Source organism: Pinus tabuliformis, chromosome 3_1, assembly GCF_031772625.1.
Source record: "Pinus tabuliformis cultivar Carrire ecotype Pingquan chromosome 3_1, CPIR1, whole genome shotgun sequence".
In the NCBI taxonomy this organism is placed as follows: domain Eukaryota; kingdom Viridiplantae; phylum Streptophyta; class Pinopsida; order Pinales; family Pinaceae; genus Pinus; species Pinus tabuliformis.
The window spans coordinates 618,747,761-618,819,849 of NC_142301.1; the positions used below are offsets into that span (position 1 = coordinate 618,747,761).

At 35.3% G+C, this 72,089-nt stretch overlaps 1 protein-coding gene and 1 pseudogene across 1 annotated transcript; both read left to right on the forward strand.

Moving 5' to 3' along the window:
- Positions 1-20,108: 20,108 nt before the first annotated feature.
- LOC149188546 (putative methyltransferase At1g29790 pseudogene) lies at positions 20,109-25,189 on the forward strand (annotated as a pseudogene).
- A 32,652-nt stretch (positions 25,190-57,841) lies between these two features.
- On the forward strand, positions 57,842-59,501 carry LOC149188547 (chitinase 1-like). The gene is made up of 3 exons (XM_089413041.1): positions 57,842-58,464; positions 58,569-58,725; positions 58,809-59,501. The coding sequence occupies exons 1-3, from the start codon at positions 57,942-57,944 to the stop codon at positions 59,179-59,181; spliced, it is 1,053 nt and encodes a 350-aa protein (XP_089269167.1). The 5' UTR covers positions 57,842-57,941; the 3' UTR covers positions 59,182-59,501.
- Positions 59,502-72,089: the final 12,588 nt, after the last annotated feature.

Here is a 72,089-nt window from a genome sequence, read left to right on the forward strand (position 1 = left end):
TGCATTTGTCTGTTTATCTTGATATAATGATTTCCATGGACATCGTTGTGATTGATGTGCCTAACGCTTAGGGTATGTTGCTATCGAGAAAGTGGGCTTCTGATCTAGGAGGAAGTATTCAAATGAATTGAACTTATGCTACTATTCCTTCTCCTAGAGGCAATGGTTTTTTAAGTCTTGATAGGGATATTATAATGATATTATAACAGAACAACCTAACCTTGGAAATTATGCTATTTTTTCTAACTCCATAGTTCCCTTGGATGAAAATATGGTTGATTTAAGGAATCAAGTATGGTATATGTATTTTGATGGTGCAACTTCTAGACATGGCACAGGTGCTGGCACTGTGTTAAAATCTCCCCTTGGTCATACTTTCAAGTTTTCCTATAGATTGGAATTTGAAGCCACCAAAAATATAGCTGAGTATGAAGCTCTATTGTTGGGTCTCGAATTAGCAAAGGATTTAAAGATTAAATTTCTTAGTATCAAGGGAGATTCAGATTTGGTCATTATGCAAATCAAAAACAAATTTTCTTGTAAGAATAATAGACTCAAGAGATATCGAAATGCAATTTGGGACACTATGGAACTTTTTGATGCTCTTGATCTTCAATCCGTCCCTAGAGAAAAGAACATCCATGCTGATCAACTTGCAATGGAAACATCTACTTTGCAATTATTTGATAAGTTACTAAATGATCAAGTCAATAAGGAAGTTATTTTTAGGCCTTCAATTTCCGATAATCTTGAACATTGGCAAATTTTTAAAGATGATAGTCAAGTAGTTCGCTTTTTGAATAACTTATAAAAATTTGAATATTTAAACATTTCTTATAAGGAGGAAGGATGCAATTGTGTTAATGACGATGTGATGAATCTTATCCCCAAGGGACGACAAGCATTAGATCGACTTTTTGGTAGGCATGATGCTACAAAGAAAAGAGAAGAGAAGAAGATTGATCCAGGGGAATACATTGAAGTAAATATTGGTACCTTTAGGGATCCAAAAATTGTGAAAATTGATAAGGGTACCATGTAGGAAGAAAGGATGAAGTTATTTGATTTTCTTCATGAATATAGAGATGTTATAGCATTTTCTTATGATGATCTGAAAGGTTATAGGGAAGATGTCATGGAACAGACTATCCCTTTAAAAGATGAAAATGCTAAACCATTTAGTAAAAAAACTTATACAAATCAATCTTAAGTTAGCTCCCTTGGTTGAGAAAGAGCTTCAAATAATGGTAGTAGCTGGAATTATTGTGCATACTAGGAATTCATCATGGTGTTCTAATTTGGTGATTGTTAGGAAGAAAAATGGAACAACCAGACTTTGTGTAGATTTTAGAAACCTTAATCTAGCATGTAAAAAGTATACTTACCTTATGCCTAACATGGAAACCATGTTGCAAAGAGTAACAAGTTCAGGAATGATGTCATTGCTAGATGGTTTGTTGGGTTATAATCAAGTATGGGTAAAGAAAGAGGATCGTCGTAAGACAACTTTCACCACACCACGGGGAACATTCAAATACACAAGAATGCCTTTTGGATTGAATAATGTTGGAGCAACCTTTTAGCAAGCTATGGACTATGCCTTCAAAGGACTAATTGGTAAAATCATTGAAATATATCAAGACAATCTTACAGTTTTTTCAAAGGATGGTGTTAGTCATATTGATCATCTCAGGCAAGTTTTTAATAGGTGTAGAGAATTTGGAATTTCTTCGAATCCCACTAAATCTGTGTTTGGAGTAACTGAAGGTACCTTACTAAGTCACATTATTTCTAAGTATGGGATCAAAATTGATCCTGAAAGAGTTGATGCCATCCAAAACATTCCTTTGCCTGCTAACATTAGGTCCCTTCAGTCCTTCCTTGGAAATATCAATTTTCTCAAGAGGTTCATTCCAAACTATGTAGATTTTCTAAGCTTATTCAAATTCTTTTAAAGAAATATTCAAAGTTTATATGGAAAGATGTTAAAATTGGCAACTAGGGCCAAACTCCATGTGGGTCATATTATTTATGGTAGTTGATATTTTTATTGGATCCCTCTCATTGAAAGGTGTAGGATTGATCTAAAGATCATCCAATTCCTATAAGTATTTATGAAGTTATGAATTTATTTATGTTATGGACAAATTGTTAAGTCGGCCAACAACTTATGTAGGCTCAGAAGCCCAACAGTCATGTCTATTCAACCTCTACGTTTTAGTATAAATAGAAGAGGACTTAAAACATTTCTACACACACTTGGATCTCTTCCTCTCTCTACTTGTCTTTGGGTTTTAGTAATAGGAGAGATCCTAAGGAAAAGCCGGAAAAGCCGGAAAGCCAGAAAACCCAGAAAATCCAGGAATTCCAGAACTGTCGGAACTGTTGGAAAAGTCGAAACTGCCGGAGTAGTCGGAAAAGCCAAAAAAGCTAGAACTACCAGAAAAGCCAGAAAAGCCGGAAAAGTCGGAACTGCCAGAAAAGCCGAAAAAGCTGGAAAAGGCGAAAAATCTAGAACTGTGATAAAAGCCCGAAATGCTGGAAAAGCTGGAAATACCAAAAAAGCTGGAAAATCTGGAAAAGAAAGAAATGTTGGAAATGCTGGGACTGTTAGAATTGCAAGAAAAGCCGGAACTACCGGGAACTGCCGAAAAATCTAGAGCATCTGTCTCCGAAGGAAGGCATCATGATGTATGAGATCATGGGCAGCATAATAAGTAGCATGATGATATGAGCATGGGCAACATAATGATGCATGATCATATAAGCATGGTCAACATAATGATGAATGAGATCATGAGCATGGGCAACTTGATGATGAATAAGACCATGGAAGATGCAGCATGATGAGCAGCATGAAGATGAGAGCAGCTCAGTTATCAAGGTTTAACACATGTGACAGTACAGCAAGGTGTCACACAGTAATGTGTAGCAAATAGATGAGATACATCACTATGATAGGTGAACGAGTCACCTTAGAGAATGAGTTGAAGCAATATGTCTTCAACTGATCTCATGATGATATCAAAAGTCAAAGTGATTAACTTCTATTGTAAATGTACTATCTCTCTCACTTTCTTTGCTGAACTTTGAAGAACATAAAAGAAGAATTGATCAATTGTTTCCCCACATTGTGGGGTTTGTCCCCGGCTAGCACCACATCTTGTGTCCTCTTGTCTTGGCTTGTCTTCTGCGATTTAAATTTATGTTCTATCTGCATTTTACTTTATGTTCATGTGATTGCTAATGTGGAAAAGAAATTGAAATAAATTTCTCTACCATAGAACATACCTAAAATTAACATGGTATCAGAGCTGAGGTGAAGGCAATGCCAAGCAAGAGTGAAAGAGAAATCACCAAAGACAATAGGGACAAGACAAAGGGATCAATGGGTTCCACATCTATCTTCTAAGTTCACTAAGGGTGAAGTGGAAGCAAAGAATATTATCAGAATGGCACAGTGGAAGATCACTTCATTGGGAAGTTCAGATCTAAGGGTGGAAGGAAAGGCAGATGCCTTGGTTGCAATAAGTTCAGCCATCATGCAAAGGAGTGTCTGAAAAGAAGAGACACATCTCTTGAGGAAGATAAAAATCATTCCAGGGACATCTTCAATGATTAGAGGAATGATAAGTAATGCAGGTCATCAAGGAAATGGTCGACTTTTCAAAGAAAGCAAGGAACCGCAGAATCTCTTTGATGTACCTGATCACAAGAAGAACCTGGTGTCCATCTTGGAAAGTTTAATGTTTCAGGGTGGCACTCATCAACGGAAAGGTACATGTTTGAAAATATATTTTTCAAAGATGTTTTAGAGTTCAGGGTTGTATCAAGTCCACTGGGGACCATTTCCATTGACTCAGCATCGGAGGTCTGTGAGTCAGATGGTGACTGGGATGCCTTAATTCAAAAAGAGCATGAAGGTACATGTCCGAGATGTACCAAAGGAAAATATTACAAGGGGACCATTCCCCTCATGTAGAAGTACCACAGGTTTGGAACAACCCATGGAGTTTGAGATTCATGAACGGGAATCTCATGTATACAGGTGGAAGAAATCTCTCTATGGCTTGAAGAAAAACACCCAAGGCGTAGTATGAGAGGATTGATAGTTGTTTGATGAAGCTAAGATTCACTAGGAGTGAAACCAATCCATACCATTATCCGAAGATTGTGGATGATAGACCTCTCATACGGGCACCTTATGCAGACGCACTATTTCTGATAGGTGCAGACCCTCTCATTTACAGAAGTAAGAGGGAGTTGGATTCTGGACATATGTTTTGCAGTTAGCATGGTGATCTTATATTTGGTTGAGCCTCACTAGATTGGTGCCAAGAATATTCTGAGATATCTTCGGGGCACAATCTCTCATGGATTGAGATACACTGCTGGAAATATGAAAATTGCATGATTATTCGAATGCTGACTGGGCAGGCAGTGTGGAGGATCATTAGAGCACTTTTTAGTGCTAGTTCTCTTTGGATTCCGATTCGATATCATGGATGAGCAGGAAGCAAAAGTCGATTGTTATAAGTACCACTGAGACCAGATACATAACTATGAGTATGATCTCGTATGAAGTTGCCTGGTTGTGGAAACTCTTCAGTGAGTGCACATGATGAATACCACTGTGATTCTCTATGACAACCAGAGGTGGGATTCAATTATTGAGGAATCCTGTATTCAATGATTGCTCTAGCAGATAGACATCAGATACTACCTTATCTGGGATATGGTAAGTCTATGAGCAAGGAGGCTCCATCGCACTGAGATGATGTACAGGTCACTACACTTTGTCAAAGCCTCGGGGAAATATCAAATTTGTGATTTTCCCGAACAACTTGGAGTCATCGAGAGACCCTTGTAAAAGGGTCTTGCATGTTGCATACATTGAGCTCTGGGGGCTTGGGGTTCTTACTGGAGCAAGAAACGACCACAAGGTGACTCACCCCCCCTGGTGTTGCACACTGGGACAAGATGATTCGCTCTCCTGTGGACAGGATGATTCACTCTCCTGTGAACAAGATGATTCGCTCTCTTGTAGGACAAGATGATTCGCTCTCTTGTGGGACAAGATGATTTGCTCTCCTATGTAGCAGGATGATTAGTTCTCCTGTGAGGTCTGGATGATGTGTTCTCCATGACGATTGTGTAGTAGGATGATTAGTTCTCCTGTGAGGTCTGGATGATGTGTTTTCCATGAAGATTGTGTAACAGGATGATTAGTTCTCCTGTGAGGTCTGGATGATGTGTTCTCCGTGACGATTGTGTAGCAGGATGATAAGTTCTCCTGTGAGGACGGGATTGATTAGTTCTCCTGTCGAGGCATCCTACCCATGCAGTCTGGGACTCATGGGAAGTACCTCTCATATGATGAATGAGCACGGAAATGAGGATAGGGACCATAGTAGTACCAATGGATGCATCGTTGTATCTACTGTACTCCCTATGCTAGGATGACCTTAATTGATCTGGGATCAATGATACTGGTCTGGGACAAGTTGTAGGAGTTGTATCTACTGTGACGCTGACTTCGGGTCGGTTGAGACTGGTTTGGGACCAGTGGTACATACTTTGAGACTGACTTCGGGTCAGTGGAGGACTGGTCTGGGACCAGTTGTAGGAGTTGTACCTACTATGACGCTGACTTTGGTTCAATTGAGACTAGTCTGAGACCAGTGGTACATACTTTAAGACTAACTTCGGGTTAGTGGAGGACTGGTCTGGGACCAATAAGAGTGGTACATACTATGATACTGACTTTGGGTCAGTTGAGACTAGTCTGGGACCAGTGGTACACACTCTGAGACTGATGATACTGGTTTGGGACCAGTGGTAGGAGTGGTACCCACTATGACGCTGACTTTGGATCGGTTGAGACTGGTCTAGGACCAGTGGTACACACTCTGATACTGACTTCGGGTTAGTGGAGAATGTTATGAGACATTCTCGATCAATTCTTATTCTTCATGGTTCAGGAGAGCTAAGTAGAGCAGAGCAGAGCCATCATAGCAAAGCAGAGCCAGCAGAGCAGAGCAGAGCCAGTAGAGCTGAGCAGAGAAGAGAAGAGCCAGCAAAGCTGAGCCGAGTTGAGCAGAGTAGTGCAAGGCACTGATGGTAGAGATAGTACAATTGGACATATGGATCAATGGATGGAGTTCTCCCTAGTTGAGAGGGAGTGTTAAAATTTGCAACTAGGGCCAAAATCCATGTGGGTCATATTATTTATCGCAGATGATATTTTTATCGGATCCCTCTCATTGAGAGGTGTAGGATTGATCTAAAGATCGTATGATTCCGATAAGTATTTATGAAGTTATTAATTTATTTATGTTATGGACAAATTGTTAAGTCAGCCAACAACTTATGTAGGCTCAGAAGCCCAACAGTCATGTCTATTCAACCTCTACGTTTTAGTATAAATAGAAGAGGACTTCAAGTCATTTCTACACACTTGGATCTCTTCCTCTCTCTACTTGTCTTTGGGTTTTAGTAGGAGGAGAGATCCTAAGGAAAAGTTGGAAAAGCCAAAAAAGCCGGAAATACAGAAAAACCCAGAAAACTCGGAAAAGCCAGAAATGTCAGAATTGTCGGAACTGTCAGAATAGCTAGAAAAACCGTAAAAGCTGGAACTTCTGGAAAAGTTGGAAGAGCTGGAAAAGCCAGAACTGTCGGAAAAGCTGGAACTGCCGGAAAATTTGGAACTTCTGGAAAAGCCGGAAATGCCGGAAAAGCCAGAAATACCAGAAAAGCCGGAAAAGCTGGAAATGCTGGAAATGCCAGAAATGTCGGAACTGTTAGAAAAGCCAGAATTTCCGGAAAAAACGGAACTACTGGGAACTGTCGAAAAAGTCAGAGCATCTGTCTCCAAAGGAAGGCAACATGATGTGTGAGATCATGGGCAACATAAAAAGAAGAATGATGATATCAACATGGGCAACATAATGATGCATGATGATATGAGCATGGGTAGCATAATGATGAATGAGATCATGAGCATGGGTAACTTGATGATGAATAAGACCATGGAAGATGCAGCATGATGAGTATCATGAAGATGAGAGCAACTCAGTCATCAAGGTTCAACACATGTGACATTACAGCAAGGTGTCACACGGTAATGTGTAACAAATAGACGAGAAGCAGCACTATGATAGGTGAACGAATCACCTTAGAGAATCAGTTGAAGCAATATGTCTTCAAATAATCTCATGACGATATCAAAAGTCAAAGTGACTGATTTCTATTGTAAATGCACTATCTCTCTCACTTTCTCTGCTGAACTTTGAAGAACATAAAAGAAGAATTGATCAAGGGTTTCCCCACATTGTGGGGTTTGTCCCTGGCTAGTGCCACATCTTGTGTCCTCTTGTCTTGGCTTGTCTTCTACGATTTATATTTATGTTCTATTTGCAGTTTACTTTATGCTTATGAGATTGCTAATGTGGAAAAGAAATTGAAATAAATTTCTCTAGCATAGAACATACCTAAAATTAACAAAAGATGACAGTAAGAAATATTTTAAGGAAATCAAAGGTTCTATTGCTAAAGCTCTTACTTTATCTAGCCCATATTATTCAAAGGAATTCATGATTTTCTCTTTCGCCTCAGAGGATACTATAACAATTGTTTTGTTTCAGAAGAATAAAGAAGTTCATGAGCAACTGATTTCATTTACGAGTAAAGCGCTTTAGAATTCTGAATAAAATTATAGTATCATGGAAAAGCAAGTATATGCCTTGGTCAAGCCTCTTAAGAATTTTAGTACATATGTAGGATATTCTAAAGTTATATATTCTGTCCCGCATTATACTATTAAACATATATTAACTCAAACTTATTGCATAGGGACTAGAGCTAGGTGGGTCATTAAGATTCAAGAGTATGATTTGGAAATTAGACCCACTAAGCTTGTTAAGGATCAAGTATTGGCCCAAATGTTGACTGAAGTTAATGAGAAGGCTTTAGGCTTGATTTGTCAAAACAATTATTCAACTTCACATGAGTTTCAAAGGCTAGGAAAAATTGAATGATACAAGGACATTATTTATTATTTGCAAAATATTACATGTTCTAACAATCTAGTTGCTCATAAGAGAAGAGATCTAAGATTGAAGGAAACTATGTATTGTATCATGAAGGATGGCCTTAGATGGAGGAATTTTGAAGGAATAATACTTAGTGTGTTGATGAAGTTGAATAAAAAAAGCTTATTGTTGAGTTTCATTCGGGATTTTGTGGTGATTATTACGCTACAAAGACTACTGCCCCCAAAATACATGGAGCTAGTTACTATTGGTCTTCAATATTTTCTGATGTGCACAAGTATGTTATATGTTGCCAAGCTTGTCAACTGTTCAATGGGAAGAAAAAGTTAGCAACCCTGCTCTTACAGCTCATTGTTGTTGAAGCTCCTTTTCAACATTGGGGTCTAGATTTCATTGGGAAATTCCATGAGAATTCTAGTAATCGCTACTCATGGATCTTAACTGCTACTGATTACTTTACTAAATGGGTTGAAGCGATTCCTACTAAGAATTCCAATGAAAATGTTGTTACGGACTTTATTCAAGATAAAATCATTACTCGATTTGGTGTCCTTGCTAAGATTACTACTGATAATGCCAAGGATTTTAGTTCTTCAGAGTTTTCATCATTTTTTTTAAGTATGGCATTATCTTGTCTCATTCATCTAACTACTATCCTCAAGGAAATGGCGTTGCAGAGTCTAGTAATAAAAATATTATAACCATTATCAAAAATATAATAGGAGAAAATAAACAGGCTTGGGATAGCAAAATCAAGTATGCACTGTGGGCATATAGGATTACAAAGAAGAAAGCTACTCGTAAAAGTCCCTTTGAATTGGTTTATGTCTTGGATCTAACTCTTCCTCTGCACCTTAAATTGCTAGCTTATCAACTCCTTCAACATTTCTCTATTAACAAAGATGTTTTTCAACATATAATTGATAAAATTGTGGAATTAGATGAAACTCGTAGAGAAGCTTTTGATAATATGTGTAAAAATCAATATATTGTTAAGAAAAGTTTTGATAAATCATCTCGAGCTAGATATTTATAGGTTGGAGACATGGTCCTACTCTGGAATCACAGGAATGAGAAACCAGGAAGTCATGGAAAGTTTGACAGCTTATGGCTAGGACCTTATATCGTCAGAGAACTTATTGGACCAAATTCATTTCATTTGAGCACATCGGATGGTGAACTACTAGACTTACCTACGAATGGCCAGATGCTCAAATTGTTCTACAAAGATGACATCTGATGCCATAAGGGCATCTTCTATATTGTATTTATAACCTCACTCCTTGTTATTTTAGATTTTGTTTCAGTGTTTTTGTTTCTGTCCTTTAAAAATGTTTATTTTTCATCTTAGAAGAATATTTTTGAGCTTCTATTTCATGTGCTTAATGTTATATGATGATTTTTGGATTATATTTGTATGGACGCTACTTATATGAACTTGTGTATTGCTTGGGTGTAGATTCTGGATTTTCACATTCCTTCAATGAAGCAACGTGTCAGCAAGTAGAGCCAGATGTTGAGCAATCCGTGTCAACTACCCTATAGCAGTGCACATTTTTGCAAAGGAATTCCTTCATGTTTAAGCAATCAAATATCCAGGATTCATCAGTCATCAGTCTATCAGAGTTATAAACAGATTCTAGAATGTTTGTAATGTAAATTATTCTAGTAAGACCATATATCTATGTAACAACCTAGGTAAGCCTATGATTTTGGCGATGATTCTCATCCTAGGAGGTTTTTCATCTCACTGATTCATTTGTGTTTGTAAAAACGGATGGTCGGTAGAGTTGTTCCATCTATCCTCACCCCAAAGCTATGGTGGAATTTATCGTTAAGGTCTTAGGTGAGTCCTAGTGTTCTAGTCAAGTCTTTTGTAAAAGTGATTTGGGAATAATTTATGCTAATTAGCTAAATTATTTTCTTATAAGTCACTTGGTCTACTAGATCATATTGGTCGCAGAATTGGGTAAATTATTAAGAGTTTATGTCTAAAGTTGTTTTCCCCTTTCAAGGGTTGATTAATTATAATATCTTGATGTGAAAATATTTTGGTGCATGGTCCCTCATATTTAGACACCATGGCCTAACTATTTAAGGGTGGAATAAATTATTAATACCTTTTCAAATCAATTAATTAATATTTCTGGCAAAAATAAATTAAAATTCTAAGAGAGGAAATTAATTGATTTTCATTTTTGGTTTTCTGACAAAAAAGTGGTTAAATAATTAGCTGGAATTTGGTGAGAAAATAAAAATGAGAGAAAAATAAATTCTCTCCAAGTGACAAAAAATAAAAAAAGTGAATGTGCACTTTTCAAGAAGGGAATCTCCACAAATCAAGCAAGAAAATATTTTTGGCCTAGAAAAAAGGAATTAATTCCTAGAAAAATTGTTTTTTTAATGAAAATAGAATTTATAGTCCAAGTTGGTTAAGAGAACGGGGGTTTCTCGAGGAGAAAATGTCATAAAAAAATTATTTTTTTGGGACCAATAAAAAGGAAACATCAAGGAATTCTAATTTTTTCTCAAGCAATCAACGATGGAGATCATTTTGACACGGTTCAAGCATTTAATGGTGCACCTTCATGGAACTAGTCCTTATTCACTTGGAAGCCGCTAGAGCTCTCATTTTTTCTATATAAGGAAGAATATGCTCCTCATTGTATCATCTCTGGATGTTGTGCTCTGGATTTTCGGTCTTGAAGCTCTCTTTGTTTTGAAATAATAGTACACAAGTCTTTGGAGTGAAACATTGTGGTTCTTCTCTTATGGATATGGTAATGAATTCTTGAGCTTAATTTTCTACTGGTGATTTTATTTGTTACTTCATTTTCTTACATAGAATTAACTAGTGTATAACTATCTTAGACTCGTAATTAGATATGGAAAATATTTTAGGATTAGAAGTGGCTAGTGTTCTTTTGTTTAAGTTGCTAGATTTTTCTTCCATCATATTTTTCATGTCTCATCTGAAGCTAACAAAATATTTTTAAGGTGTGTAGAAAATATTCAGTTGAAATAGATCTCAAGCATAACGGGATGATTTTTCTTAAGTTAACCAACCCTTGAGTGATTAAGTAGGAGAGTTCATTCTATTTTACCTGAAGGATTTATCTATCAAATTTATCGCAAGGTTTCTGGGCTTAGGCTTTGAGAAAATCATTCATTTATTTACTTATTTGAATCAAAGAGCTATTAATGAAAAATATATGCTTTTTTCTTTAGAGCTTATATATATATATATATATATATATATATATATATATATATATATATATATATCTATATAATTGTCTTTTGTAAATGAATTTAAATTTTAAATTTCTATTCTTTATTAAATAATTTTTTTTTAGGTTTAAGGTTTTTTCTTATCTAAAAAAACGAAAACGAAAAAAATCTAAAATTATTATATTTCATTTTATTGAGCGTTAATTCAAAAGAATATTATTTAAAAAGTTAGCACTAGGGAAAACTTTGTATGTATTTATTTATAACCTTAGCAATCCATTGTCTTTTTTTGTTTTTTTTGGTGTCTATTGCAATTCCGAGGAGAGAATGGTTCAAAAATATTTTTATTTTTTTGCAGGTCTGCATGAGGATCTCTAGGCTTTTCTCCTAGGTCCGCAAAGCCTGGGACGCCCAGGCCTAAGCCTCAGCATCATTATTTTCACTTCCACAGTCCTGAGCAACCTGTTTTCTTTGCCATCTATCTAATCCTTGCATTATTTTCGTTGAATAATTCTTGAGAATGGTTTTATTTATTGTTTTCTGGAGAAGGTGTATTTCATCATATTCTTTGAAGGGTTTGAAAGAAAATGAGTAGGAAGGGATTAGTCATCACCCTAGTCTAAATGGCTAGGATTTGAGGCCTTACGCTCTACCTTTTTTGTGGGTTGTTAGACTTCAAAACTTATATTTTTTGGAAGCTACAGGATTTGAAGCTTGGTCTAAGCATTTATTTGAAATTTTCTATGGATTTTAAAATTATTTTGTGAAGTTTCTAGCTTTTAAGGATCTCAAGTAAATTTTTCCTTCTAAAGCTAGGCCACAAAGGGGTTTTCTACAAAACTTCTAATATTAATTGTTGATAATTTCCTAAGGCTATAGGGACATTAAATCAAATCATTTTTTGGGAAATTTTTGCAGTAAATTTGTGGAGGTTGAATATTCAAACAATAAGAAATTACCCAAATTTTCCTTAGTAATATTTAATTGAATTTTTTTGTGTTGTTAAATTGGGCTAGGTTGCATGCATTAAAGGGCTTGAATCTCATTTGCTACCTAACTTAACAAGGAATCACAAAATTTTTAAAAGGGTTTCTCCACTAAAATTTTGTTGACTTAATTATATTCTAGGTTTTAGGTCTTTTCATTTAGGGGTCTTTTCATCTACTTGGAGCTTAAAGTTAAAGTGGCAAATTTTAAAGCCCTCCTTCATCAAATTTGAAAAAGTCCAAAGGGAGTTGTCTTCTTCCTAGTGTGAGGGGCTTCAGGGCCTTTGTATTTAGGCAATGATATAATTCTTAAAAAGTGTCATAACCCTTGAATCTAAACATATTTTTCCTCACTTGAAGTTTTAGTCTCATATCTGATCCAATGTCATAGCTAGTTATTTTTCACTGTAAATTTGGTTGGGCTAATTTTTTTCCTTTTACAAAACAGGGATCTAGGCATTTTTTCAGGCATAGATTTATATTGTTGACATTGTTAGTTTTATAGCCTGAGCCATTATTGAATTTTATTATTATTATTATTATAGCCACTAAGATTTGAAGCATTTTTTGGACAGCTGAAGTAATTGAATTCCATTGTCTAACCCTTTCTCTAACTGTAGATCTTCACAATTGATTTTAGGAGGTTTTTTTCATCTTAGTTTGACATAAATTTCACTGATCTAAGAGTGTTTTCTTCACAGGCCTGAGAGTGCTCCTAAAAAAACGGGGGGCTATTTCACTCTGGTTGTTGGTCAAAGTTAAATCGTTTACCTAATGCAGGCCTTGGTCATAATATTTCACACCTTTGAAACTTAATATATTTTCTCTTAAATATCTTAATATAACTCAGATTTCACACATTGGTGTAAAGAGTACCTTGGCATACAACTAGCAGTGAAGTATCAATGGTGCAAGAAAGCCTATCTATTGTAGGGAGGTTGAACTCTTTGAAGTATTTTGAAACCTGAAATATTAATCACCACTGGAACTGGAATAATAAATCTGAAACTTGCCATTTGTTCACTGTTTCTTCAAAGGCTAACATTTGTTTGGCAAGGGATATACATTACTATTGGTAAGTGTCTTTGTAGTAGAGACAATATTTGACTTGGGACTGGTTCATTGAAAAGATCACATACTCTTATCTAAGTCAAGAACCTTTCCTTTGCAGTCACCTTGTTGCAGATCCAAATGTTTAAGTAGTTATAGCTATCATATGTGGATTTTCCTCTCTTGAGGAGGTTGTTGGTTTTGTAAAGACATTATCTCTATTGTAAAACTCGATGTGAAGAGCCATTTAATCTATAAAGTGGCTCCTTTTCTTGTGAATTCCCATTAATAAAAGTTTATCTTTTTATTGGGGAGCTTGGGATGTTCATCCCTTGGCATCATGTTTCTCCTGGTTTAAAATAGAGATCTTCTGTTTTGTTTTGTAACTCACTAAGTTGTTCCTGCATCTCATTTGTTTAGCATGCTAGATCTAACTTAAATATTTGCATCTAAGTGCTTGGAATATTTCTTGTCTCTATTTTAGATGCAACTTTAGATCAAAGTGGTGATTTCCTTAATTTCCTGTTAGCAATCTCATCTACCATAATTTACTTTTGTTTACATCATATAAGATTTCACTTGTTCCATTATCTAAGCTAAGTGAATAACATCTTCAGCTAGTGCTTCTTAAAACCACTCTGAGTTTTTCTTTAAGTCAACATTGTCTTTGTTGTTTCATTAATCATGGTCATTAACAAGTAACCTTGTGCTTTGAAGAATTTAACCCCTTTGTGATTACAAATTTATTGACATTTCACTTTCCTTGAAGAAACATTGTTATCATTGTAGTCCACTGAAATCTTGCATCAATATTTGCATTTTGAGTTAGATTTTGCATTCCATCTAGCTTAGTTTACATTCACCTATCTGGCTTTGCCTAATTTGGCATATTGTTATTTTTTGAACACTCTATCTTTACTTGCAATTCTATATTACTGCTCTTGTATTGTCATTTAATTTCATTTCTCATTGTCCATTGATATTGTTACATTTATTGGAGTATCTCTTTAAAAAAACAAAGTACATGTTTCTTTTATTCTTGTAAGGTAGATTTTCTTCTCAACTTTTAATATTGTGCCATTTCCTATACTAATACTTGTCTTGCAGCATTATTTATCTTGTGACTTGAAATATCTTGCAAGTGTTGAATCTCTTCTAAGCATTGTTATAAGGCACTGGTTTATCATTGTTAATCTAGTCATTTTCTTATTTACCTTATTGGGATTGTCCTGTTAAATATTTACATTGCTCCTTTAGTAATCAAGCTTGCTAAATAGTTTTAATCAAGATGCTTAGATAAAGAATTGCCTTTCCCTTAGTCTCCTAGACTACTTGTTGCAACAACGTTTCCCTTTCTAACTATCCTTAGGGACTACCCCCCTTGGCTTATCTAGGAGAGAGGTTAAACAGAGTGAGTAGGGAATAGGTGACAGCCCCCACTCTGAGGGTTGAGCCTTAAAGATTATACCTTGTGGGATTAGAAACTTTTCCCACACTTAGGTGTACATATTAGGCGCCAACACCCATCAAAGTTGTGATTTCAATAAATTCCTGCCTAGGTGTACATCTTAGGTGCCAACACTCGTCAAAGTTGTTATTTCAATAAATTCCTGCCATATTTTAGAGAAATTAGACCGGAAAAACTTATAAAAAAAGCTTACAAAAAATCCCACTAAAAAGGATTTGGACTTATTTTAAAAATATTTATTTATGAACTAAATGTTTCATAAATCCCATAACCATCTCTTATATTTTTTTTATTACTCCAAGAGGCGCTCTACAACGCAATTTGGGGGTAGATCTCATGTGAACATGTAAATGTAAATGTAAACGTAAAGTAAATGTAAACATTTAACATGTAATGTTTAACATTTAACATTTTTAATCTAATGTCGGCCCTATTTAGAAATCAATCTAATTATTATTATTATGTATAAACACAATATAAAGAGGTTTATGAGCACTCAAAAAATAGGTATGGTAAATAAATAAAAATATAAATAAATTGGAGGTATGGTAAATAAATATACCTCTTTTTATACTTACTCCAAAAGTGATGCAGGAGCATCTGGCACTCTTCATTAAATAAGGAATCCAAAGTGGAGCAAGGAGGACGACGTGGACCATCGGAGCTGAACAGAGGACAAATCTGTTTAAAAACAGAGTAAATGATGGAATGGATAAAATCCCTCGAAGACTTTATTAAATGTAATCTGCCACATATGTATGCATGTAGAGAGAATTAGGGATAGTTGAGTGATTCATGGAGAGGATTTGATCGGATCCTTTTAGTGATCTGATCCAATGTGTTTTATAAATGATGAACCTATGTGTTCAATAGGGACAAAGTGATAACAGAGTAAATTTGTGAGAACAGAGTATCCGTAATCTAGTCAAGAGGAGAACTGTTACTAAGGCTGAAATCCCTTAGATCTGTAATCATATTGTGTATAATATAAAGTATGTTCAGTGTTGAATTGTGCGCCTATGTGTTACTGTATATATAGCTTGTGTGTGTATTTCATGTGAATCCAATGTTAGTAGGTTGTTGATCGACCATCGATCACTCAAAGGATCGATGGCGATCCAATAATAAAACCAAGATGTCGAGTTGATTGTGATATGGCCATCGTAACAGAGCATGGCAGAGCACTTTGATTTTAACATAAATCCATCAATCGCAGAAGAGATCAAAATACAGAGGAACCTGAAGGAACCATCAGAACTGTCTGATGGAAGAAATCGACGGTCACTGCGTGATGAAAGAGCGCGGAAGATAATCAGTGAAGAGCGGGTTTTAAACAGTGGAAGTTGTATTTCGGGCGGCCTCAAAAGCATAAGTGGTATTGAATGGTGAGCACCGGATTCCACTAATCAATCGAGACATAGTAGCGAGGAGGAGAGAGGAAACTGCTTTTCAGGCGGTTAATCCTGGTGCTTGTTGTCTACCTGAAATCCTTGTAAACCATTGCATCTAGCACAAGTAGATCAACGGTTGAGGTTTGTCGTGCAAGTTAGTTTGATCAGAAATTGGATATCGAAAGGTTAAATGATAGTGGACTATGGAACGCCGATAGCTGATGGGCCAATAAGCGATATCGCCGATATGCGATGACGCGCGATTGCAGATCCGAGAAAATGAAGATCAGGGGAATGCTGTGGAATGGCTGGAATGAGTGGACTCAGGGCGTAATGTTTTTGAGATCCGGCCTTAAGCGTCCGAGTTACGTTTTCCCGTGTATCCTGTGTATCCCGATAGAGTTAAAGTCCATGATTGTTTAAATCAAAGAGTGCAATAACGTTTCTGATAGGTTTGTGGGCCATAACCCACAGGCCTTAGGATCGAAAATTTATAAAGAAAGGGGAAATTGGTTATCCCAAAATCTCCTTTCATAAAATAGTATGGTAAATAAATAAAAATATAAATAAACTAGAGGTATGGTAAATAAATAAAACCTATATTTATATTTACTCCTTAAACCTCTTTATATTTACAAAGACTCAAAAAAGAGGTTTTATTTAGGGGAAGCCTATGGGCCAAATACCATTTTAATACCATGGGCTAAACACCATATTTATAAAATAAGTATGGTAAATCAATAAAAATATAAATAAATCAAAGGTGTGGTAAATAAATAAATAAATAAATAATTATATTTACTCCATAATTCACTTTATAATTATGAACACTCAAAAAAGAGGTTTTATTTAGGTGAAGTTTATGGGCAAAAATTATTATTAATACCATGCAAAAAAACATTATTAACCCTAATATTAATAAAATAAAGATGGCACATGGCATTGACCCATGGTATTCATGTGAAATGTAGCCTATCTAAAAAGGGAAATTAAACCAGCATAGATCCATCTTTACTCTGGATCTACTAAGGGCTGAAAGAGATCAAATATCTCGATATGCCAACTAGCATAGAGTGAAAAAAGATTTGATCATTCTCGATGCTTGGTAGATACAGAATAAAGATAGATCTTTAAATTCATTTATGGTGAAATTTATATATGTGAATTGAATTTATAACAAGTTGATCTTCTTTTGAGAATCCATCATAGAAATGACATTTCAATGAATCCAAAGAACTTATGCTTATCTTAGTTATCCAAGAGTATTTTGTTTCCTTTTGTAACCAAGAGTATTTTGTTTCCTTTTTCTTCTTTAGGTAATAGTGCATGACATTTTTGACTCAATTCAAATTAAATATATGGAAGATATTTGTGGATGATACCTGTATCATTTGGCCTCATGGTTGGGAAAAGTTGAATCTATTTTTCCAACATTTTAACAATCAGTCTATCTCCATAAAGTTTATTATGGAATGTGAAGTTAATGGTAGGTTGCCTTTCCTTGGCGTATTTATTTCAAAGAAATATGGTGGTTCTTTCTCCCACAATGTATTTCGGAAGAAAAAATAAAAAAGAGCAGTATCTTCATGCTAAGTCTCATCATTTCCCTGCTCAGAAGTTGGGCATTCTCAACACTTTAGCCACTTGTGTGTTAAGAGTTTCTGATGAAAACCATCTTACTAATGAAAAACTCGTCTCCTTAATTTTTTCAATAATAATGGATATAGTAGGCACCAGGGTCTTCAAGCTTTCCTTAAATCTAACAAAGGTCCTATGATTAAAAAAGATTCCAAAGATCAAATTTCAAGGGTGCATCTTCCATTTATCCAAGGGACCACAAACAAGATTGCTAGGATCCTAAGGAAATATAAGGTTCCCTCAACCTTTAGACCCCTAAACATTGTTCAAAGCACCTTAAAATATGTAAAATACCTAGTGGTCCCTAATAATATGAAAGGTGTTTATGTAATCTTGTGTTCTTGTGGGACACCATACATTGGTGAAACTAGCCACTCAACAAATCAAAGGATTCATGAGCACGCAACCAACATCAAACATGGGAGTATCCTCTCTTCAGCTTTGGCAGAACATTCAAAAATGAGAAAACATCACATTTGCATTGAAGAGGCCTGGGTCATTGCAAGGATTGATCATTTATGTTACTGAAAGTTTAGGGAGGCCATAGAGATTGAAAGGAGTCCAAGTAATCTAAAGAGAGACGATGGCTGGAAAATTAGTAATTATTGGATCCGTGTCCTTTCTTCTTAAGATTGATTATTATTATTACTATTATTTTTTTATATATATTCTAATTAATCTCAAGTATTTAATTTATCTAATTATTATTAATTCGTAATTTTATATTCCTAAGATTTTTTCTCCTTTATATCGTTTTATTGTTTTTCTTTTTTCTTTCTAATCAGATATTATTTTAGTTATTTTGTTAATCCTTATATATATATATATATATATATATATATATATATATATATATATATATATATATATATATATATATATTCATTAATATATGTGAGGGGGTGGGTTTTCATATTTATATGTATTCTTATTTAATACATTTATTGGCTGGAAAATTAGTAATTGTTGGATCAGTGCCCTTTCTTCTTCTTCTTCTTCTTCTTCTTCTTCTTATTATTATTATTATTATTATTATTATTATATTTTATTTTATTTTTATATATTCTAATGAATCCCGAGTAGTTATTTTAATGTAATTATTATTAATTCGTAATTTTATATTACTAATATTTTTTCTCCTTTATATCGTTTTATTGTTTGTCTTTTTTCTTTCTAATCAGATATGATTTTAGTTATTTTGTTTTAATACTTATATATATATATATATATATATATATATATATATATATATATATATATATATATATATATATATATATATATATATATGAACACCCACCCCCTCAAACACACATGAACACGAACACCCACCCCCTCAAACACACATGAACACGCACCCCCCCCCCCCCCCCCCACACACACACACATATATATATATAACCTGGATTGGGTAAGTTTCATTAATATATTAGTGGGGTGGGTGTTCATATTTATATATATTCTTATTTAATATATTTATTCTAATTATTATAAATTTTTTTGCAGAAAATAAAGTGAGGTCCTCTTGAAAGGACCACACCACTCGAACAAATTAATCCATGCCTAACCCTGAAAGGGTTGAGGAGAATTGAACCCGTAACCTCCTAATGGCAAGGTGCTTTAGCAATGGGGCCTTGACCAACTGAGCTAACTCTCGGGGCTAATTTTAATTTTGGAATTGTTTATTTAGATTTTTCTTTATTCCTTTGAATCTTTATTATTTAATTTTGACCATCTTTTGTTTGAATTATAACAGGTAGTTCATTTTTTTTTTTTAATATTTATAACTTTCTTTTGAATATTTTAATTCATTTTTGGTTTATGATTTTTTTTTCCAAAGGAAAAATCGTAATATTTCATTATGTAGAAAAATTACATATAGTAGATGCCCAAGGCATATGTGTAGATGTTGGCCCATGGCCATTTCTAAATACATATCAGTAAATAAGTTTGGCGAAAGCCAATTCCTATCGGTATTGCTCAAAATAGATGAAAAAAACTGTACATAAATTCCTCGCATAGGTATTCGGTCTGTTGAGCCACATGTGCATAAATATTTTCAAAAAATAGACACATTGTTTTCATGAAATCTAAAAAGAATAGTAATTACGCCGTAAGGTGTTTACCTCTGAAATGAAATCCCCCAAATGCCTTTCTGTCCTAATCGTAGCCGTTAGATCTTTTGTTAGACGATTGAACAAAAATCAGTCGTCTGATTTAATAAAAAATGTTTTAAAACATTAAAAAATATTTAAAAACGTTCCACTTTCCACTTGACATCTGTGCGCCGAGCATGGGAAAAGCCCCTGATTCCAGTGTCGTCTGGACTGCATATTCTTGCAAGGATTACTCCTGCCTCATTCAGAGAAAATACCAGAAGGGCTTCGATGACTGCAAAGACTGCTTCAATCTTCAAGGCCGGGAGAAAACCAGGTAGGTAAATGGCGGTGGCTCCATGGATTACTCTGTCGAGGAGACCATGCAGAGCAGATATGTACATTCATACGGATCTAGGCAGTTCCATGTAGTTTACAAAACAGTTCCATATGTTCATGCAGATAGGGCTGTGCAATCCATAAAGCAACACAGTCCAGACATACAGCATGCCGTATCTTCTCGGGCCAACTGTGCTGCTCAGTTTAGGGTGATTTGTTGACCATAGAGCTGCTAGATTTTAGCACACTGTGAAGGTTTCTTCGTAAGTGTTTTTGAAAGAATGAAAATCTGATTTTGAAGGAGAAATTACCTCTGTATGTGTGAAACTGTTTTATGCTTCCACTATTTAATTTCCAGCTATTGTGTGATTGATGATATGGCCTGAAATTTAATTTCTGGTTAATTAAATTCAGCAAGTTATTTGTTTAATTAAGATCATAACGGCATTAGTCATCCGGCCATTCTTACTGTAGTGTGCCCTACCCTAATGGCAGTAACCCTCAAAGGGATGAGGCCAGCGATCATGCATGTTGGATTTTGAGAAGTGCAGGTGTGTCCGCTTTCTAATATTAAGCAGTCCACCAGGATTTCATTTTTCACTGTTGTGTCCACTGTGACCTACCCAAATGGCAGGAGTCTCAAAGGGCAGAGGATGTGTGATGGTGCATATTAGATACTAGGCAGTCCTCTTGAATTCCTTTCTTGTTGTAGTCTGCCCTAAACTAATGGTAGGAGTTTCAAAGGGATGAGACTGTGCGATGGTGCATGTCAGACACTAAGCATTCCATCAGTATTCAGTTCATAATGTAGTGTGCCCTGTCCTGATCCCTAACGGCAGGAAGTCTCAAAGGAATGAGGATGGGAAATGGTGCATATTCATTTTGAGTAGTGGGTGTGTCTACTTTCTAAAAATAAACTGTCCACGAGGATTCCATTCTTACTGCAGTATGCCCTATCCTCATGGCAGGAATCTCAAAGGGGATGAGATTGGGGTAACGATGCATATTGGATACCATGCAGTCCACCCATATTACATTCTTACTGTAATGGACCCTACCCAAATGGCAGGAAATCTCAAAGGCACGAGGCTGGGAGACGGGGTATAATGTATTTTGAGAAGTTCAGGCGTGTCTACTAAATCTCGAAGGTATGAGGCTGGTTGATGGTGGATACTGAATCCTAGGCAGTCCCCCAGGGTTACATTCTTGCTGTAGTGTGTTCTATCTGAAGGCAAGAGTCTCAAAGGGGCGAGGCTGGGTGATGATGCGTATTGGATATTAAGCAGTCCACCAGGATTGCGTTCTTCCTGTAGTCTGTCCCACCCTAATGGCGGTGGCTCCATGGATTACTCTGTCGACGAGGTCTTGAATTTGAAGAAGAAGACAATTCGAATTGGGTTGGACATCGGAGGAGGAACAGGAACTTTCGCCGTGAGAATGAGGGAGCGGAATGTAACAATTATTACGACTTCCATGAACTTGAACGGGCCCTTCAACAGTTTCATTGCCTCCAGAGGGGTTATTCCCATGTATATCACTATAACACAGAGGCTGCCATTCTTTGAAAATACTTTGGACATTGTTCATTCTATGCATGTCTTGAGCAATTGGATTCCCTCACAGCATGCTGCCAGGCGGTCCCATGATATGACGGGGCCGTCGGGTCAGCAAACATGAACGTATATGCCTGTAATAGCGACAAGAAAACCGTAGAAAAGAAAATATAAGGGGGCGAAGAAGGGAAAAATCGAAAGTATGTACAGGTGGGTTGAGCAGATTTGCCACTGGGTATCATCGAGATTGCCACTGGGCATCATCGAGATTGCATGTTTCGATCACCCATTCAGGAACTATCGGTGGGCCTTTCCATTTTGTTGTCAAAAAATTTCCTCCGATTCGAACGCAGACAAATTGATTAGAAACCCACTCAGCCATTGGCATTCCCTCCTCCTTTTTTTCGAGGCTTCGATCAAATTTCTCTTATCTGCTCTGTACTAGGTGAATTGGGTCTCAGCCATAATCGAGCTTTGGGTTTCAGTCATAATCGAGCTTTGGGTTTCAGTTATAATCGAGCTTTGAAATCTGCAGAAAGGAGGTTATTGAGAGAAGAACAAGTGGATATGCAGGTTGCTGCCAATTTGATGATTTTGATTGAATGTGCTAATTAACATAATGGCAGAATAGGGAAAATCGAGCTTGGGAGCTTGTCTTTTATTTATATTCAGCTTGATTATATATATATTTTAGTTCGGGTGAAGCGGCATCATGGTGCAGGGAGCAATTTAGGGCAGCTTTTATGATAACAATAATAAGAACTGAACCTTGTTTTTGGGCCTGGATTTAACCGTGGTGGAAATGGAGCCGGGTTTTAGGAGAGAGTTTTTAGCAATCATGGCTAGCGATCTTATGACTAAATATCACGATGGCACTACAAAAATAGATGCGGATGAAACTGCTGGTGAAGAACGCCATCTGAGACACAAGCGCACCAAGTATCATCTGGTAATTTTCCCAGTGAATAATGCTCATTGTTTATATTTTTATTTTTCAAGTCCTTTATTTGAGTTTTAGCTTTTTTTTTATGACGAATCTGGCCTGCATAAACATACCCATCATTGATTATGTTGAGTTTGATTATATGTTGTAATATGAGTTATAAAACCAACAAATAGACTTTAATCCTATGGTTGTTACAGGACATATTCATTGTTCTTTTCATTTTTATGGAGTGTAGTTTGCTTTGGGTGAGTCTTTATTTTTGAAATAAATGGATCAGGGTTGGTCTCTAGGCCGAAAGGAGCCTAAAGGTATCCATATCATCAGCCTGTGAGAATAAAGATGGAGTTCGGGAGAGTGATTTGGAGAGGGACCTAGTTCACCATGATTGCAACGAGTGAAATGAAATGTTTGAAAATTTCTAAGAAGCTGGTGCAGAGCTGCTAAGCCACATCTAGAAAGCAAAACCAAATAAACATATCTCCTTAGGACATGCAGAGATGGAGTTAAATATTTTTAAGTTTTTAACCATTCAATTTACCTCCCTTTTTCCAACGGCTATGATGTTTGAAAATTTGTGCAGAACTGCTAAGCCTCATCTATAACGTGAGTGGAACATAAGCATAAAGTTAGGATTGAGCCTTGAGCTTTGCTAGTGTAAAACCAAATAAACATCTCTCCTTAGGACCTGTAGAGGTGGAGTAAAAGAGTCTTTAAGTTTCTAACTATTCAATTCACCTCCCTTTTTCCAACGGCTATGTTGAAATGTTTTGAGAAAAGTGATTTGAAGAGTACCCTGGTTCACCAAGACTGTTATGAATGAAAGTGTAAATGGATAAGCAATTGGTTGAAATCTACCAGAGTACTTCAAGAATGTTGGTGACTTACAAGTATGAAGCTAAGTTTGAGCCCTGAAATTTTGTTGGGAAAAATTAAATAAAACATCATTTGCTCAAAATACGTTTTTGCCCAAAATTTGTTTAAATCGTCAATAATACGATGTTTGCCGTATTAGTGGCACTCTGAATTTGTTTACAACCTCAAATAGATTTTTGTTTTTACCTGGTTGGTAATTAATAAATTTTGAATGTCTTGAGAATCTTGATTTTTTTTGTAGGGTATCAAGAATTGAGAATATGTCTTTTGACATTGTTGAGGAATTTAAGAAAGTTGTGTGCTTCTACAAAACTTCGCTGAGGCATTGCATGGTGTGGATTTCCTTAGTTTGTTTTTGTATCTACCTTCTATTCGTTTTGGCAATGATGCTTCTATTTCATGTTTTGGTGGATTAGCTGTAACAAGCACGACATTCTCTCCAGGATTTTTGTTGCATCCATTCGAGGAGGCTAGTCCATTGGGTTTAACGCTGAAGAAAACACCTTCATTCATAGAACTTATCCAAATGAATCTTTCTGAAGGGGACTCAGCAGCTCCCTTAGCTATAAATAATTCCAACCTGGAGGTGGGGAGAAAGAATGAATCAAAGTGTGCACCAGGACCGGCTATTGCTGACAAGTACAAGGCCTCAAACTTCCCAGCCTTGGTTTTGAGAATTGGTTCTTGGGAGGTAATATGCATAACAAATTAATACAGCTAAGTTTGCATATTAAATTCTTCAATCTTGTCAGAACATATTAAATATTTGTTGTTCACCTGAACAAGCCTTTTGATAGCCATTGATGGAAACTCATGATATGGTAGTAAGTAATGCACATTTAGCAAGATTGCATTAACATAAAGATGCTGATGATGCCAGCGTATTTCAAGATATGGAGGAGACTTGGTGGTAAAATGCTATGATGCAAAGCGTAGACTTGTTTGGGAAGTCTTGGAGGGTGGTCTGAAGAGCAAGATGGAGATTCATTGGTCAGATATAACCTCTTTGAAGACCAGTTGTCCCGACAATGAACCTGGTACCCTAGAGATTGAAGTAAGCATCGGGTTTTGCTTATTTTTTGTGTCCTACTTGAGGCGGAGTTGAAGTGCAGGTGCTTTTGATATTTCTATACCAGTATCTTTTCTTCTGTATCATACAGGTACGACTTCCATGAACTTGAACGGGCCCTTCAACAGTTTCATTGCCTCCAGAGGGGTTATTCCCATGTATATCACTATAACACAGAGGCTACCATTATTTGAAAATACTTTGGACATTGTTCATTCTATGCATGTCTTGAGCAATTGGTTTCCCTCACAGCTGCTGGAATTTGTACTCTATGATATCTACAGGATTCTGAGGCCTGGAGGCCTGTTCTGGCTAGATCATTTTTTCTGCACAAAGGATCAGCGGAAGATCTATGTGCCCATGATTAAGCAGCTAGGGTATAAGAAGCTGAAATGGTTTGTTGCCCCTAAGCTGGATAGAGGGCCCGAGCTCAAAGAAATGTATATCTCTGTTGTCTTGGAGAAGCCACTTAAGAGGCAGTGCGCAGGCTACTTGTAGATGCAATTTTAAGTTTCATGGGCTTAAGGCCCCTTAACTTAAAACAAATAAACATTTCTCTCTGTAATGTATTTTAATTTTCAATTATGGCAATATATATGATGCCCTTGCCTGTTTTTAAGATATTTGCCACTTTCAGTGTATGGTTCATGTATCTGGGTTTGATTTAGGGCTCCAAGATTTTCATATTCATATTAATATATAAAACACATCTGCAATTTGAATTTCTGGATTTTCTACCGTGCCATGGTTTTCATTGATTTTTGAAAAAATGTGGATGGTTCGTCTATAATGGTCAAGGGCTGAAATTCAATGGCCATGTTTAGTAGGTTTTGACTGCAATGGCGAAACTGCAAATTAACTGGAATTCATCGAGATAAGCTTATCAAGAGAAATGATAAGCTTATCTCATGACAAATAGGAAAAACGGTGATGTTGAATTCTAGAGAACAAATTGATTAAAATTAGAAGCCCAAAGGACATGGACCAAGAGCATTTTGTGCGCCAAATCCAAATGTAGTCATTTTGAAAGAAAATGGCACTTTTGAAGAACTTCATGAGTACTCAGATCCTTCAACCAATGAAAGAATTCAAGAATCAAATGTCCTAGAATGCATGCAATGTGAAGAGAGCATACAAACTTTTACTCCGTAAAACTATGATGAACATGAAAATTATGAAAAAGATCAAGAGAATTTCATTCAAACAAGAGCTCAACTAAGTAGGTTCAAGCCTAGAAATCAAGTAGGTAAAGGAAAAGCATTCAATAATACTCCTCATTCAACCCTTCATCAAGCTAATGAATAGCATACAAGGAACAAGCTAATGCAATGATGAAGATGACTTATAACATAATGAATGAATTGATAGAGCTACAAATTACTCATTCTTTTGTTAAAGTGATTAAAATACCTCAACAAAAGGAGAACTTGTTGAAAGCCTAGGAGAATACAAATCCATCAAGCTCAAGAATAGAAACAACTTTTATCAGTAGTTAACAAAGACCCAAGTACCTCCACCTAGAGTAAGAAGAAAGATACTCCTTTTTATCTCTCTCAAAAATCATGATTTTTATCTTACATAATTACATGGTCCATAGTTGTCTACAAATAATATAATGCCACTTTCAATTATGAAGTTTTTAGGATTGGAACACCAAATATTATGAAGCCCCAAAAAAGTATACATGCTATTGGTTCAAAATAGATTCCTTCCTATGATAAAATTAAAGATTTTTGTGCATGGATAAGCTCTGCTCCACATATAAATACAATCTTCTCTCTGATTGTAGTTGACTTTCCAATGGCTTATGGAGTTGTTGCTGGTTGTGATTAATCAAATAGTTGATCGTACCTACGGTTGTATAACTTTGTTTTACTTTTGTATGATCTATGAAATGGATTTTGAAGGGCTGTAAAGCTTTCAAATGAAATATTTGCTCCGGATCTATCCTATACAAATTTGTGACAGAAATAACGACTAAGATGGTCATAAAGCGATCTCTTACTTCCAGGTTAAAGGTTATTTGGGCACAAGTACAATACGAAATTAGATACAGAGGTTCATTAAATAAAAAAAACAGTTATATTCACTTGGAGCTAGTGCCAAAGAGGATTTGATGTCTCGTGCAGAAGCTTTCACATTCAAGCTTTGGCCTGATGATGTGGATTGCATGATGTGCTTTTTATTGTTCACTGATGAAATATTTGATGCATTTTAAAAAGAATTCTGAGAAATAGTTTGACAAACCATCTAATAGTTCTAACATATCACTTGGTGAAAGCATTGCTTAAAGCATATTCAGAAAATATTTGTATTATTGTGCAGGTAATGAAGTATGGTACAAATGAAACACTACCAGACCAAGCTTTAAATGGCCATTTAGCACAGGAGTTATTTTAGCCAATTTGGAACCCACGAGTGCTTTATCTTGATTGTGGTCTTTTATCAAAAGGTGGCAAATCACTTTTAGACAATACTTTTATTTCAAACTGGCGATCAAATGCAAAAACAAATTTGTTTCTCCGCGGCTCTCTCCGCTTTTTTATGAAACTCTTCTTAAATGTAGTCAACTATTTATCATGCTGGAATCGTGGCTCTCTCCTCTTTTTTATGAAACTCTGCTTAAATGTAGTCAACTATTTATCATGCTAGAATCATACAACTGTTTCCTTGATATATACCAAACGCTAGAAGAGAATATGAAGAGGAAGAGCAAGCTGCTTTCCCAAGTTCTTGATCACATGATATTGCTTCTTCTAATGTATTTCTGTGAGACACTGAGGGATCTTCTAACACCACAAATTGTTCAGCAAGAGATTCAAAGGACTGCAACACCCGCCTCTGTGTGGAAGATCTGTCATAAACAACCAACTTCAAGAGTTAGATTTGTAGATCTATTACTTGATTAGAAGAGAAAATGAAGATTAAGTGGTTACTCTAGAGTCTAAATGACAAAATAAATCTTTAATTACGAATGGAATAACAAGCAGATACAGTATACAGTAAAATCGCGTTATTTTTATGGCTGTGAAATGTAGAATTTTTTTACTGTGTCCAAACTCTTTGTAACAGTGATAAGGACTTGGCCTCTTCTTCAATACACAAAATAGGGTTCCTTGATTTTACTAATATAGATGACATATGATGCCCACTGATTGTCTTTTCAAGGCTTGGAAATATATGCATACAAAATCTCGACTTCCTTAAATTATGAACGGCCTTAGAACTGTCCTTTAAAAGATTCTCCGCTTCCTTACAAATATGTGGAATGACAAGTCCACCACCTTTCTTCTTTTATAGCCCGGAGATCAAGAAATCACAGCTCCAATGACCTATACTGGTCGGCCAAATTCACAGAGCATGACAGTATATAGCAGTGCTTTATGTGACATAGGCTTCTTGGCCTTATTACAAGCACAAGGAATAAGTAGGCATCTTCTTAGATAAAACAATCGACATTAACAAAACTTTCTCTCTTCAATAACTCAGAGAACAAAGAGGCATGAATAGGTCGGATTCACTGTCTGAATTGAAGAGCAAGAGAGAATATACGACAGCAGGGAGAGACCATGCAGAGCAGATATGTACATTCATACGGATCTAGGCAGTTCCATGTAGTTTACAAAACAGTTCCATATGTTCATGCAGATAGGGCCGTGCAATCCATAAAGCAACACAATCCAGACATACAGCATGCCGTATCTTCTCGGGCCAACTGTACTGCTCAGTTTAGGGTGATTTGTTGACCATAGAGCTGCTGGATTTTAGCACACTGTGAAGGTTTCTTCGTAAGTGTTTTTGAAAGAATGAAAATCTGATTTTGAAGGAGAAATTACCTCTGTATGTGTGAAACTGTTTTATGCTTCCACTATTTAATTTCCAGCTATTGTGTGATTGATGATATGGCCTGAAATTTAATTTCTGGTTAATTAAATTCAGCAAGTTATTTGTTTAATTAAGATCTTAAGGGCATTAGTCATCTGGCCATTCTTACTGTAGTGTGCCCTACCCTAACGGCAGTAACCCTCAAATGGATGAGGCCAACGATCATGCATGTTGGATTTTGAGAAGTACAGGTGTGTCACTTTTTAATATTAAGCAGTCCACCATAACATTTCTGCCTCCATACCACAAGATCGAGAACAGAGTAATCCTTTCTCCAAGGTTGGCTTCATGAAATGACCTTTGGCATATTCTTGTGTTCTTTCACTTTTCTTGGCCTCCTAGGAGAATAAAGTTATTTTCAAAAGACTTACCCAAAAGCATACTTATGCCCAGAATGTAAAAGAGAGATAACTCCATTGCATAGCAGACCTTTATTGTTTCTTGTGCTCAGAACAATAGGAACACTTGGCTCCTTCTTAATGTGGTTCAAAGAACTAGGCCAACAACTTGGTTCTTCATTGCTCCATAGGACTCTCTTTAATTCATTGATCAAATCCAAATAAATATATGTATCCCTAGAGTCACTTATTTGATCCTCAACAAATTTTCTTGTTGGACATCTTTGTTTACAAGACTTGAATTTATGTGAGCATAGGTGACTGGATGGAAGGACTGCTAGCTTCAGAATTCTGATGCAGAGGTGCCAAAGGGATCAGATCTTCAAACATACTGTTGACTGCTTTATCCACTGAGAAGATTGGACTCAGATCAACAAATTCTTAAAACAAAACTCTTCATTGACTTCTTATCATGACACGTGGTTTAGCTGCTGAAGGAGGACTTTCCTATTGTAAGAACATTGAAATATTACCTCTGCAAATAGCATATCAAAAGTCCCTAAAAAAAATTAAATCACTGCATTAAATGGGTAATATGCATTAAATTACCCAATCCATGATGAGGAGGGCCCTTCGCATCCAAGCATCCATATTCATAAGACCGTCTTTCATAAGATCCTGGCTCAAAGCATCAAAGTGCCCAATGACCTAATCAAGATGCCAAAATCAATGTCCTTACAGTGCCCTCTGCTCATTGTGCTCGCCAAGACATAGGATCAGCCATGCACATCCTTCTTCCAATGTGTTCTTCATGAGGCACCTTGAGAGGTACCATACCTCTGATTTTATGTTCATACACGCTGCTACAGGGGTCTGCTCCAAAGTGCCTCGCACTTCTTCTATCTTCCAGACTTCCAAGGGTACTGTCACCCTTATCCAATGGTGCCAACAGAAAGGAGCTGCATACTTTTCTTGGATGAACTTCCTTTGCTTCAGCTGCTAGACAAAAATAGGATCACATGGAGGGATGCCACAAAACCTTCTCAACAAAATCACATCCACTGCTAGATAATGACATTATGGAGGGCTTTTACTATTCTTCAAAAATCATTTTCAGACTGATGTCTAAAGGGACCATCCCTTCTCATAACTGCATCCTCTATTTTTATTGGCTTTAGGGCACCTCTTATGAAGGTTTCGAAGACATGAATATATATTCCTTATTGATTTGCAAGTTGGCTTGAATGGAACAAGATTTTAACACTTGTATATATATATCTATATATATGCGCTTGTAACAGTGATAAGGACTTGGCCTCTTCTTCAATACACAAATAGGGTTCCTTGATTTTACTAGTATAGATGACATAGGATGCCCACTGATTGTCTTTTCAAGGCTTGCAAATATATGCAAACAGAATCTTGACTTCCTTAAATTATGAAGGGCCTTAGAACTGTCCTTTAAAAGATTCTCCACTTCCTTACAAATATGTGGAATGAGAAGTCCACCACCTTTCTTCTTTTATAGCCCGGAGATCAAGAAATCACAGCCCCAATGACCTATACTGGTCGGCCAAATTCACAGAGCATGATAGTATATAGCAGTGCTTTATGTGACATAGGCTTCTTGGCCTTATTACAAGCACAAGGAATAAGTAGGCATCTTCTTAGATAAAACAATCGACATTAACAAAACTTTTTCTCTTCAATAACTCAGAGAACAAAGAGGCATGAATAGGTCAGATTCACTGTCTGGTTGATGGCATACTTTTTATAAATAAATTTCCATGGCTATTACGGTTCAATTAAGAGCCAATCTCTTGCAGAGTTCAGAGTTGAATTCATCTGTAACTGCCTTTGATTTAGGGAGTGGTCGAGAAAAAACTTCAATGCCTAACAAGACTGTGATGATCACAACCATAAATGTAGCTTGGGCAGAGGAAAACAGTGTACTACATTTGTACATGCAGAGCCTTCGAATAGTTATTGAATCATGTTCTCCTCGTTGCAGTGGACCAAGGGTCATTTAATCGTTGCCAACATATTCATCATACTGCTATATTTTGCTAAAATAAATATCTGATTTCAATGAATCTGCCTCTGCATACCAAGACTGGCGTGAATGGTAAAATTCAATGAATCTTCCTCAGCATGCCACTAGAGGTTGTTGGATGAAAATATCTGTTTTAAAGGCAAGAAATGGAATGGTTTTTTTGTTATTTGGATTACCAAAAGAAATGGCTTAGTTAAGATAGCTTATAAATGGAGGCATAAATTCTGAGGCTCTCATGGTGTTATTTCAATATATTGGCCCTGTTCAAGTTTTGAATGATTCAGAAATTACCAGATTTGTTAAATAGTGGAGGCAGAAAATTTGCACTTCTTTTCTGTCAAACCTGGTAGCTGATAAAAGATGAGAAACAACTTAATCACACACATGTTGGTAAAAGCCTAATACTAAGAAGGCAAGTAGAAGTGGATGATTAAGATTGTTTATAGGTTTAGCCAACAATTTTATTGGTAACATGCGTAGTTTGAACTTTTGGTGATATTGTTTCATCACATAGGCTGACTACAGTTTGGTGAATTGTTACTGGAAATATACTTAAATCAAGATAAAATATAGGTGGTAATACCTAGTTGAATGGAGAGTCCCAGTATATTGGCCCTTTTGAGGATTATTACTTGACCAGTTTGTTGCCTTAGTCTGCTGAGTAAATTTTTTTTTTGTTGGTTGGTTGGTTGTTGTAATTGGTAAATTGTATAGGTGATTTTCATTCACATGCTTATTGGAATAACTGGCTTCTTGAATAGGGCAGTCATGTAGTTGAGTATGTGAGAGGGGTTTGTAGAACACATTATCTAATGAACTCTTATGAAGAGGCAAAAAGTCTCACTCATAGCCTACTCAGGGCTTCAGATGGGAATTTCTTTTATAGACTGATCAACTTATTAGAACTACTGCTGCACTTTCTTCATCCACAGAAGCCACTTGAAAATGCTTAAAAATAAGCTCTCTGTAAGGGCCATTTTCAATAAAAATATTTGCAGTGGAGGCCCTCAGCCCAACAACCATTTTAGCCAGCCTTGGAAGGCAAATAGTTGAGTTCAAACATGATGAAAATTTAATTCCCTGTATACAAAAGCATGTATTAGGTGTTGATAATGGCTAGAAATATGCACTGAAGATGTATATACCTCCTTTTGTACAAAAATGAACAGAAGAGGCAGAGGTATAAGGTTCACCTCGAATTTTCTTGCAAGTTCAATCCACTGTAGGATGTGAAAGGAAGTGTCATAATGCTAAGAGTGAAAAAGAGGGGAAGGAAGAAACTAATAATTTCAGAAATTCTAGCTTTCTATCTGTACCTTGATTTGTTCTAATAAAATAAATATTAATTGTTTGTCGACATCCAGGGAGATATCTGGTAATAATAATAATATTTTATTAGTATTATAATAATAATAACAACAATGGAAAGGTGGGGAAGGAAGAAACTAATAATTTCAGAAATTTGGACCTTTTATCCTAGCTTTATTTGTTCTTCAGATCCAACTAATATTTTGTAGATCCAACTTATGGTGAACCAGTAGCTTGAAAGCCAATTGCAAGTCATTCAGCCAACAACGATCTATAAGCATGCCATAGTATTATGTCTTTGCGTATTCACAATAGTGATTCCATTGTCATATTATTATTCCCCACTTGGACAGAGAGATGACACAAGGGGTTTCTACATGTTGACCAACCATGTAAATTGGATCTTATAAATTAAAATTCTTGTTTCCTAGCCTTCTATTTCTGTATATATCAATTGTGTAGTTGATGGCATACTTTTTATAAATTCTTCCACAAACTATTATTATTTACAAAATATTCATTTTCAGAATACACATAACTAAATATTGCAATTGTAACTCATTATCATCCACCCTTGCTTTCAACAATGTCCATTCACATGTCCCTATTCTTCCCCACTCTATGCTATTCTTCCCCACTCTATACATGTCTCTATTCTTCTCCACTTTATGCTATTCTCCCCCACTCTATGCCTTACGGCGTTTCCTTTGCAACATAAGGTGCAAATGCTAGTTTAGGGCCTATCCACCTTATGATATTCATGATCTATATAGGGGCAATGATGGTATTGGTACTAGTCAGCACCCTTCTATTTCGTGATCATCCACAAGCCTCGGGGTAGCAACGTGGCCTCCTTGGAAATCCTGTTAGCACTTTCATTATATCCCCTGTATATATGATGACAAGAAATTGAATTAAAAATTTCTTTGAAGATGATGACTTCGTCCAATATATTTCTAAGTGAATGAGCATGACAGTGATTTGTATTGTTGAACCAATTTATTGTGATTTTAGAGTCCTCGAAAAATGACCATGACCGGGATTTGTCAATCGGTCCAGGGGAGATAGTGCGTCAGATGGGGGAGCTATCGACTTCCGGGATGTCATGATAGGCTAGCACATCCTTTGGAATGATGAGGGGGAAACGTGCAAAAGCTTCATTAAAAATGATATTATTCCGTGTCATCCATATAGTCCAGCGGAGGATGAGGGGTAGACATAGTTTTTTAGAGCCATTGTGCGCAGCGAACCAAGAGTTTTAGGCTTGAGCGATAGAGGGTCCTTGCCATCTTTCCTGAATGGACAGGAGTTGTGTAATAGCTTGCCACAGCTGGACGACAGTAGGGCAGTGCAGAAACAAATTCTCATTTGTTTCAGAGTCTCGCTTGCACAAGACACACCAATGCGGGCCATAAATAGATCTGTGTATGAGGGAATCCCCCGTGGGAGTTTTATTTTTGAGGACACTCCACATGAAGAGTCAGGCTCGTGGAGGTGTTTTCAGCTTCCAAAGATGGTGCCACCATTCCTGAGCTATCTCTGGTTTGCGAGCCGAGAGGAGAGAGAGGTAACCAATTTTTGGGGTGTATTTACCATACTCAGTTGGAGTCCAAACAAGTTCATTTGGAACTTCTTTTATACGAACATGTGCTTCAGTCAGAGCATTTAAGTATCCCTCCCAGATCTGATGCCACTGTACAGGGATACCAACATTGTGAGAAGACATCCATCCTTGTTCAAAAATAGTGTTGTGATCTCGGTCAGCTATCTGTGAAATCAATTTGATGTCCATTTGATGTAGGAGTTGTATTAGGTCGGGTGAGAGCCGATATCTGTTTCCTCCCCCAATCCATGGACCCATCCCAATGTGCACTAGATTTCCATCATTTTTTGTCCAAGCCAGGCCAGATCTGATGAAAGGCATAGATTGAAGGATTGTCTTCTAGACTATAGAGATGCCAGTACGTGTTGGTGTATAAAAGGTGTCTTTTTAACTCCTAATTATCTCCACATTAATTATCAATCCGGGCAAGATTTTCTATTTCAAGAGTGTACACAGTGTGTGGCGGCTATTTAATCAAGAGTAATGTTTCTAAATTGTATTACAGTGCTTTCAAATACAAGAGTAAATGGATGCTTTAAATAAAACTCACTTGCAATTAAAGGAAACTCAATTCTCTGAAACTAAATCATTCATTCAGGAAATCAACAGCAATTATCAGTCAAGGATACAGTAGCAATAACTCTTTCCTCTTTTAACTGATGTAAACTAAGTCAAGCATAAATAAGATCCTCAATCTGAGAGCTTTGACAAAAATAGCCAATTTTCTTTACAGTTGTTGACCTCACACACAACACACTAAATAACCAATTGGAAATGACAATGAATTAAATCAATAATGCTACTGCAACTAATGGAAATGAGATAATGGTGCTAAAAGGAAAAAACTAAATGATTGCAGAAAGTAAATGAGCAACAACGCTATATAATGGAAATGAACAACAAAATGATGTAACTGCAATGAACAACAAAGTTAAGTTACTGGAATAAATCAGCGAAGCTCTATAATTAAAATGAAGAGCATAACAATATGTTTGCAGAAAATAGTAATCTTGTTATGATGGAAATGAATAGCAATGCAATTCAATTACAACATATAAAATAGAGAAATTCATTAAATCTAGAAATACGAAATAGTAAAGTGATGTGACTGTAATAGATAGAAATCAAAACAAACCATCACACGGCAAGAATCGTAAAGGAATGGTACAAGAACAGCAAGTCAATCCACCAAGGCCGGGCCCTTAGCCGCTAGTGAACACCGTCGGATTACTTCAGTATGAAAGAATGGAACAACAACTATATTATATATTAATCATTCACAAAATGGTTACAACCAGTTTGTACTCTGTTTCAATCAACAAGAGTCGATGGTCAAAGTAAAAATACAATAGTAATTTTTGAATAATGATCCCCCTTTCTTTTACAATCACTATCCCTTTTATAATGGAAAAATAGTAACAACGAATAAAACAGTAACAACGATCTCTCAGGATCAAGAGATCCTAAGAGATTCGCTCAATCTTCCATCTTTAGTTATCTCTTTGTCTTTTGCGCTGATGTTGTGATATTCTCTATCCTTATCCATAAGTCCGCGCTCCATCCTTGACTTGTTTCCTGCACACTGCTTCCTGATGAAGGAATGTCAGTTACTCCACTTTGTCTTTTACCCTGGAACGGTAATTTTCCATTTCATCCTTTTCTTGTATGGGAAAAGATAATAATTAGCTAAATTAAAATAATCAATAACTCCCTAGTTTTTTCTATAATTCTTTGATATATTAATATCTTAGAATACAAAGGGGATATGATTAAAGATAAAGATAATGAAATAAATGTCAAATTCATACCTTTTCCATAGCTCAACAGTACGCGACCAAGCTAGTAACCGAGCCCAATCCAAGACTTGTTGTAGCCAAATATATTTGTGGTATGTAACCATGGTCCAGAGATTCTGTGCAGTGAATAGAGTCCAGCTCGCCTTTGCTGCTAGATCTTGTGCAAAAACAACCAAATCCTTTAAACCCCAGCCTCCCCATTTTTTTGGTAAGGCGATTTTCTTCCAACTAACCCATGCAAAAGTTTTTCCTTCTTTTTGTCCATTCCAGAGATATCTGTAGCATATCTTCTAGATACGGGCAAGGATTCCCCGAGGGATCTAGGCAAGCGACATCCAGTACACAAGTGTGGCTTCCAGAAGAAATTTGATGAGGATAAAGCACCCGGCTTTGGAGAGAAATCTATGATTCCAATTTTTCAGTCTTTTATTGATTTTGATCACCAACCAGATCCAGTCAGCAATCCAATAGCTATGGGGTTTGATCCAGAACCCCAGGTATTTTAGGCCATTTTCTTGATTGTGCAGTTGATAATGGAAGAAAAGATGGGCAACTCAATCTTCATGTGGGGAGGTGTGTAACAGAGAGATAGTTGACTTGTTTTGATTAGCGACCATTTCAGTAGCTTATGCAAAGAGAGCTAAGATTTCATGGAAAGTGGTAGAGTCTCGTATGCTGCCATCAAGAAAGAAAATAACATCATCAACAAATAGGAGGTGAGTGAGGTAGTAGAGGACACTCATTTTTAGTCCTTTAAATCTACCATTCATTTTTGCGGATGCAATGGGCCTGTTGAGGCCCTCCATCACAATCAGGAACAGAAGGGAAGAGAGAGGGCATCCTTGATGGAGTCCCCGTTCTGCATGGAAGAAGTGAGAGGCCAATCCATTTATGAGTACATTGAAGGATTCCAAATTGATGCAGCACATGATCTAGTCTGTGGATGCTGATGGGAAGCCTAGATGAATCATAATCATCTTTATATAGAGCCAGCTAACTTGGTCGAAAGCCTTTGCAATATCGATCTTTAGGATAATTCTTTTCAAATTTTTTACTTTAATAGAGTGTATAGCCTCCTGTGTTGTTCCTATGGCCTCATGGATCTGGAGGTCCTGTAGAAAAGAAAATTGCTCAGGGGAGATATGGTGAGAGAGGATGGGATGGAGCCTATTTTCAATAATATTTGCGATGATTTTGTATAGGGTATTACAGAGAGAGATTGGGCGAAAATAATTGAAAGATGAAGGGGTGTCAGATTTAGGGATGGAGGCAATGAAGGTAGAATTGATGGCCTCATACATTTTTCTTGTGATCTTTCATTCTTCAACTACATTGAGGAGATCATTCCGTATAAGCTCATAAAAAGCCAGATAGAATTCAATATTCCATCCATCTAGTCCAAGTATTTTGTCTTTTTTAAACCATTTCAGAGTCCCTTCAAGTTCTTCTATGGAGACAGGTACAGTTAGTTCTTCTGCAGTGTCCAGATCTACAAACCTTGGGAAATTCCCTGCCAATTGAATTATATCTGCTATATTTGCAGCCGAGGTTCTTTGTATAGATGTTGGAAGTGAGAGATTCCTAGCTGAGGAGATGGTTGAAAGTATTAGCTATGCCACCATCCTGAGTGGGCATATTCTAGATGGTGTTTGAGACCCTCCGCCTCTTGGCATAATTCTGAAAGAAGCTCGTGTTCTCATCTCCAGCTTTTAGCCAAAGCACTCTGCTCTTAAGGTGACATGACTCCTCTTTCTCCTTTAGGATTTTGGCTCTCTAGTTTTCTAGTTCAATAAGTTGGATCTTCGATTCTGCATAAATGAAACCCCTGTTCCGGTCATCCAATAGGACATCCAATGAGGATTCGACTGTGGCGAGGGTGTTGTCATCCCTTAGGGTTTCCTCCTTTGCCCATTGAATAGTTAATCTCTTGAGCTCATAAAGATTATAACAGAATCCTTAAGCCCGGGTGTGACCCCTTGTGGGAGGGTTTGCTAGTCAAAAATCAGAGATTAGTTTGGAGTAGGAGGGGTCCAGAAGCCAGGTTGAGTTAAATTTGAAAGGTGCCTTGGGCTTTTTAGGGGGTCCAGTGATTTCTAAGTGGATAGGGGAGTGATCTGAGATACCACCTGAGTCGACCCATTGCATGTAGAGGGATAAAAGTTGTAGTATCGGGATCTTGATTAAAAATCTGTCCACCCTTATACCTAAGGCCGCCTCCCTAACTCTCCTATTCCTCCATGTGGGCAATGGTTTAGTCATGGGGATATCAGTCAGTAGGGCTTGTTCCAAAAGGTTTTCCATGGTATCAAAGAGCGGGTAAATCAGTGCAGGTGAACCCCAAGACTCACTAAATCCGATGGAAAGGTTTAGATCTCCACCAATAATGATGTTTTCAAACGAAGTGTTGGAGAGATTTAGGAGCTGATTCCAGAAGGCCTCCTGCCCCTGGCAAGGCCCATATACGTTGACGACTAGAAGGTTCATACCCAGGTCAATAGAGAAAATATCTATCCCAATGAAACCGTGCCCTCCCCAAGCGGATTTTAGATTGATGGAACGAGGGTTAAATCCCAGAGCCAAACCACCAGACTCCTGACTGCATCGAGGGAGAGGAAGGTCCAACCTGGTTTCAGATTTCCCAGGATACGAGTAATGTGATTCAATTCACCAAGGGTTTCTTGAAGGAAAATGATGTCAACAGGCTCGGATACGAAAAGCCTTCAGAGGGCTATTTTTTTGTGCAAGCTAGCCATGCCCCTGCAGTTGAAGGATAGCCACTTCATGGAGGTAACATGTCATGGGTGTTCACTACTCTAAGAACCTAGTCCAAAGAAGTTTTCCTGCCAAAGGCCACCTCGGCCCCTACCCAAAGGATAACATGCGAGAGGAAGGATTTGCAGCCATGGGGTGGTTTGAGGGGTAACAAGGGAATGGATAGGCCCAGGCCAGAGTGATGTGAGGGGGATTCAGATGAGAGGGAGCGAGGGTGCAAATTGTATGAGTGGGGAGGGGCAGATGATGTAGGGGGCGGACTAGAGTGTGCCTCCAAAGGGAAAGACAGGGAACTAGTAGAAAATACAGACTGATGGGAGATCAGGGGGCAGGGGATGGGGGGGAGGATGGTGGTTTGATCTAATACTGATGCATTATGCAAATGGAGTGAAGAGCATGCAAAAGTAGAAGAAAAAATAGGGAGTGGTAGAACAGGAATACCTGAGGTACGTGTAGCTTCAACTGTTGCCCTAGCTCGAGTCAACGACGGTGATGGTGGTTGAGAGGAGTTGTGAGGAGGTTTTTGAGCCTACTGAACTGTGGTCACCTTCCCAGGCGAAGAAATGTTGCTAGCGTAGTCTTCTTAGGGATGACTGAGGTGGTCTTGCTCATCCCGCTCTCTTTTTCCAATGGCGTTTCAGGGGTTTTTCGCACCAGGGGGCATTTTTTATAGAGATGCTTGACTTTGTGACAACGACAGCATCTAAATGGCACACCCTTGTAATATAGGATTTGAATCCTTGTAAAATTTCGCCATTTTAGAGTAATCTTCTCCTCCAAGCCCTCCCGAGTATCTAGGTGCACTAGGATGCGGGATAGCATGCGATTTTTAGACTGAATGATAGATTTATCGTAGTCCAGAAATGTGCCCAGAGTGTTTCCAATTCGTACGAATACCTCTTCTGAGCAGTATTGAAGGGACAAACCAGGTAAATGCACCCAATGGGGTCCACCTCCAACCTATTCTCTTTCTGGATCAAAGAGAGGGCTCCATCGTTTTAGCAGGACCGGTGCTATTTCAATGTGTCAATACCGGGCGAGCGCCATGTTTGTATGTTCTTCCAGAGCGAAGTGGAGCGTGAACCATCGTTGTGGTAGGATTTGTACCTCGGGTAGCGGTATGAAGATTTCCCCCAAATTTCTCTCACCCATAACCCCAGATGTTCTACCGAATAGGTTCTTCAACAAACCCTACCCACTAGAACTTTTCCTGTCGTACCTCCTACTTCTCCCATGGTGAGTCCTTCCCCAAATTTGATGGTGAAGTCCTTCCCTGAGGCTTTTACACACTTAGCTTTCCTTTTCCCTGTTTTCGGGGATGTTGGGTGGTCATGCAATTGATCTGAAGGACTCAGGTTTTCTTGTTGAGTATGTTGAGCCACGGTCCTTACCCTAATTATAGGAGTTTCAAAACATCCTGATGGAGGGGCCGTAGTGTGTGTCCCCACGAAGTTGTTGGGAGTGCCGTGACCGAAGGCCTAAGTTATTGGTACCGCAGGATTTTCAAGGCCTGGGGAGGAGGAAGGGTTGGCAGGGAAGAGGTGATCCACAGGGGGCGAGGGATCAAAGGATGGGGACGAGCAGACGGCCAAGAGATTTAGGGTTCCGGGAGAGAGCTAGGGGTATTCAAGGGTTGGGGAGTCAATGGAGAGGGTAGCGATGTGGAGGGTGGAAGGAGATAGCCCATGGAGGGAGACAACCAATGTCAGGTTCGAGCACAACGAAGCTGCGGAGGAAACGAATGCCGGCTTAGGGTTAGGGCAACAGAAAATGGGTTGATCCAAGAATGGTTCCAGTGAATAGCTAATCGGTTCCAAGTCCATATCCTCCTTGTTGAGCCTAGGAACGGAGACCATAACCATCAATTTGCGGAAGCAGGTGCAGGCGGGGGCAGCTGGTATCGGAAGGAGCCAGGGGGATTATGGAGCCTCCAGTTAACCGTAATCAAATTCACAGCTAGGGTAAGAAGCCCGGAGGAGCGCCATCACCATCTCTTCTCTCTTGTTTTGTAATAGCTAGTCTAGTTCAGTTTATGATTTAATTTATTAAATATGCCTTGTTAATAAATAAAATTTATTTATTAAAAATTAATCATTATATTTCAACTGTTAGAATTAATTGTCTTTACACCACTCTCTTTATTTAATCTGATGCCAATATCTCATTCTCCATGGGTTCGAAGCATGTTGACAAATTATTCAAGATATGGATCACAAAAGCCTAAATTTAGATATTATTATTTTTATTAATTTTTGTTGGATAGTTACTGGTGGTTTTTGAGTTCCAAGATTATGAGAACTCATGGTATTGACTCATGGTTTTCATGTTGAATATAGTCTATTAAAGGCCCTAGATTTATCTTAAGTTCAAATTGGGATCAAATCTATCGAGATGCAAATAATTACGTCTAGAGGCTCTCTCCAACACATTACGGTACAAATGTTGTGATGTAATGTAATGGTTTTTGAGCTCTAGATTTATGTGAACCCATGGTATTGACCCATGTTATTTATGCTAAATATAACCTATTTAAAATAGTAAAATATAGCAATATAAATATAACCTATTTAAAATAGTAAAATATAGCAATATAAATATAACTTATTTAAAATAGTAAAATATAGAAATATAGATCCATCTTAATTTTAGATCTACCAAAAGTTAAAAGTGAAAAAAAATAAAAAAAAATCGCTATTTACTCTTGATAAATCTAAAATTAAAATAAACATAAACTAATTTTAATTATTTGAAATAAATATTATATTATTATTATTATTATTATAAAATAAAAAATACATAAATATATAAAAATAAATTAATTTTAAAATATTTATAATAACGTCAATTTATTAATTTAACCAAATTTAAGAAATCATTAGTCCTTTAAATTATAGAGATATAAGAAAGTGTCTCTCTAATATAATAACCTTTCAAAAAAATTTAAAATATCTGGAAATTCAAACTCGATTCCATAAATCAATTTTAATTAGATTAAGTTAATGCATTTTAATATGCAATAACGACTGGAACAAATTGTCCATGGATATGGTTTCATTGCCTTTAAATTTTAAATATAAAATTAATTGTATGTACAAGAGATATAAGAAAGTGTCTGTGCAATATAAAAATTAATTAAAATAAACATTAAAATATCTGAAAATTCAACCTCGATCTCATAAATCAATTTTGATTAGATTTAATTAATCATTATAATATGCAATAAAGTGAAGAATACATTTTCTGTGTATATGCTTTCATCAATTAAGGAGTTGTTTTTAATGAGGTTTTTTGAAATTTTTAAAATTTGAGGTGAAATTTTTATTTGTGTTATGTAAATTGGTTTTTTATTTGTATATATAAATTTAACACTCTCAAAAACCCTAACGCACTTAAATTGTGCAGAGATTACTCATCAAACTTGTGATTTCAAAAAATTCTTATTCGATTTTAAAACTCATCTGAAAAACTCAAAAAAAAAAAAATCACATTAAAAACAACTCTGAAATAAAATAAAATCTACATGAGTTTTCGGAGTCTCATTGTGTGTTCTTTGTGTCACTCCACAAATCCAAATTTTTGTGCATTACGATGATTGATTATGGAAATTTGCACAGAAAATTTGAATATAATTGGTATATAAAACTCTAAGTACGTGGTTTATAAAAAAAATAACCCTTCACGCATATCGTCAAAAAATAAATAATAAAATTTCTTGTGGCTTATAAAAGAATAACCCTTCACACATATCGTCGTAAAATAAATAATAAAATTTCTTGTCCGTTATAATGATTGACTGTAAAAAATTGCACGCGAAAAGATGAATATAATTCGTATATAAGACTCTAAACATGTGCTTTATAAAAAATAAGCCTCGCCCATTTCGTAATAAAATAAATAATAAAATTCTGGTGGTGCAAAATTTGTATTCATATACAGTAACATGCTTGAATGTTCGGGTAGGGCTAGCAAACGGTCGGTTTACAAGTTGCAAGTTCTAACTGACCCTACAAGCGGAGCTTTCCATCCCTTTCGATCGTAATTGCTTTATTTCATCTAAACTATGGAATCACAATTCAATTCGATGATTCCCCCACTTCGTCAGGCTTGATTCCAACTTTCTCGCAAAACTTTCTACATATCAGTGGTCTTTCTAGTGTTGTTAATATGTTTAATTTTAAAAGGAGCTATTTTAATTTTAATTTTTTTTATCTGTCCGGAGGCAGGAGGTATGTATTAGTTTACGTTTACCCATTTGACCACGTGTTATTTTGGGGTTGACTTTAAGCTTATGAACATTTTTAGAAGTTCAAACCTACTGAATTTTTATAATTTTAATTTAATATTTATATCAATTTTCTATAGCGTTCTTGGTTGATTTAATCTTTTAATAAAGGTGGCTGTATTCATTGAATATGCTCAATATTATTATACAAGTTTACAATATTTTTTTTTTTTATTTTGTCATTTTTTAACATTTCACTTTTGTTGGGTATGTGTTATATTCTTTGCACATGGTGCACTATGAAAAGGGGCCATAAGTGGGGTTGAATAATGATGGTAGTCAAAAACACTGTGTGTGGGTCCAACAAGAAAAAAAACATTGATATAGTTTTATTGAGAGGTTTTTATTAAGCAAATTTTTTCGATATGGTTTTCATATTTTGGCAGTCTCATGACATAGTTTTGTGGTCCATGGCAATGTAATTCCAATTAAGGAATTATGGTCGTATTTTAATATAAAGTTAATGGATTGGGGGTTTATATTGCATTGTAACATTATAAATAAATATAATAAAAGGAAAAATAGAAGGTGCAACCTCTAAATTTTCTTTCTATTTGGGTTTTCAATGTAAAAGATTTGTGTTAAGTATGTCCGTCATGGAATTTTTTTTTTATTAAAAGCTTTTTTGCAGCAATTATTTGTCTAGGATTAAAACATCATTTGGTTTCAGAGTAGTTTGGGCACTTCGATTGTGCAGGGGTTACCCGTTAAACTTGTGATTTCAATAATTTCCTGTCGGATTTTAGAGAAACTAGATCGGAAAAGCCCATCGGAAAAACTTCCAAAAAGTCGCACTAAAGACAACTTGGACCGAGAAATACCCATCCAAACCCCCCTCTTTCGATCTCCTCGCTAATAATCATTGAATATTCTACATCCATTCATGGAATTAAAGTTATTAAATCTGTCTCTTTAGTTGGTATCATTGTGACAATCGAAGAAGTTATTGATAAAATTTGAAGTGAATATTTATATTTCAATTTAAAGGCTATTTTTATTTATCTTTTTAGTATTTACAAATTAAAATAAATTATTTTTTTCATATAAAAATGAAAAATAATTATATATATATATATATAATTGCACATATTTTAAATAGTTAAATATTACATATAAATCAAAACTCTAGGTATATTTGAATGATCACACATAGATGGAATTGGTTTACTCATATATATTATTCCATATAAAAGTTATAGGGAAGAAATTTAATAAAGTTATTTAATTACACTCTAGATATATGAATCACATGTAGAAAATCCAATTGGACCATTTACTTATAATTGTTATAAAAATCATATGGATGGAATTCAATTGGACCATTTATTTATAATTGATATAAGAATAATATGATGGACACCATTTTTTAAATATATAAAAATTGTTTTATGATGAAACAATTTCTCTTTCTTATACGGTAATTGGCTAGATTGTTCAAAAATATTGCAATGAGTTTTAAAAGAAATAAAAATATAATATTATTTTATGAATATCATAAAAGTTCCAATAACATGTGCATTATGATGCATGGCACCATCTGCAAGAGAAGACATAAATAAATGTATTGCTTTTGTTAACAAAATGAATACTACTTTTTATGTAGGATTGTTTTTTTTATAATAAGGAATTGGTATTGAATAGATTTGATCCCTTGTGCATATTATCATTTTTAATATTAAATAGACATAAGGAAGACATGAAGGTAATATTCATAGATGCAAGCAATAATGGAAAGTACAACCAAGTGGAGTGAGAGGTTAGAATATTTGCATGTAAAGCCATAGAGGATTGGTAGGTATTATTTGTAAATCCAAACACCAAGAGGATGTATCTCCTTTGTGATCAACAAAATAATTCAGCACAACTAAATATGTTGATCTCCTAATACTAAGATATAATTTCAATAAATAGGTGATACATGGATGCATGAGCTCCATAAAAATAAAATCTAATGTATTAAAATGATAACATTTCTTTAAAAAATAATAAAAATTAGAAATATTGTTATTTATTTTTGCGCCAAGAGGTGCTCAATAACCCAGTATAGGGGTAAGGGGGTAGATCTCACGGAAACAAATAAACATGTAAACGTAAATGTGACATTTTTAATCTAATGTTGACCCTATTTAAAAATCAATATAATTATTATTATGTATAAAATTAATATAAATTTAAAATATAAAGAGGTTTACAAACACTAAAAAAAAACCATGATAAATAAATAGAACATTTTTCTATATTTACTCTAGAACTGTGGTAAATAAATAAAAATATAAATAAACTAGAGGTATAGTAAATAAATGAAACCTATTTTTATATTGGAGTTGTCTTTACTGCGACTTTTTGAACATTCCGGTGCGGGAATCCTACTGAAACATTTGAGGTGAAATCTTAAATTGTGGAATTTAAACTAGTTTTTCCACTGCATATATGAATTCAACACCTTCAAAAACCTAGGGAACTTCAGTTGTGCAGGGGTTACCCTTCAAACTAGTGATTTCAATAAATTCTAGCGGACATTTTTTAGGTGAAATCTTAATTTGTGGTATTTAAACTCGTTTTTTTTTACTATATATATGGATTTAACACCCTGAAAACCCTCTAGGGCACTTCGATTGTGCAAGGGTTAACCATTGTTGACCACTCCATGTCAACTACCCTATAGCAGTGCACATTTTAGCAAATCAATTCCTTCACATTTAAGAAATCAAATATTTAGGATTCATTAGTCATTAGTCTATTAGAGTTATAATCCCATTTTGCAATGTTTGTAATGTAGATGATTCTAGTAAAACCATATACGTATGTAACACCCTAGGTAAGTCTATTATTTTGGCGATTATTTTCATCCTATGAGGTTTTTCATCTCACTGATTCATCTGTGTTTTTAAACACGAATGGTTGGTAGAGTTTTTCCCTCTAGCCTCACCCCAAATCTAGGGTGGAATTTATGGTCAAGGCCGTAGGTGAGTCTTAGTTTTCTAGTCGAGTCTTTAGTAAAAGTGATTTGGGAATAATTTATTCTAGTTGGCTAAATTATTTTGTTACAAGTCACTTAGTTTACTAGATCATATTGGTCACAGAATTGGTTAAATTATTAAGGGTCTATGTCTAAAGGTGTTTTCCCCTTGTTAGTTATAATATCTTGATGTAAAAATATTTTGGTGCATCGTCCCTCATATTTAGACACCATGGTCTAAATATTTAAGGGTGGAATAAATTATTAATACCCTTTAGTATCAATTAATTAATTTTTTTGGCCAAAGTAAATTAAAATTCTAAGCCATAAAATTATTTGATTTTTATTTTTGGTTTTCCGACAAAAAAATGGTTAAATAATTAGCTAAAATTTGATCAGAAAATAAAAATGAGAAAAAAATAAATTCTCTCCAAGTGAAAAATATTAAAAAAGTCAATGTGCAGTTTTCAAGAAGGGAATCTCGACAAATCAAACAAGAAAAATTTCAAGAAAATATTTTTGGCATAGAAAAAAGGAATTAATTCCCAGAAAATATGATTTTTTAATGAAAATCGAATTTATCGGCCAAGTTAGTTAAGAGAATGGGGGATTTTTTAGGAGAAAATGTCAGAAAAAAATATTTTTGGGACCAAGAAAAATGCAACATCAAGGAATTCAGTTTTTTTCTCGAGCAATCAATGGTGGAGATCATTTTGACATGGATCAAGCATTTAATGGTGCACCTTCATGGAACTAGCCATTATTCACTTGGAAGCCTCTAGAGCTCTCAATTTTTTCTATATAAGGAAGCATATGCTCCTCATTGTATCATCTCTGGATGTTGTGCTCTGGCTTTTTGGTCTTGAAGCTCTCTCTATTTTGAAATAATAATACACAAGTCTTTGGGGTGAAATATTGTGGCTCTTCTCTTATGGATATGGTAATGAATTCTTGAGCTTAATTTTCTATTGGTGATTTTATTTGTTACTTCATTTGCTTACATAGAATTAACTAGTGTATAGCTATCTTACACTGGTAATTAGATTTGGAAAATATTTTAGGATTGGAAGTGGCTAGTGTGCTTTTGTTTAAGTTGCTAGAATTTTCTTCCATTATATTTTTCATGTCTCATCTGAAGCTAACAAAATATTTTTGAGGTGTGTAGAAAATATTCAATTGAAACAGATCTCAAGTGTAAGGGGATGCTTTTGCTTAAGTTAACCAACTCTTGAGTGATTAAGTAGGAGAGTTCATTCTATTTTACCTGAAGGATTTATCTATCAAATTTATTGCAGGGTTTCTGGGCTTAGGCTTTGAGAAAATCATTCATTTATTTACTTATTTGAATCAAAGAGCTATTAATGAAAAATATCTGGTTTTTTCTTTAGAGCTTGTATTTATATATATATGTAAATAAACTTTTCTTTTGTAAATGAATTTAAATTTTAAATTTCTATTCTTTATTAAATAATTATTTTTATTTTTTAGGCTTTTTCTTATATAAAAAAACAAAAACAAAAAAAAAACAAAAAAGGAAAAAAGGAAAAAGGGAAAATTATTAAATTTCATTTTTATTGAGCATTAATTGAAAAGCATATTATTTAAAAAGTTAGCACTATGGAAAACTTTGTATGTATTTATTTATAACCTCAGCCATCCATAGTCTTTTTGTGTGTTTTTTTTGTGTCTCTTGCAGGTCCGAGAAGGAGAGAAGGGTTCAAAAATATTTTTATTTTTTTTGCAGGTCTGCGTAAGGGTCTCTGAGCTTTTCTCCTAGGGCTGCAAATCCTGGGAGGCCCAAGTCTGAGCCTCAACATCATTATTTTCACGGCCACAGTCCTGAGAGGCCTTCTTCCTTTACCATCTATCTAATCCTTGCATTATTGTCACTGAATAATTCTTGGGAAGGGTTTTATTTATTGTTTTCTGGAGAAGGTGTATTTCATCATATTCTTTGAAGGCTTTTAAAGAAAACGAGTAGGAAGGGCTCAGTCCTCACCCCAGTCTAAATGACTAGGGTTTGAGGCCTTACGCTATACATTTTTTGTGGGTTGTTAGACTTCAAAACTTATCTTACTTGGACGTTGTAGAATTTGAAGCTTGGTCTAAGCATTTATTTGAAAATTTTCTATGGATTTTAAAATTAATTTGTGAAGTTGTTGGCTTTTAAGGATCTCAAGCAAATTCTGCCTTCTAAAGCCAGGCTGCAAAGGGGTTTCTTCAAAACTTCCGATATCAACCGTTGATAATTTCCCGGGGCTATAGGGACATTAAATCAATTTTTTTTTGGGCAATGTCTGCAGTAAATTTGTGGAGTTCGAATCTTGAAACACCGTAAGAAATTACCGAGAATTTCCTTAGTAATATTTAATTCAATTTTTTTGTGTCGTTAAATTGGGCTAGGTTGCATGCATTAAGGGCTTGAATTTCATTTGTTGCCTAACTTGACAAGGAATCACAAAATTTTTAAAAGGGTTTCTCCACTAAAATTTTGTTGACTTAACTGTGTTCTTTTTCAAGGTTTAGGACTTCTCCAAACTAACCTCTTTCTACTAGATGTGATCTTAAAATTTCCTCCAATACCCGGTGCTCACAGAAATTCGATTGGTAGGACTATAAACGGTGACTTGTTCATTAAGAGACATATCTCTAGTATCAAGGAAACTTTGCAGTAGAGAAGTTGATTTTTTCAGGACTGTGTTTTTCTTTCATTTTGGTTAATTTTTCTTTTGTTGGATATAGCTACAGGAATTTAGAGCACATTCACTGTTTGAATATTCAATGATTTATTTTGCAGAAAATTCATATAAATATTAACAAAGTTTGTTTTTGGCATATAATTGGCTGATTTAGCTCCTATTTTTGTTGTTGTTGTTGTTGGTTTTTTTTTTTATATCTGGAAAAGCTTTGGATCTTGCTATGAGCATAGAACTTCCATATCACCTGGTGCAAACCATTTTAAGGTTTCAAGTCTTTGCAGTTTAGGAGTCTTTTCATGTACCTGGAGCTTAAAGTTAAAGTGGCAAATTTTAAAGCCCTCCTTCATCAAATCTCAAAAAGTCCAAAGGGAGTTGTCTTCTTCCTAGTGTGAGGAGCTTCAAGGCCTGTGTATTTAGGCAATGGTATAATTTTTACAAAGGGTCATAAACCTTCAATCTAAACATATTTTCTCTCACTTGAAATTTTAGTCTCATATCTGATCCAATGTCATAGCTAGTTATTTTTCACTATAAATTTTGTTGGGGTAAGCTTTGTCTTTTTACAAAATATGGATCTAGGAATTTTTTCAAGCATAAATTTATATTGTTGACATTGTGAGTTTTACAGGCTAAGCCATTATTGATTTTTTATTATTATTATTATAGCCGCTGAGCTTTGAAGCATTTTTTGGACAGCTGAAGTAACTCAATTCCATTGTCTAACCCTTTCTGTAATTGCAGAGCTTCACAAATGATTTTAGGAGGTTTTTTTCATTTGAATTTGACATAAATTTCAGAGTGTTTTCTTCACAGGGCTGAGAGTGGTTCTAATAAAAGGGGGGGCTATTTCATTCTGGTTGTTGCTCAAAGTTCAATCTTTTACCTCATGCACGCCTTGGTCATAAGATTTCACACCTTTGAAACTTAATATATTTTCTCTTAAATATCTTAATATAACTTAGATTTCACACATTGGTGTAAACAAGAACTTGGCATACAGTTAGCAGTGAAGTATCAGTGGTGCAAGAATGCCTATCTGTTTTAGGGAGGTTGAACTCTTTGAAGTATTTTGAAACTTGAAATATTAATCACCACTTGAACTGGAATAATAAATCTGAAACTTGCCATTTGTTCACAGTTTCTTCAAAGGCTAACATTTGTTTGGCAAGGGATATACATTACAAGTGGCAACTGTCTTTGCAATAGAGACAATATTTGATTTGGGACTGGTTCATTGAAAATATCACATACTCTTATCTAAGTCAAGAACCTTTCCTTTGCAGTCACCTTGTTGCATATCCAAATGCTTAAGTATTTACAACTATCATATGTGGATTTTCCTGTCTTGATGAGGTTGTTGCTTTTGTAAAGAAATTATCTCCATTCTAAAACTCCTTGACGTGAAGAGCCATTTAATCTATCAAAGGGCTCTTTTTTCCGTGTAATTCCCATTAATAAAAGTTTATCTTTTTCTTGGGGAGCTTGGGATCTTCATCCCTTGACATCCTGTTTCTTCTTGTTTAAAAGGGAGATATTCTGTTTGGTTTTGTAACTCACTAAGTTGGCATCTCATCTGTTTAGCATGCTAGGTCTAACTTCAATACTTGCATCTAAGTGCTTGGAATATTTCTTGTCTCTATTTCAGATGCAATTGTAGATCAAAGTGATGATTTCCTCAATTTCCTGTTAGAAATATCATCTGCCATAATTTACTTTTGTTTACATCATATAATATTTCACTTGTTCCATTATCTAAGCTAAGTGAAGAACATCTTCAGCTAGTGCTTCTTAAAAGCATTCTGAGTTTTTCTTTAAGTCGGCATTTTCTTTGTTGTTTCATTAATCATGGTCATTAACAAGTAACCATGTGCTTTGAAGAATTTAACTCCTTTGTGATTACAAGTTTATTGACATTTCAATTTCCTTCAAGAAACATTGTTATCATTGTAGTCCATTGAAATCTTGCATCAACATTTGCATTATGAGTTAGACTTTGCATTCCACCTAGCTTAGTTTGCATTCACTTATCTGGATTTGCCTAATTTGGCATATTGTTATTTTTTTAGCACTCTATCTTTACTTGCAATTCTATATTACTGCTCTTGTATTGTCATTTAATTTCCTTGGTCATTGTCCATTGATATTTTTACATTTATTGGAGCATCTTTTTAGAAAAACACACTACAAGTTTCTTTTATTCTTGCAAGGTAGATTTTCTGCTCATCTTTTAATATTGTGCCATTTCCTATACTAATACTTGTATTGCAGTATTATTTATCTTCTGACTTGAAATATCTTGCGAGTGTTGAATCTCTTCTAAGCATTGTTATAAGGCACTAGTTTATCATTGTTAATCTAGTCATTGTCTTATTTATTTTATTTGGATTGTCTTGTTAAATATTTATATTTCTCTTTTAGTAATCAATCTTGCTAAATAAATTTAATCAAGTTGCTTAGATAAAGAATTTACTTGCCCTCAGTCTCCTAGACTTGTTGTTGCAACAAGTTTTCCCTTTATAACTATACTTAGGGACTACCCCCCTTAGCTTATCTAGGAGAGAGCTTAAGCCTAGTGAGTAGGGAATATGTGAAAGCCCCTACTCTGAGGGTTGTGCCTTAAACATTATTCCTTCGGGGTTAGAAACTGTTCGCGCACTTAGGTGTACATATTAGGAAACAACATTTTTTTGGCGTCGTTGTCGGGGATAAGTTTAATTTGACTCAGTTTATTCACTAAATTTAGATTCTTAGCATATTGGGTTTTTAGAGTTAGGTTCTTGTTCAAGTGACAATTCCACTTGTTACATTTTCTTCAAGGATCTCTACTAGAAGGAATCCAATTATTTTGTATAATCCCACTCCAAAACCTAAAAGGGCTCTTAGAGTTTGATTACACAACCTTCTTTCTCGTAGATTCCTTGATAATATTGGACAGAAAGCTATCCCTGATATCCATTTTATTTTCCTTGATACGGTTGAATAGGATGTCATGGACTTGTTTTCCCCTTGTAACTTTGCTAACATTCAAGGTTATTCGCATGATTTTCTAGATAATGGTCTTGAAAAGTTGCCATGTTTTCAAGGAAATAATGTGGTTAGTGTTAAAGATCATCTCAAAGATTTTATGTCTTGGTTGGGAAAATATTCTAGAGGTCCTGACTATAATCATGAAGATGTGAAGATGAGCCTTTTTGTCCTTTCTTTGGAAGAAGATGCTTTGGATTGGTTTACGGAAAAGCATGATAATTCATTTGATTCATTGCAATCGATTATTACTACCTTTAAGGATAATTATGGAGATAAAAAAGAAGAAAGGCACTTACTTAGAGCTATCAGCACCATTAAGAAGAATGAAAATGAGATTGTGGAAGAATTTAATAAAAGATTTAATGGTATTGTTAGAGATTTATCTCAAGATCATAAACCTACTGATAAGTCTCTTTTGGAATATTATCTCAATGCATTTAACAATGATACATCTTATGAGCTGAGACGTGCTAAACCTAATGATTATAGGGTTGCGGAGACTTTGGCTGAAGAAATGGAACAATGTAGGAAAGCGTTTGGGAAATCTAAGATTTCAGGTTTTGATAGGGGTCCAAGTAAATCTCTTGATTCTAAAGGAAAAGAAATTAAAGAGGTTGATTGTGATCCTATTAAATAATTGACCCAAATGATTAAGAACATGGAAATTAATCAAGAAAAAATGATGCCAAATCATGCTAAAGAAATCAGTGCCATGGAAGCGAGGTTGGTTCAAATGGAAAGATCGCAAGCACAAAACATCCAACCTAGGAATAATTGAAATAATAATGCTTGGCAAAAGAGGGGCCCATCAAATGAGCAGAGACCACCAAATCCACTTGAGTTTGCTCCTGTTGTCGAAGAAGCTCCTCCTTATTGTAGAGCTTGTGATGCCCTTAGTGATGAGGCTACTTGTCCTACTATAAAGAGAATTATGGATGGTGGAATGATTGGGGAAAGTAATCAAATTAATATTGTTGGTGATGAGCATCACTTATCCATGGAAGAATGGATGGAAATTGTCGAAAACAGTCATGATGTGAAAAAAAATCAATCTTATTATAGTATAAATACCTTTAATGATGAGAAGGACATGATGTTTGAGTTATTTGGTGAAAAGCCTTCTTCAGAACAAATCTTGGAGAATTCTTGAGATAAAGGATTAACTTATCAATAGAGAAATAAGGAGAAATGTGAAAATCAGATTACTCCCAGAGTTTCTAACCCTGGTTTGAATTCTAACTCTGGATTGAATATTGATTTGGGAGGTTGGATTAATAATGCTAAGACCTTGGTTTCTGTCATAGAGATAATAAATATTCCCTCCTAGAAGGCTAAGTTATTGAAGGCTATTGATTCTCCTCGTGGTGATGTTTTTCATGAAAAGGCTCCTGAAGTTGGTTATCAAGATGCTCCAGTGTATTTGAAAATTATGGAACCAGATAATAAATATCATCAACCATTCCATATTACTTTACTTATTAATGGTTTTCAATTGTAAAACTGCATGTTGGATTCTGGTGCATCAGTGTGTGTCATGACCAAAAGGGTCATGGAACAACTCAACTTAAGGATTTCTAGACCTTATCACAACATTTGCGCCATGGATTCTAAGACAGATGAAGTGCATGGTTTAATTAAGGATTTATAAGTGCATTTGTCTATTTATCCTGATATAATGATTTCCATGGACATCATTGTGATTGATGTGCGTCACACTTGGGGTATGTTTCTATCGAGAAAGTGGGCTTCTCATATGGGAGGGAGTATTCAAATGAATTGGAATTATGCTACTATTCCTTCTCTAGGAGGAAATGGTTTTATAAGGCTTGATAGGGATCTTGAAAGAATATTTCACGTGGAAGACCCTAAGAGGCCTCATAATGATATTATAAAGAACAACATAGCCTTGGGAATTATGCTATTTTGTCTAACTCCGTAGTTCCCATGGATGAAAATATTGTTGATTTAAAGAATCAAGTATGGTATATGTATTTTGATGGTGTAGCTTCTAGACATGGCAAAGGTGTTGGCATTGTGTTAAAATCTCCCCTTGCTCATACTTTCAAATTTGCCTATAGGTTGGAATTTGAAGCTACCAAAAATGTAGCTGAGTGTGAAGCTCTATTGTTGGGTCTCCAATTGGTAAAGGATTTAAACATTAAATTTCTTGGTATCAAGGGAGATTTAGATTTGGAAAAACACAAAAAGAGGAACAAAAAAAAAGAGGAAAAAAACTTCCAAACTTTGTGAAACATCCCTAAAAAATTCATATTTACATGGTAATGCCTAATCTCAATTAAAAAGGATATGTACATTATTTACAATTTCTCAAGCAATTTCAATTTTTTGAAGAAAAATTTGTTGGGTCCTCAGTCCCTGCAGCTAAAATTTGCATGGAGGGGTCCTCGCGTACCTGCTCGTAGAAAGACTCCTTGGTAAGCAGTTGATGATACAGGTGCACTCGATGCTTGATTACCTTAAAAGAGTGGTCGGATCCGTCAATGGTAGTCAAGGTAAGAGTACCATTATTATGCAATTCTTGAATCTTGTAAGGGCCAAGCCATCTTGTTTGCAAATTTCCCTAGAAGTCTTGGAATCTGGAATCGTACAGAAGTGCCCAATCCCCTTTTTGAAATGTTTTCTTCTTGATAAGGTTGTCATGCAATTTTGCCCTTTGTTGCTGAATTATTGCATTTCGTTGCAAAGAGAGCAGTTGATCCTCATCTAGTTCATTGATATGCTGAAGTCACTTGGTTTGGGATTCTGTTAAATCCAACCCCACTTCTTGGGTTGTTCTTAGAGACTTTATTTCGAATTCGATTAGAAAAATTGGTTCTTTACCCAGCACAAGCTAGTATCGAGAGTATCCAGTAGTATCCCTCCAAGTCGTACGATATGCCCACAAGGCCTCTGGCAGTCTAGCAGCCCAATCTCGTCGTTGTGTTGAGACTGTCTTGGTTAGAATTGCTTCTATAACCTTATTGGTGCTTTCGACCTTCCCGTTCGCCTGCGAGTGATACGGGGAAGTGATTCTGTGTGTAATATGATGGTTTCTGAGAGTGGCAGTAATCTTGTGCACTGTGAGTTTCTTTCCCCTATCTGTGATCACTTCTCGCGGTAATCCATACCACACAAATACCCCAAAAAGGAAGTTAATCACTGCTTCCTCTGTGGCTCTTGCTAAATCTACTGTTTCCACCCATTTTGTAACATAATCTATGGCTACCAGTATGTAGGCCTTTTGATTGGATGGCAGATGGAATGGAACCACGAAGTCCAATTCCCAACACTCAAAGGGCTCTATAACTAATTGGGGCTGCAGAGGCATTTCATCAGATTGGCCAGGCTAGCCCATCCTTTGGCAACTATCGTAGGCCTAGGCATATTTCTTAACATCTTTAAAAATAGTGGGCCAATAATAACACATTTGTAATACCTTATGTCCTATCCTTCGATCTGCGAAATGTCCCCCGCATGGCTCGTCATGGAAAGCCTTCAGAATGTCATGGATCTCATCCTCGCGGATACATCTGCGTATACACATGTCGGCCCCTATATGAAAAATATATCTGCCTATCCAAGAGAACTGGGTGCTGCGCTGAACGATCAGTTTTCTTTCCCTTGTCATCAAATGTTTAGGTAGCTTCCTTACTGCGAGAGAATTTGCCACATCTGTGTACCATTGCATCTTGACTGCCATGGCAAACAGGTGTTCATCCGAAAATTGGTTATCTACTGCTAGTGGATCATTCACCTTTGGGATTCAAGATAGAAAATCAGCAACTGGGTTTTCCTTCCTCGGACGATCTTTAATAGTAATGCAGAAATCATGCAAAACAAATAGGCACCGTGTTACTCGACCATTTTTGATAGCTTTATTAGCTAAATACCAAATGGAAAAGTGATCAGTGTACAAAAAGACTTGGTAGCCGGTTATATAGTGTCTAAATTTGTTTATTGCATAAATAACAACTAACAATTATATAGTGTCTAAATTAGTTTATTACATAAATATCAACTAGAGATATTTTACCAAATGTAGTGCATGAATTTTTTTTTATCTAATGCTTTAGGACTTTGTCTATGATGCATATGTTACAAATGATGGTAGATTTACTTAAATTCCTATAAGATGATGATAGATGACAACTTATCCTTTAGTGGGTTGGGAAACAAACTTAGCTTATTGTATCTAGGAAGTCATGTCTTGTCTTGTTTCTTTAGGGAGGGCATTTCAGAGCTGGAATAAAGGGCGTGGATATTCTCTAACATAATATTTTATCTCGAATTTAGCCCATCATTCTACACAACAGTCAAATTGACGTTGCAGGAAGGGAATTGACTTAACTTAACCAGTGGTTTAGTGAGTACTCTATCTAGTTAGCTAATGTGTTTCATATTCACCATTTTCAATTCTTAGGTGGTCGTTATCCCTAGACCTTTACCTTCAACCCAATAGTTTAAGCACCAATTTCAATAACATTAGCATCAATTATAGTTTTGGACATGGTAGAAGAATATGTTCCAATTCTTTTTTACTTGGTCTCACACAAAAATTAAGCCACAACAAAGCCAACGAAAGATCCTATCATGTTCTAACTGTCATTACCGTGTTGTTATGAAGAGAACACGTTGGAACCAAGATTCCATGCCACTAATTAGATTAGTAAAAAATTCCCTAGATATATCGGGAGCTAAGCCCATCATGTCAAAAACCTACATGAAAGTTTATTTGTACCCTACTTTAGGCCTATAGCATAGAAGGTGGAAAAAGTAGCTTACCTTAAAGCCTCATAATAGAGCAAGCCATTTCATTTGGATTCTCTTCTTATTCGATATCCTTATGCCTCTATACCAGTATAAGTTGTAGTTCCAAATCCATATCCACTAGTTTGACAGGCACCATTAGCATTTGATCTAATAGTCACATTGGAAGCCATTCCAATCCACTTTAGTGCATCCCACAATCTAACGAATTTAAAGTTTTATGTTAAGTTTACTAGTGAACTAAGAATTTAGAATTTATGAACTAATTTACTTACATATTTTTCTTCTATGAAACAAGTTCACAGGTCAGGAAGTCAAGGTCAATTATTTTCTGGTACAATGGACTTTAGTCTTTTGTTTATCGCACTACTATTATGGATTATAACAAACAAATATTAAAACTCTCAATTAGACATTTGTTGGGTGAAAAAATATTATGTGAAGTAGTGATTAGTGAAGCAATGAATTAAAGCTAAGTGGTGAAGTTGTACAAAACATGAAATAGTACACTAAAGGCCAGTGTTGAAGTAATAGAAAACATATATTAGTCGTAATTTATCAAAAAAATAAAAATATAAAATTTTATGAAAATTTGAATTATCCCAAATATGCCAATATATATATGAATGGTACTCCTCAAACATTTAATATTTATGGAGTAATACTAATTTCAAACTAATATTAAATTAAATTAAAAAATAATTTAAAAGTTAATATTCTAAATTTCAATGAAAATGATACATTGGTAACAATAGTACATACTATACATTTTCAAACTTAATTTCCTATTAAAATTTGAAGAAATAATTGAATTTTTAGTGTTATTGTTTATTTATATCATAAGTCGTATATTATAGTATGATCGAAAAATATGTAATCCAAAATGAAATTAATATAGTTCAAAGCCTATAATATAGAGAGATTAATAACTGAGCCATAAGTGTATCCATCTATATCAATGGAAAATATAGACATATTAAAATACCACTAATAACCCAGCAATAAGTATTTACAAAAAGACCATATAAAAAACTACATGTCAATGTACTAATCTGTTTCATTATATACCTTATATAGTACAATCATGCCTTTTTCCCTGTTGAAAAAAAGGAATAAGTATATCAATCAATATAAATCGGAAACATAGATATATCAAGCATATCCTCTACCATTGAAATAAGTAATCATAGCCATAAGTATAAATACGTTTTCTAGACTTCGCTCTGACTGACCCTCCAATAATAATGAATTATCGTCTTTTTATTTGTTAGAATTTCAATTCATCGGGGATATAGATTTTGTGACATGTACCTCCGTAATTGGAGGGAATAGACACAAATAAGTCAGCTGCGTGAATAAGCCGCGGTCGCCCACGTTTAACACAGAGTGGAACATCTACGTCCACTTATTCAATGATCTCAAAGTCGGTGACGCACCAGTCAATGAATGAAAGGAAAAACGCGTTAAAATGTTGATAACTTTATTTTCCATGACCTCCCTCCGTCAATAACCTTTTAAGATTTGGTCTGGCAGATCGTTCCAAAAAGCAACTAAAAAGCATAATCCTCAACACATAAGTTCGTACCAACTTCAATATGCACTGCTGGAGGTTTCAATCGAGAAGAGTTTAGTCTTTCTTTCGATAAGATCAGTTGAATGGCAGTAATTGGCCCCCCTGCTTGTCGAGGGAAATTTTGCTGTAAAAGGAGGGGTCAGGGGCTTCAATTATTACAAGAGTTTGCAAACATTTGCAGGCTAAAGATGGCGGGGACTATAGGGAAACTGAGCTCGATTCTCCTTGCGACGACATTAGTAATCTTCAGTGCAATGGCGATGATCATGGGTTTGCCTTCTGTGTCCGCGGAGGATTGCGGACAGCAAGCACGTGGAGCGCTTTGCTCTGGAGGGCTGTGTTGCAGCGAATTGGGATTGTGTGGAAACACGCCGGCCCATTGTGGTCAGGGAGTTGCATCAATCATTACTGAAGATTTTTTCAATCAACTGTTGAGTGGAGGGTCGACTCCCACACGCACCCCACCACCGCCTACCCCCACCAAGGCCACTCCCAGCGGAAACCGAGTTGTATCCATGATTACCGAAGATCTTTTCAATCAACTGTTGAAATACAAAGATGACAGCAGTTGCAAAGCCAATGGATTCTACTCATACGCTGCCTTCATAGCGGCTGCCAATGCTTTCCCCGGCTTCGGCACCTCTGGTGATGTCACTACTAACAAAAGAGAGCTCGCTGCTTTCTTAGGCCAAACCTCCCACGAAACCACTGGTAATATTTACACTTCCCTAACCATTCATTAATTATCTGATCGGATTTTCACTTCACTGTAGTTAGCGACGAAATTATATAAAAAGAAAACTTGGTTTAAACAGGCGGGTGGCAGTCAGCCCCAGATGGCCCGTACGCTTGGGGTTACTGCTACAAAGAGGAGCAGGGAAATCCTCCCGCGGTGTACTGCCAGGCATCCTCCCAATGGCCCTGCGTATCTGGAAAGAGCTACTACGGGCGAGGACCTATTCAGTTACAATGGTCAGTCATTTATAATTATATCTTCTTATTAATTATTTTAATGGACCTTCATGTTCGTATTGATTTGCTTTGGGGCTTTTCAGGAACTACAACTATGGACCGGCCGGGAAGGCAATCGGATTCGATGGCATAAACAACCCCGACATTGTTGCTAGCGATGCCACAGTTTCTTTCAAGACGGCAATCTGGTTCTGGATGACCGCGCAATCTCCAAAGCCTTCCTGCCACGACGTCATGACCGGGAAATGGACTCCGTCCAGCAGCGACAGCGCCGCCGGCAGGGTACCCGGCTATGGAGCGGTGACGAACATCGTCAACGGTGGGCTAGAATGCGGGAAAGGAACCGACTCGAGGCAGCAGGATCGCATCGGCTTCTACAAGCGATATTGTGACATTCTTGGCGTCAGCTATGGAGCCAACCTGGACTGCAACAATCAAACGCCTTTCGGATCCTAATCTCAACTTCACATTGTCGAAAATCGGCCACAGGCGTATGAGTATGAAACTAAGGAATAAGGTCCATGGATATGGGCAGAAAGGGTTTTATGTAGGCCAGAGGCGACTAGATAAAAATATTTGCGAAGTCCAGTGAGACTGCAATTTTTCTCAGAAAATAATGGAAAATCCGCTTAAATTTTGATATAATTTTGCAAATTTAGGAAATTCTGATTACTGCCGGATATTTTGTGTAGTCCAGGAGTTTTTGATGGTGCACCCAATTCAGGTCTGGGTAGCTCGGTAGACAACCCCAATAAAATATGGAATAATAAGGTCCATTGATATAAGCACCCCTTCTCCCTATCTATATGTTTTTTAATAGAAAAAAACTGTTTCTTTTCTATTAAAAAAAACACATAATTTAATTTTTTTCAATAGTCTTTATTTTTCATTACTTCTTGATATGCTATACATAAATTTTATTTATATTTTTTTATTTTTTTTTATTAGTCAGTATATGTTATTAAACATTTTTTTCAAAAGTGAGAAAACTTATCATAATTTAATTGTCAAAGTAGTGAGTACAATCATTTCTAGTTGCTAATAGCCAATGCATTGACTCATCACCTTTATTCAAGGAAAACCACATGAAGACCACCCAAAATAACTAGCTGATGGTAGTAAAGAAACAAACTCTCACTCTTCCCCTCTTCCCCTCTAATCTTGGGCCAAGAAAACCAACTTTTAACCAAACTAACATATTTACTATCTATCATCCTATCACTGAACCAAACAATTTTACAATGATTTCCTAAAAGGATTTCGTAAAAAAACCTATGTCCACTATCAAGTAACTATTCATATATTCCATCTCAATAAAACAAAACTATACCAAAAAAATTACTGACAGCTAAAAAGTCTATGCAAAATTAATCATGCTTGCATTTATCGATAGTCTGGTAAGGAAGCTGCAAAGTAAAACCTCTCCAGCTCCTTCGATACCTCTCTTTGATAGAAGATCAGCCACGTGATTTTGTTCCCTGTAAATTTGTTCATATATAATTTACTGAAAGTCCTCTCCAAGTTACGGTTCCGTCGCATCGTATATCTGTGAATGAATAATATGACGTTTGGGGTGGGATTTGGATGCCGGAGCTTGTTCGAGGTCACGGAGATCGACTCTCTCCGTCCAGTCGCCTTTCAACGAACTTTTTCACTATGCAATAAAAGCGAACTCTAACTAATATAAAATAACTTCTAATATATGAATGGAAGTTTTGGGTTTATAATTTTTATTGTTTCATTTTTTCCGAAATTTGTTACAAATTAGTAAAACTATAAATTTAAATTGTAAAGGTGCGTGTATTTTTTTTAAATATTAAAGGCATGTTTATATTCAAAAACATATTTCAACTAAATTATGTAATCTATTTCATCTATTAACTAAATTGGTTCTAAAGTATTTTAGTTAATCTTTTATGATTATTAGCCAAAGGCTCTCCTTCTCCTATTTAAACCTGGGGTGGAAGAGCCGGTGTTGATTTTTTGAATAAAAAAAAATGGAAGTATGAGATTAAATGTGGGAAGAATATGTTTTGTTTGAGAAGCATATCTACGGATATGCAGCTGACATGTAATCTGCGGAAATTATGATTAATCAGAGCGATAGGGTTTCCTTCACATGGCGCAACCACATTTAAGACTTATTTATGGATCGATTATGTGTCTTCACATTGCGCAACCACATTTAAGCAATTGAAACATTTTTTGGAGGGATGAAATATGATGTCGTCGGGATGATTTACATCACAACATAATATAACCATTTTTAATCATTAAATTGCTTGCCCCATCATGAATCGTTTGCATTGGAATAGCTATAACGCCACATGTTAGGTGGAAAGACAAATCGTTTATTTTTGGTTTGCTATCGGTTCTATTTCATTCCTCGCCCTTCACATCCTTGGCGCAACCATATTTTCTTTCATGTTCTCTTCACCATTGATTCTATACATTGCTCATGGCTTCGCATGCTGTCTGTTTGTTTTGTTCCGTCTATCTGATTATTGTTTCTCACAACGTTTGTCATGGATATTAGTATAGCCCTATTGTTTTTATCATTATTTACTGTGCATTGGTTGGTTCAACGGTGAGGGTTGTCGAGTTACTATTCAATGTCGATCTTACTTTAACTATCCAGTTTGTGTTTGCATTGATTATCGAATCAGTCTTTTTCGCTCCCACTATTAGATTATCTTTTCTCACATGGTTTATCATGGTTCTTGATATAGCTCCATTGTTTTTAACATTATTACTACAACGGTTGTATAGATTAATGGTCCACTTGTTCTAGATCAACGCATTGTAATGCATTATTGAAACGCAGGTGATCAGGAAGCGTTAACAGTGCTTCTAAGTTGTGCGGAAATCAGTCTAGGGGAATATGGCGTCGAGGCAATTTGCATCATTATCTCATATGCACAGAGCTCGAGGCGGAAGTATGGTTTCCTTGGATCTGTAGCATGGAAAAAACGTTCAGTGTTTAGAATTAATCACCATTATCACAACCTAAGATAATACAAAATTCACTAAATTTATGTACAATGTTTTTGTCAAATGATTGGTTTTAGTATTGATCCCTAGTGTTTATTATTCCCTTGGGTTTATAATATCAATCATGGTCAACTATGGTCAACCATGGTCAACCATTGTCTACCATGTTTTATAAATTCAACCATGGTCAACCATAGTCCAACGTCGCACTGTGAGAAACATTGTCTTAATGTGAGAATGGGCCATGGTCAACCATGGTCCATTGTCACATTGTGAGAAATATTCTCTCGATTTTAAATCAATCACGATCAACCATGGTCCAAGGGTTTATACTATTTGTATTATAAACTAAACGAATATATAGTATAAACCCAAGGGGTTAGGGTTAATAATAAATGTAAGGGGTTAATAACAAAACCCCAAGGAGTTATAAACCCAAGGGAATATTATTAACCCAAGGGATAATAAGCCCAATGGATTATTACTAAAAACCCTAGGGTTTATATTCCCTTGGGTTTATTATTCCTTTAGGTTTATAATATCATTCCCCTGGGTATATTAATCTAAGGGTTCATATTCCTCAGGGATAATAGTATTCATAGGTTTACAATATTAATCCCTTATGCTCAATATAAATCATGGTCAACCAAGGGTTTATATATATTGGATTTATAAACATGGTTTACCATGGTTAAAAATGGTTGATTTTCATTTTGAGACAATCGGTCACAATGCGATGTTGGACGATGGTCAACCATGGCCAACCATGTATTCGAGGGTTTAATAGCTTAGGGCTTATTACCTTGGGTTTATAATTTTAATTATGTGGGTTTAATTTTATTCCTTTGGGTTTATAATCTCTTGGGTTTTATATTAAAAAGTCAATGGTATAATATTATTTATAGGGTTTGTAATTAATATTAATCCCTAGGGTTTATAATTCCTTGGAATTTTAGTATCAAATCTAAGGGATTATAAACCCAAAGGAATTAATATTATAAATCCAAGTTTTTTTTCTTGTAAGAAAAGTCGTAATTTTATTAATGAAAACAAAATTACATTTTGTATATGCTGAGTCGCATTTCATCTGCGAGTCAAATGACCTCAGATTAGGGATTCGTTAAAAAATGTTTAATGTACATATGGGGAGAAAATCATGTTTTCCTCCCATTTTTCTTCTTGACCTTGCGCCACTCCCCTGAAACGGCATCGTGGATACAACTTGAAGTGGATTTCCTGCGCATAGTGGAGGATTTTCCTTGTCAGAATCAGAGGTGTCTGATGTGTGTAGTCTTTTGGTTCCAATGTTTTCCATTGCATCTCGCATGTTTTCCAATTGTGATTCCATAGGTCGCTGTGGAGATGTCTCCTAGATTTCTGCTTCTTTGTCTGTTTGATTGTTCTCATTTGGTATGGGCTCTTCCACCTCAAACTCCTCCTCCTCTTTAGGATCTGGTGGGAGAAATTTCCAACCCTTGTGTTGTTTCCCTATTTTCTTCTTCCTTCGGCTGTATTTTTTGTCTTCAGGACATGTATTTTGTAGATGTCCTATTTGCCGGCATATTCTGCACCTAAATGTTGTGTTTTCATAGTCTAGTGTCTATGTCCAGCTTCATTGTTTATGCTTCAGCTGTATGTGGTCCGGTAAGCCTTTACTGAGATCTACTTCCACACAGATGCGTGTGAATGTAAAAGTTCTTTCTTCTGCTCTTTGTCTGTCCATTTTAATATATCTACCAATGGTGCTACCTATACCTGTAAGAACCTGTTGGTCCCATAAGTGTAATGAGAAGTTGTGTAGACGGACCCAAACTAGCATCCTGGAAACAACCATAGTATTGGAATCGAATTCCGAGAACCATGGTGTGATTAAAAACCCTGTAGATCCCCAAAACCATGGTCCCTCCTGTAGCACAATGTCTCTTATCTCTGTTGACTAGAATTTGACAATCAAAACCCCCTGGAAAAAGAGGTGGGTCTCACAGTGTAGAGTCCATTTTGTGAATATCCAATGGAAAATTTCAAAATGTTTTGGCTAGAAGCAGTTGAATCGACAAATGATGGCTTGTGATTCAAAATTCCTACATGCCTCGTCTGTTTTTGGTATATCTATATTTAGTTCTGGTGTATAGTTCAGTTGCTCTACAATGTATGGACTAGGTTCTGTTCTAGCTTGCTTTGGGACCACTGTAGGGGTTTTTCCCCCTTATAAGATATTCCTGAAGGATATTCCTCCATTTTGGTGCTTCTATTGTGGATCTATGTCATTTTTTGTTTTTTTGCTTGTCCCACTACCCCCTTCTGTTTGTTTTGTTGAACTGAAAGTTGTTGCACCACCTCTCGGCCTGGTTGAGTGCTATAGTAGATTCTGACATAATGTTGTAGTCCAAATCAAGTTAGACTTCCTTGAAGGGGTTTTAATAAAAATTTGAAAGTGATTAGAAGTTAACAAGGAAGGGGGTTCTGTGGTCCTCTAGGTCATGTAGGACCGTGCAACTTCAATGTCTCCATAATTGTTTGTAGTCTATGGGTACTCCTCCTGCGTCTTGACGGCCTTGATAGAATTTACGAGAGTTTTGGTCGACCCTTGCGAGGAGGTGAACACGTCTTTGATTCCAACCGCACCCTAATCCCCCTCCGCTTTTCCCCATTACTTCGCTAGGGTTTCAAAATGAGCATTATAAACCCAAGTTATATAAAACATAAGATAAATATTATAAATCCTTGAATAAATATGGTTGATCATGTTCAGCCATTGTCCAACTTTGCATTGTGATAAGGATTGTCGCAAAATAAAAATCAACCATTGTCAAACATGGTCAACCATGTTTATTTTAGGGTTTACAATATTTTTCTTAGGGTTTATATACCTTGGATTTATAATATTAATCCCTAGGGTTTAATATTATTCCTTTGAGTTAACAATTCCTTGGGTTTTTAGTATTAACCCCTTGGGTTTATTATCCCCTGGGTTAAATAATAATAAATAACATTTAATACTAAATAATAATGGTAATTATAATGCTATTAATTATAATGATAATAATAATATTTGTATTGCAATAATGTTTTTTTGGTAGATACAGATGGTGTATTTATCAATGGTAATACAAATGAAGCCTTCGGCTTATATCAACCACATTAATACTTTTAATGTGATAGTAGTATTAAAGTAAAATAATTGATTCTTTAGCCATGTTACAAATAAGCATAAATTGTTTATTGTCCATTGAATTTTTTTTTGTAAAAATATATAAACGATTTTAAAATAACATCAATTAGTTTGATTAAAAATTTTGATTCTCATCTCTTTGTCAATCTTTTCATAAAAAATTCAACAAGTTTTACCCCAGTTCAAACCAAAAGTAAATATTATTGGTTCAAACATATTTTAATACTTACCTATGGTAGGTGATATTGTTTTTGTTTTTAGTCAAAAACATTTGACTTTTCATTAATTCTAAAAAAAATAAATAGATTTTATAAAGTTTATTAAAGTTGAAAAATTAAAGTTTTGAAAAAAATTAAATATTATACTTAATATTTTGAAAATAAAAAATAAATATTAAAATTTTTAAAATTTAAATTTGTATTTTTTTTATTAGTTCATACAACTGAAGTAACTAATTTTACCATTAAATATAATAAAAGAAATAGAAATATCAATATCAATATTTAGGACTTAATGAAAATAAAAAAATATTGCTTGTAAAACATTCATAAAAAAAATTAAGGGCTCATTCGGCTCCTTCGATGATTGTACCCAAGATCCTTAACTGCAAAAAAATTAATTCTTCAGCATTTTAGTACAACAGACTAAATAATTTATTAAAAAATAGAGGACAAGGTAAATTGGCTCTGTAAATACACATGGCCTACGGGATGTGCTTCCCGACGGTGAATTGATGACCCCCCGTTCTTCTCTCTCCTGCACAGCTTGCCTTAAACTTGATTTTATTAATCTTTGAATATTTACAATTTGAAAACTTCACCATGCTTAGATCAACCCATGGTCCTTAAAAAATGTTCCTATCCTCTATAAGCCTAGCCATTAACTGGTGGGGCCTTGGTCTTGAGCAAATGTCAATCAAATCGAACCAGTTAAAGTTGAAATTTAATGAGTAAAATGTTTTTCAAGGGAAAGTTGAAATAGGGTTAAAAAAAATTTATGTGGCCATTTTTTACTAGCCGTATTGAAGCGTATATAAAATGTTATATATATAGTATTAAATTAATTATATGCCAGATATCTTGATTTTAAAAAATATATTATTTCAAAATTTAAATTAAATTTAAAAAATATGCTATTTCAAAATTTAAATATCATTCTTTCATATTGTTATTGGTATTGGTTTTTAATAAGGGTTCATTCCTTTTACCTAAAACTACTTATAGGGTTATTATAGAGTGTTTTCATTCTTATACATATAATAACAAATTTAATGGTTATTAATAACAAAGTTATGAATGTTTAATAAAATAAAGAATACATAAAGTGAAATAAAATGTCTTTTAGAATATTTGAATACTTCCTTTTTCAATTAAGATTTCTTCTTCATTAATATAAATATTAATTATTATATTATTAATAAATTTTAATTATTATATTTTGTATAGTTAATGAACAAAATTGTCATGATATACCAAATTGATGTATTTTTTACTATAAATTTTTTTGTTCATAAGAGGTCATTAACTACATTTATTTATTATGTTAAAATCACACCTATTTATTTTACAACTATGAATATAGACATGTCATTAACAACTTTGACTGATTTGACATGTTGTCATTCAACTATTTTATAGTTAAAATGAATTAGTTTATTTTTTTTTTGCCAAAATGTATTTTTTACAAATCAATATGAAAGAGATGTGTTACTCTTATGTTCAGATAGGGTTTACATATAAGATTAAAAGAAATAATAATAAAAGAATATTCCAGTATTTATTAAAAGTAAATTATTTTAATATCCATCTTAAATAAAATATATTAAATTCAATTTTATCTAAATAAAATAGAGAAAGTAATCGAAAACAATTCTTTTTTGTTTAAATTTCATTCAAAATTATTTTTATATCTTAATACTATGGAAATATATTATTTTTTATGTTGAAAATGGCAACAAGAAATGCTAAAAATGGAAATGCTAAAAATAGCATTGCTATATATAGCATTTCAGAATATATTCCAACTCTGTTGGAAATAGCAAAAAATAGAAATGCTAAAAATAGCTTTTTGGGATATATTCCAATTTTAATTTGTCCCTGAATTAAAATTAAGGATTAAAATTTGAATTTGGTCTCAGCAGCTGTTTGAAAAATAATTAATTAATTCATATTGAGTTAATTAGTTGAAGAAATTCAAACTAGAAGTCTTTGTGAAGTCATGCAACAGTTATCCCTTAAATTAAGGTGACTATCCCTTAATTAAGGAGATAAAATTAATTTGTATTTGAGTTGTAATTAGTTAGCTTAGTTTACTGAGTTAAGTCTTGTTAAATTAGTTCGAAATTGTTTGAGGAACTAATTGTGAGTTCAATCAGTTAATGCATGCATGCATCAAACTAGTGTACTCTACATAACTGAATATTTTCTCATAAATAACTCATGCATGTCTATTCTGAGAAAGACCCTGTTGAGATTAAAGATAGGGACATTGTACTATCAATTGCATGAATTTTCCTATAAAGGGAAATCATCCATGTAGAAGGAATACAATTCCTTGAGGATTGCACAGTTTTACAGGGTGTGAGTTCAATGCTCAGTGTTACACTTGGCAATAGTAAGATCACCCAAGAGAAATAGTGCAAGGAAATAGGAGGCTTGGAGGGCAGAGGAGAAGGATTGTGAGAATATTTGTTTGTCTGTGAGCATCCAGGAGGATTGTACTGAGAGCTTGCTAGCTGTGAGAGCTAAGGCTTTGTATAATTCTAATGTATTTCCACCTTGTATGATAATACAGATAGTGGGGTTTTTAGCTGAGGCTTTCCCTTGAGTATTTTTTGTGTTTCATGTGTATTGATTCTTCTTCTTATGGTTATATGTGTCCAGCTCGTATCTTGCTCAATCTTTAAGCTTCCGTAAATTGATAGTTGAAGTAGATTATAGTATTTTTCTTTGGTATATTGCATTATCGGGTTGATCTACAGTCAGATTTTCTATAGAGGTCTCACAGCGAGATTTGTAGAGAATTTGCAGGAAATTCTACATTTTAAATGTTTACTATAGAATTGGATCATATATATATATATATATATATAATTTTTATTATTGATGTGTTATTTAATATGAGTGAGGTGTGATTTTTATCATGTTCAACAAAGAGTTGACATGTGTGCACATGCACTTGTGCATGCATATACTTATATACTAAAAAATAATGTGAATCCATTTTAATTTTGATTTATCATGCATTGATTTGTAAACAAGAGACTAATCTACTAATTTTACTAACATTTTTGTGCGATTAATTTTTTATCTTTGTGTTTTTGTTTTCTACAAATATGTTTCCGGCTTTTCCAGAAAACTCGAAAAAGCCAGAAATGTCGGAATTGTCGGAACTGCCGGAATAGCTAGAAAAGCCAGAAAAGCTGGAACTTCTGGAAAAGCCAGAACTGTCGGAAAAGCTGGAACTGCCAGAAAATCTGGAACTTCTGGAAAATCCGAAAACGCCAAAAAAGCCAGAAATACCGGAAAAGCCGGAAATGCCGGAAATGCCAGAAATGTCGGAACTATTAGAAAAGCCAGAATTTCCAGAAAAACCGGAACTACTGGGAACTACCGAAAAAGTCAGAGCATCTGTCTCCAAAGGAAGGAAACATGATGTATGAGATCATGGGCAGCGTAATAAGAAGAATGATGATATCAACATGGGCAACATAATGATGCATGATGATATGAGCATGGGTAGCATAATGATGAATGAGATCATGAGCATGGGTAACTTGATGATGAATAAGACCAGGGAAGATGCAGCATGATGAGTAGCATGAAGATGAGAGCAACTCAGTCATCAAGGTTCAACACATGTGACATTACAACAAGGTGTCACACGGTAATGTGTAACAAATAGACGAGAAGCAGCACTATGATAGGTGAATGAATCACCTTAGAGAATCGGTTGAAGCAATATGTCTTCAATTAATCTCATGACGATATCAAAAGTCAAAGTGATTGATTTCTATTGTAAATGCACTATCTCTCTCACTTTCTCTGTTGAAATTTGAAGAACATAAAAGAAGAATTGATCAAGGGTTTCCCCACATTGTGGTGTTTGTCCCTGGCTAGTGCCACATCTTGGGTCCTCTTGTCTTGGCCTGTCTTCTACGATTTATATTTATGTTCTATCTGCAGTTTACTTTATGCTTATGAGATTGCTAATGTGGAAAAGAAATTGAAATAAATTTCTCTAGCATAGAACATACCTAAAATTAACAAAAGGTGACAGTAAGAAATATTTTAAGGAAATCAAAGTTTCTATTGCTAAAGCTCTTGCTTTATCTAGCCCAGATTATTCAAAGGAATTCATGATTTTCTCTTTCGCCTCAGAGGATACTATAACAGTTGTTTTGGTTCAGAAGAATAAAGAAGTTCATGAGCAACTAATTTCATTTATGAGTAAAGCACTTTAGAATTCTAAATAAAATTATAGTACCATGGAAAAGCAAGCATATGCCTTGGTCAAGCCTCTTAAGAATTTTAGTACATATGTAGGAAATTCTAAAGTTATATATTTTGTCCCACATTCTGCTATTAAACATATATTAACTCAAACTGATTGCATAGGTACTAGAGCTAGGTGGGTCATTAAGATTCAAGAGTATGATTTGGAAATTAGATCCACTAAGCTTGTTAAGGATCAAGTATTGGCCCAAATGTTGACTGAAGGTAATGAGAAGGATTTAGGCTTGATTTGTCAAAACAATTATTCAACTTCACATGAGTTTCAAAGGCTAGGAAAAATTGAATGATACAAGGACATTATTTATTATTTGCAAAATATTACATGTTCTAACAATCTAGTTGCTCATAAGAGAAGAGATCTAAGATTGAAGGAAACTATGTATTGTATCATGAAGGATGGCCTTAGATGGAGGAATTTTGAAGGAATAATACTTAGTGTGTTGATGAAGTTGAATAAAAAAAGCTTATTGTTGAGTTTCATTCGGGATTTTGTGGTGATTATTACGCTACAAAGACTACTGCCCCCAAAATACATGGAGCTAGTTACTATTGGTCTTCAATATTTTCTGATGTGCACAAGTATGTTATATGTTGCCAAGCTTGTCAACTGTTCAATGGGAAGAAAAAGTTAGCAACCCTGCTCTTACAGCTCATTGTTGTTGAAGCTCCTTTTCAACATTGGGGTCTAGATTTCATTGGGAAATTCCATGAGAATTCTAGTAATCGCTACTCATGGATCTTAACTGCTACTGATTACTTTACTCAATGGGTTGAAGCGATTCCTACTAAGAATGCCACTGAAAATGTTGTTACGGACTTTATTGAAGATAAAATCATTACTCGATTTGGTGTCCTTGCTAAGATTACTACTGATAATGCCAAGGATTTTAGTTCTTCAGAGTTTAGTTTTCATCATTTTTTTTAAGTATGGCATTATCTTGTCTCATTCATCTAACTACTATCCTCAAGGAAATGGTGTTGCAGAGTCTAGTAATAAAAATATTATAACCATTATCAAAAATATAGTAGGAGACAATAAACAGGCTTGGGATAGCAAAATCAAGTATGCACTGTGGGCATATAGGATTACAAAGAAGAAATCTACTCGTAAAAGTCCCTTTGAATTGGTTTATGGCTTGGATGTAACTCTTCCTGTGCACCTTAAATTGCTAGCTTATCAACTCCTTCAACATTTCTCTATTAACAAAGATGTTTTTCAACATATAATTGATAAAATTGTGGAAATAGATGAAACTCCTAGAGAAGCTTTTGATAATATGTGTAAAAATCAATCTATTGTTAAGAAAAGTTTTGATAAATCATCTCGAGCTAGATATTTATAAGTTGGAGACATGGTCCTACTCTGTAATCACAGGAATGAGAAACCAGGAAGTCATGGAAAGTTTGACAGCTTATGGCTAGGACCTTATATCGTTAGAGGACTTATTGGACCAAATTAATTTCATTTGAGCACATTGGATGGTGAACCACTAGACTTACCTACGAATGGCCAGATGCTCAAATTTTTCTACAAAGATAACATCTGATGCCATAGGGGCATCTTTTATATTGTATTTATAACCTCACTCCTTGTTATTTTAGATTTTGTTTCAATGTTTTTGTTTTTGTCCTTTAAAAATGTTTATTTTTCATCTTAGAAGAATATTTTTGAGCTTCTATTTCATGTGATTAATGTTATATGATGATTTTTGGATTATATTTGGATGTACGCTACTTATACGAATTTGTGTATTGCTTGGGTGTAGATTCTGGATTTTCACATTCCTTCAGTGAAGCAACGTGTCAGCAAGTAGAGCTAGATGTTGAGCAATCTGTGTCAACTACCCTATAACAGTGCACATTTTTGCAAAGGAATTCCTTCATGTTTAAGCAATCAAATATCCAGGATTCATCAGTCATTAGTCTATCAGAGTTATAAACACATTCTGGAATGTTTGTAATGTAAATGATTCTAGTAAGACCATATATGTATGTAACAACCTAGGTAAGCCTATTATTTTGGCGATGATTTTCATCCTAGGAGGTTTTTCGTCTCACTGATTCATTTGTGTTTGTAAAAACGGATGGTCGGTAGAGTTTTTCCCTCTATCCTCACCCCAAAGCTATGGTGGAATTTATCGTTAAGGTCTTAGGTGAGTCCTAGTGTTCTAGTCAAGTCTTTTGTAAAAGTGATTTGGGAATAATTTATGCTAATTGGCTAAATTATTTTGTTATAAGTCACTTGGTCTACTAGATCATATTGGTAGCAGAATTGGGTAAATTATTAAGGTTTTATGTCTAAAGTTGTTTTCCCCTTTCAAGGGTTGATTAATTATAATATCTTGATGTAAAACTATTTTGGTGCATGGTCCCTCATATTTAGACACGATGGCCTAACTATTTAAGGGTGGAATAAATTATTAATACCCTTTAGAATCAATTAATTAATTTTTCTGGAAAAAATAAATTAAAGTTCTAAGAGAGAAATTTGATTTTCATTTTTGGTTTTCTGACAAAAAGTGGTTAAATAATTAGCTGGAATTTGGTGAGAAAATAAAAATGAGAGAAAAATAAATTCTCTCCAAGTGATAAAAAATAAAAAAAGTGAATGTGCACTTTTCAAGAAGGGAATCTCCACAAATCAAGCAAGAAAATATTTTTGGCCTAGAAAAAAGGAATTAATTCCT

What these genes read in the sequence shown, in the direction of transcription:
- LOC149188547 (XM_089413041.1), top strand. Translation starts at nt 57,942, where the DNA reads ATGGCGGGGACTATAGGGAAACTGAGCTCGATTCTCCTTGCGACGACA. An exon ending in AACCTCCCACGAAACCACTG is followed by an intron (nt 58,465 to 58,568) that starts GTAATATTTACA and finishes TGGTTTAAACAG; the next exon opens with GCGGGTGGCAGTCAGCCCCA. An exon ending in GGACCTATTCAGTTACAATG is followed by an intron (nt 58,726 to 58,808) that starts GTCAGTCATTTA and finishes GGGGCTTTTCAG; the next exon opens with GAACTACAACTATGGACCGG.